At 44.9% G+C, this 60,948-nt stretch overlaps 1 protein-coding gene across 1 annotated transcript; it reads left to right on the top strand.

Moving 5' to 3' along the window:
* The first annotated feature begins 264 nt into the window (after positions 1 to 264).
* Positions 265 to 56,376, top strand: LOC137379998 (CKLF-like MARVEL transmembrane domain-containing protein 8). Its single transcript, XM_068051465.1, has 4 exons — positions 265 to 414; positions 44,393 to 44,566; positions 47,873 to 47,992; positions 54,262 to 56,376. The coding sequence occupies exons 1-4, from the start codon at positions 286 to 288 to the stop codon at positions 54,346 to 54,348; spliced, it is 510 nt and encodes a 169-aa protein (XP_067907566.1). The 5' UTR covers positions 265 to 285; the 3' UTR covers positions 54,349 to 56,376.
* Positions 56,377 to 60,948: the final 4,572 nt, after the last annotated feature.

Genomic DNA, 60,948 nt, shown 5'->3' with positions numbered 1-60,948 from the left:
TTAAGACCTAATGAGCGATGTTTCCATTCTGTAGCTTTAAAGGGATGTGTGCTGACATTTATTGGGCAGAGAGGGAGCTTTGCTAAAGGTTACCTGTCTTAGTCATAGCCACCTGAGGGAGTGCAGCCTGCTGGCTTTCAGCTCTACTGCATTGTCCCCAGCACTCAGCCTTTCCAGCTCTTCAATACTATGGACATATCGGAGCTCTGACTTCAACGCCCGGGATCCTACTCCTTCCCAGACACGCACGAGTGAAGTTTCCAAAAGTTAACGTTCAGATCAAAGATGGAAGATCGTCCTCGGACCATCAGCACAACGAGCAGCACTTACACCGTTTCGTTAGGCTCGACGGTGAGGGGCTACGACAGGGCTTTCCTCAAGACCCTCCCGGGACTCCTTATGATCGCGGAGATTGTAAGTGATTGTGAGAGGACTGGTTTGAAAAGAGTTTACTTTGTAAGAAATTACTTCGGAACGAGGTGGTGGACAAAAATTAAAAAGGACTAAATCCTCTGATTCCCTTATAAGTGTTGGGGCTAATCTTAAATCAAAGCTTTATTTTGTCCAGATAAGTTTATTAATGGCCATCGATGTCCCATAGCTTTGCATATGGTAAATGGAGACCGAATGTTATCCTGAGTTGGGGATCATTGGACCAGAGCCCCACAGACATAAACAAGCCCCCATTTTAAAGTTAGACCTGTCCTTGTTTTTATTTATTATAAATTCCCGTGTCTACATTTATAATGGAGATTGGTGATGTAGACTTGTTGCTGTAGCTACAGCCTCCTGACAGTGGTGGCACATCACGCACACATAGAAATTGGTGTTATAGCACAAAAACATGCTATTCGGCCCAACCAGTCCTTCATCTGAGTGAGCACATAGTCCGAATTACATTGACTTGCCCTGTTTTCATGTCCCTTTATCCTTTTTCCTCTATTCACCTATCCAATCTAGTCTTGAACATTCAGATGGTTTCTGCCCCAACCAAACTGGTAGGAGGGGGTAATTACAATGTGACAAGTTTGCGTAGCCAGTTTGCACTTTAAATGTGGAATTTCACAGGATTTTCAAATGGAAAAAGTTGCCAGGGACAGTTCAAACAGATGTAAGATTTTAAATTTATTACCAGTTGACCATCCATTGTGTTGCATACAGGTGGGAGAATAAGAACACCCTTTTAGCTGCCTAATTAATGCCTTTGTGTTGCTTTTTCTCTCCGTCCCCAGATTTATATTTCAGCCTCTCTTTCTCTCTCCTTCTCTTCCCTTAACTCTTTATGCCTTCTCTCAGTGTCTTTTTCTTCTTTCCTCTGGTGCTAGGTGAGGGTTGGTCTGACATGGTGTAATGGGGTAAGGAGCCACCAACAGCTACAAGCTATATCTAGGATGGGGGTTGCAGGAAGATTGTGGCCCTCAGCGGGCCCCTTTCCATCCCCTTCCTCATTCACTCATGCTTCCTTCCCAATACGTGCTTCCTCCTACGCTCCTCTCTGGCCCACTACTACACTGATCTCTTTCCCTTTAAACTATTCATTCACATGGTGCATCTCTATCCCTACCTTGCTCACCTGTCCCTTACCTCGCCTTTAACCCTCTATCCATTTCCACTTGCATTCCCCCATCTAACTCCACCTAGGGAAGGTAGGGAGAGGCCAGAGGCCCTCCAACCCTCAACCGGTATCCTTTGTTCCTCCATTCCTATCCGTTTCTCTCAGAGGTTTTGTTTCATAATTCAACATTTTTAAAAAAGAAATCAAATTAGATTACGATATGAAACTGACTGCCTTTCATTCTCTTTGTGGCTGTGCATGTGTCTTTCTTGCTTTCCCTCTGTCTCATAAATGTTAGAAATTAGAATTTCTATTCCACACTGTCAATGCTAATGATTTACTTTTTCTGTCATCAAAATACAGCTAGGTAATTAGCTGGCTTTAATATTCAACTTTTTGTGGAAAAGTTTAGGAATATTCCCTGAAGAAACTCTGTCTAAAGGTTATAGAACATCAAACAAAAGCTACAATAAGTGTGTAATCCGAATATGTTTTCTCTCTCACAAACACAGCTTTTCTAAAAGTGCACACTCGCTATGAATTTTACTTTGGTAAAGCTTGGGAAATTTCCCCCCTAAATTTTTTCAAATAATTTTGAAAAGCTTTTGTGCAAAAACTGCTGGAAGCTAAAGAAAAAAAGTCCTCATCACAGCTGGCTGAATAATATGGATGTATCCAGGAAATTTGGTTACACTGTGCAAACCAAATTCAGCTCATGGCACAGCACCTCAGCTGTGGGCAAAAATATTAACTAAGATCAGGCCTTTGGGCGAGGTGTTTAAGATGAGGTGGGTTCTTGATAACTCTTTTGAAGGGAATAGAGACAATGCCAGAGGATGGTAATGGTCGATTAATATTGCCAAACAAGGACCTGAAGAGAGTAATTTGACAGACACTTAAATGGGAGCGGATTAAATGAGCAGTTGGTGAGTTTCATGGAAAAGATAGTTTTGTGAAGGCATGGAGAGATAGAGAAGAAGAACAATGTATAAGGGAGGGTAGCAGGTCTTGTATTTCTGTCATAATCATAGGGGGCTATTTTAAACATGAGCAGCTCTTGCGCTGATGCTTCAGTCATCATAATCTTGCATGGGAGTAATGACTGTGCATATCTCTCTATGATGTTGGGCATTAGCAGTTAGTTTTGCTGTAAGGTCAAATTTATTGCAAGATAGCAGGTTGAGGTGATTGAGATATTGCAATATTTTCTTCCTTCACTCTACTGTCCAAGAGCCTTGGGGTTACTTTGCAACAATTATCGGGCTCTGATTTTGATCCTCCATTGAAACGTGCATAAATGTTGTTAGGTTGTAATTTCAGCCGTTTTTGCTGTTGAATCAGAAGAAACTTGCACTGTGGCATTAAATGAAGGGAAAATAACGTTGAAACTAGATCCTTTGTTAAAAAAATAAGGTTTTTAATTTGCATCCAGGCCTGTTAAATTATTATGCAGTTTGGAAATCCCAAACTGGTTGCGGTCTTCACAAATTAATGGCCTTTGATAGTTGGAAAGATGTGAGTGGCTTACACTGGATTCATTCATTACATTTGTTTGGCCAGTAAGTTTCCATAAGCTTGAAGCACCATGAACAACACTGCAAAAGAAACTCCCCAGTCATTCAGTGTTTTTTTTTTATTCATGCAAAGGATGTGGGTGTTGCTGGTAAGGCCAGCATTTATTGCCCAACCCTATACAACTGAGTGGCTTGCTAGGCCATTTCAAAGGGCAGTCAAGAGTCATCTACATTGCTGTGTGTCTGGAGTCACATATAGGCTAGACAGGCAGATTTCCTTCCCTAAAGGACATTAGTGAACCAGATGGTTTTTTATGGCAGTCCAGTACTTTCCTGGTCACCATTACTGATGCTAGCTTTTTAGTCCAGATTTATTTAATTAACTGAATTTAAGTTCTCCAGCTACCATGGTGGGATTTGAACTCGTGTCTCCAGATCATTAGTCTAGGTCTCTGGATTACTATTCAGTAACATAAACATTATGCTATTGTACCCACAGCTCAATGCGTGAATCCACTCTATGGTGTGAGACTGAGCCATGCAGACCCAGCTGTCTGGTTTCACCCCTATAATGTTAGCTGATTGGAGTTCGGATAGCATTAGATCATTAATATTGGCCTTGGCCAATATTGGAAAAAACCTTAAACAAGGTTCCTGCTCATGATCAATATCTGTCGTCTTCTTCTCTTCTTCCATAAGAGATGCATTGGAGGGTTGCTGATATCAGTGTAGCAGAATCTGTTGAGTTACTGGTTTCAGATGAAGAGGAATAAAGAAAAAATGTAGAGGAGAGATTATCAGCCGTGATGTTGAAATGCCAACCATAATTTGATATATTAGAGCACACTGTCACGGCACGACCGCTCAAGACAAAGCCCCCAATCAAAATATATGATTCTGATTGCGGTGGGAGCAACTCACTGTCCATTCAGTCCCTTCACTCCACAGATCGCATAACATATCACTTTAAACTTTCCATATTAAAGAAAGCCACAGTCGAATTGAACAATCTATTAATCCCCCGAATGAGGCAAACCAAACCAGGTATCTTTAGATTAGCAAATTAACTGTTTATTAGAAAAACTAAATTCTTCAACACTATTAAGACAAAAACAACATTTAAAAATAGGAAAATATAGAGCCCTTGCAGATTTACACTTCCCGATGATCAGTCCTCTGATTCAAAGTCCACTCGCAATCTTCCAGGGTCCGATGAGGAAAGGTAAACAGTTCTAGTCTACTCGTAATCTTCCAGGGTCTAAAGTGGAAAGGAAAACAGTCCAACATCCGAAGCCTCAAACTCCTCTTTCTTCCAGCGATGACCACAGCATTTCAATAACTCACAAATGTTTTCAAAACAATCAATCTGGCTTTAGAATTTTGAGGGATAAACAATAGTCACAGTTTAAATTCTTCCTTCAGTTTAAATTAAGAGATCTCTGTTCAGTTCATGCTGGTCCAGCTATCTCTCTGTGAGAACAGTCCGTCTCAATAAAAAGCCAGTTTAAAAGTCAATCGCAACATTGTATATCGATCCTCTGTCTCTGAATGGATGTATCCAAGACAACCAAGATGCACCTTCTGCAGCTGGCTGGTCCTCCCTCTCTGTATGGTTATATCCAGGGCAACCAAGATGCACCTTTATTTGGTAACTCCTGAGGCTTGCTTGTTTTTAAAGCAGTACTGATTCTTTGCTGTCTTAAAGACGCACTGCATATTTCTCCCCAAAAAAACAGCAACATGACAACACGATACTAGTTTCTAACTTTAACAGCAAAGCAGTTATATTTCGCTTGGAGTTCTGAGAATCATGGTTTGTTTCTCTGTTGACTTTTATGGTTTTTCTTTTCCTTTCCAACTGATTGAGGCATATGCAAAGAAATGCAAAAACATTTTACACGGTTGATGGAACAATCCCAAAACAGAGTCAAGGTGCTCGGTTCCAGTTCTACCAGAAGCACTCGACTCCAGCCCTTACCATAGTCTTGATCCAGGAATGGATATGAGCTGAACACCAGAGGGGAATTGGAGTAACTGCTCTTGAAATCAAGGCAGCATTTGACCAGGTAGGACACAAAGCAGCCCTAGCAAAACTGAGGTTAATGGGGGTTAAAAGGAAACCCTTCAAGTAGCTGGAATCACACTTGACACAAAAGAAGATGTATGTGGTTGTTGGAGGCCAATTATCACAGTCCCAGGATATTATTGCGGGAGATCCTCAGGGAAAGTGTCCTTGGCTCAACATCAGTGGTGGTTGCTGAACATTTTGATAGGTGAGGAACGTGCTATATATGCTTAACCAAGCCAGCTTGTTACTATGGCGCTGGGCCCCTCATGCATGCACAATGCATTTTATTTTCTTGCTAATAGTGATTATTTTTTCATTATAAGAAGAATGCAAGCTCAAGAAAAAAGAAAGTGGAAAAGCCACAGAAGGTGGGAAGAAAAAAAAGCCAATATTCATTCTTTGGCAACGGCAGTTTCTTTCTGTTGAAGTCACTCCAACCAATCTCTCAGACCAGACCTCTCGTTTTTTCCCATCTCACCAGCTCTGACTCAAGGCCAGCCCACCACTCACCTGATTAGATCTCCTTGCAATGGAATTCCACCACCGTGCTGTGGAGCACAGCCCCACCGCACCTCTCCAAAGGGGTTGTGGGTGGGTGGGGTCACCATTGATCAGGAGCTTAACTGGACCAATCATATAAACAGCATGGCTACAAGAGCAGGACAGAGGAAAGGTATTCTACAACGAGCTGCTCATCTCCTAAACTCTCATAGCCTCTCCACAATCTACAGATTTAAGTCAACAGTGTGATAGGATGTTCACTACTCTGAATGGATGCAGCTACATCAACACAAGGAGCTTGATAACCATTCAAGATGGAGCTGTCTATTTGATCAGTGTGAATCAGCGAGACCAGCGGAGCTATAAACAGTGTGAATCAGCTTAACCAGCGGGGCTCGATGTCGCCTGACACCAGTCTGAGCCCTCATTCAAAAAGAGAGAGAAAAAAGAGGTGTGACATCACAGGGAAGCAGGTAGGTGATTGGCTGGTGAGTATTGTAGCTTGGGGACTGCGTCTCAACAACTGGCAGACTAAAAACGAGAAAGAAAATTAAGTATTATTAATAAGGAATAAGTGAGTAGCTGGTGAGTATCTTTTTTTGAGTAAGGTTTATTTTAACTAGTGAACTACATTGATTAGTAGTAGGGTTTATCAGTTACTAGTCAGATTTTATTAATAGTTCTAAGGTGTTTTAGTATTGGTAACAATTTTTTTTAGCGGAAGCAAAGGGTCAACTAATAAATAAAGGTATGGCAAGGTTGCTTCAACCTTGAGAGTGCACCTCTTGTGCTAAGTGGGAGCTCCAGGATGCTTTCTGTATCATGGATAACCATTTGTGCAGGAAGTGTCGTCAATTGAAACAGCTTGAGCTCTGGGTTGTGCAACTTGAGCAGCAGCTGGTGACACCCAGTGCATTCATGAGGATGAGAGTTACGTGGATAGCATGTTTATAGATGTGGTCACCGCACAGCTTCGGATTTTGCAGGGAGAGAGGGAATGGATGACCGCCAGGCAGTCAAAAAGAAACATGCAGGTAGTGCAGGAGACCCCTGATTGCATCTCACTCTCCAACAGGTATTCAATTCTGAATGCTGATGAGAGTGATGGTTTACCTGGGGAGTGGAGCCAGAGCCAAGTCCATGGCACCACAGGTAGCTCAGCTGCACAGGGGTTACAGGGAAGACTGGAAGAGCCATAGTGGTTGATGATTCAATAGTCAGGGGAACAAACAGGCATTTCTGTGGCCACAGATGTGAAATCAGGATGGTGTGTTGCCTTCCTGCTGCCAGGGACAAGGATGTCACTGAGCAGCTGCACAGCATCCTGAAGGGGGAGGGTGAACAGCCAGCAGTTGTGGTCCACATTGGAACCAATGACATAGGTAGAAAGAGGGATATGGTCCTGCAGTCAGAATTTAGGGAGCTAGGTAAGAAATTAGCAAGCAGGACCTCAAAAGTAATCTCCGGATTACTCCCAGTGCCACCGCATGTGAGAACAGGAATAGAAAGATAAGACAGATGAATGTGTGGCTGGAAAGTTGGTGCAGGTGGGAGGGCTTTAGATTCTTTGGACATTGGGACCGGCACTGGGGGAGATGGGTCCTGTACAGGCTGGATGGGTTGCACCAGAACAGAGCAGGACTGAGTTCCTTGCGGGTCACTTTGCTAGTGCTGTTGGGGAGGGTTTAAATTAGTTTGGCAGGGGGATGGGGTAGACTCAGTTTGGACAAAATCAGAAATGAAAATGGAAGGCAGAAAATTAATGGACGAGTCTGGAAGACAGAGAAAACAAAGGTTAGAAAATTTTAAAAAAAAAGAGTTTGGCAGTGCTCCAGGGCATCTATTTCAATGCAAGGAGTATAGCAAATAAAGCAGATGAGCTGAGGGCACAGATAGACACATTGCAATATGATACCTTAGCAGCAGTCCAACAATCTGTCCTCCTCCAACCTATTAATATGAATGCAGAGGCGCTGCCCCAGGGAAGTGGTAGTGGCTTCATGGAGCATGAACTTGTTATCCTCTCTCAGGATGACAGAATCTGTGCTCCAACCATTGCCACTCCGCCAGTGCCTTCGTTGTTGCCTGTCAGCCAGTCAGCATAGACTGCTGACGCCCATGCCGAAGTAGTGCAGTCTGAAATCAGGCCTTATAGGCTCTGTGCTCAAGATCATCCTTCAAGGCCATCTGCAGTCTCCTCCACTGGAAGTCAGTAGCCTTCCACCAGCCATGCTGCACCAACTGGGGTAGCACTACCTAGGAGTACTAAACCAGGTAAAGGACAAGCACTAAGGGAATACACAAGGATGATTTGTTGACTTCTTGATGTGGTTTTTATTTTTGCATTGTGGCCAAGAGGACACTGTGATGGTCAATGACAGAGGGAAAACAAAGTGTGGGACTGTTGGTGAATGGGAAATTGGGTTATCGTTACTGATAATGCACTCAGAGGAGTTATTCAAGGACAGCCTGAGTATAAAGGGCCTGTCTAAATCACCTCCTTCCTTCTTCCACTTCCTCTGCTCCTTCACCTCCTGCTCATGCTCCTCAGCTACTCGCCGTATAGTTGATGGGAAGGGCTGTCCCCTCATGAGGTGAGGCTGCACAGCAAACAGCAGACTGCACAAATCTTGATACCTGCTCTGCTGAGTACTGCAGGGCTCCTCCAGCTCAGGACTCCCCTGGCCTGCTCTATCACATTTTGTGTGGCAGCATGACGTTCACTGTGTGCACGCTGCGCATCGTGTGCATAGGTTGCACCTTAGAGTCATCAGCCGTCATCAGCAAATAGCCCTTGTCACCCAGTAACCACCCTTTGGTTTGCTATGGTGGTTGAAATGCAGCTGACACACCACACTGCTGAGAATGAAGGAATCATGACTGTTGCCTGGATACTGGACATTGATCTGCATGATTCCCTGTCTGTCACATACCAGCTGGTCACTAAGGGACTAGAATAGCTTTTGATTCTGGTACATGGCAGAGTTGCCATGTCGTGCCTGCAAAGTGACGTGCGTGCATTCAATTACACCCTGTACCATGGGGAAGCCTGCAATTATAACAAAGTCTCGTGCTTGCTCTGCCTACTTATCTGAATAAATTTAGTTGCCGTTTTTTTGAATAGTGAGCCTTAGTTTCCTTCATTACTGTGGATGGCAATCTGTGGGATATCTCCAGCTCCAACCTGGAAGGAGCCAAATGTATAGAAATTTATCTGTATGGTCATCTTTATAGCTATTTTCAATATGGTCCTTACCCTGCTTTGAGGTTGCACCTGTGACTGCAGCAGGCAGTAGATTTCAGTGAGGATATCTTTACTGAAGCACAGATGTCTGTATGGTGGGGGGCAGAGGGGTTGTGGGGATGTGGATCCATTCCTGCTACTGAATTGTTCCTCACTGAGGTTTGGGTAGGAGAATTGCTCCTTGAACACCCTGGGTGGATATGGCCTCCTGCTGAGAGCCCTTCTCCACATCGGCCCTGCTCTGAGTGGTCTCTGATGGTTCTCCAAGTCATGCTGTATGCCATATCTGGGAGCAGCTGGTTTGTGCAGAAGCCTTGAAGTCAGCAAAAATTCCTTTTGCAACTTAAAACAACCCTAGAAAGCACTAGATACTTGTAGAATTGTATTAACAGCCAAAAGAAATCAACCAGCAACTATCCAAGAATAAAAGCAAAATACTGCAGATGCTGGAAATCTGAAATAAAAGCAAGAAATGCTGGAACCGCTCAGCAGGTCTGGCAGCATCTGTGGAAAGAGAAGCAGAGTTAACGTTTCGGGTCAGTGACCCTTCTTCAGAACTGACAAATATTAGAAATGTCAAAGGTTATAAGCAATTGAGGCGGGGGTGGGGCAAGAGATAACAAAGGAGAAGGTGCAGATTGGACAAGGCCACATAGCTGACCAAAAGGTCATGGAGCAAAGGCAAACAATATGTTAATGGTGTGTTGAAAGACAAAGCATTAGTCCAGAATACGTGTTAACGGACTGAATATTGAACAGCAGCAAGTGCAAACATTGAAAAAAACAGTGGGTGAGCAAACTGAACAAACTAAGATGAAATGAAATAAATGCAAAAAAAGGTTGTAAAAAATGTAAAAAAGAAAAAACAACTAAAAATGAAAGTAAAATGGGGGGCTGTCATGCTCTGAAATTATTGAACTCAATGTTCAGTCCAGCAGGCTGTAGTGTGCCTAATCGGTAGATGAGATGCTGTTCCTCAAGCTTGCGTTGATGTTCACTGGAACACTGCAGCAATCCCAGGTCAGAGATGTGAGCATGAGAGCAGGGGGGAGTGTTGAAATGGCAAGCAACCGGAAGCTCAGGGTCCTGCTTGCGGACTGAGCGGAGATGTTCCACAAAGCGGTCACCCAGTCTGCGCTTGGTCTCCCCAATGTAGAGGAGACCACATTGTGAGCAGCGAATACAGTATACTACATTGAAAGAAGTACAAGTAAATTGCTGCTTCACCTGAAAGGAGTGTTTGGGGCCTGGGATAGTGAGGAGACAGGAGGTAAATGGGCAGGTATTACACCTCCTGCGATTGCAGGGGAAGGTGCCATGGGATGGGGACGAGGTGGTGGGGGTAATGGAGGAGTGGACCAGGGTGTCGTGGAGGGAACAATCCCTTCGGAATGCTGACAGGGGAAGGGAGGGGAAGATACAACTGGTAGTGGCATCACGCTGGAGGTGGCGGAAATGGCGGACGATGATCCTTTGGATATGGAGGCTGATGGGGTGGAAAGTGAGGACAAGGGGAACCCTGTCACGGTTCTGGGAGGGAGGGGAAGGGTTGGGGGCAGAGGTATGGGAAATGGGCCGGACACAGTTGAGGGGCCTGTCAACAACAGTAGGGGGGAATCCTCGGTTGTAACCTATAAGTAGTTGATGATCTCTTTAAATTGGGGTGGGGGGCTGGAGTTGGGGGTGGGTGGTGGGGTTGTGGGGGGCTATGCTGATAAGATTAGATGAAGGTGAGTGAGATGAGGTGAGTGAGATGAGGCTCGTGTGGAGTGTAAACACCAGCATGGACCATTTGGGTCAAATGGCCTATTTCTCTGCTGTGCATTCAGTGCAGGACATCACAGTCAAAAGTGACATCCATTCTTCCACTTTCCAGCCTGAGACACCGAATAACAATAGGGAATAAGAACCTTGGTTGTGCTTTTAAAAATCTTTCCCTCCCACCTCCCAATGCAGTGACCCTGCTGCTAGTTATTGCCGTTCAGCTGTGGCTCTGCTGTGTGTCCATAGTGTTTCTAATCCACAGTATGTGGGTAATGTGGAGAGCAGTGAGACAGACACTGTGGTATGCAACATGTTTATCTCTGCTTAACCTCTGGTTAACGAATAATAAACACAGCTTATGTTCTGCTGCATTTAGCCTCCAGTGTCTCCAAACTCACTCTCTAGCACAAAATCTTGTTCGGGTAATTTTCATCTCAGTTGGGCTTGAACTGTGAGTTTAGCAGGATTTACCTGTGATGTTTCTCTGGATTTTTTTATCCACTACAAACGTGGCAGTATAGGATGGAGCAAAGCATAACTTTTGTAATTAATCTCCGACTGAATATGTAGGTGTATTCCAGTCAGGCAGCATCCTCCAGTATTCATCCAACAGCAAGGGAAAAAAATGTGTAAATTTGATGCATTTTCTGTTTGAATGTCTCCTTGTCCATTTTGCTGTAAGTGGTAGTTGTGAGGATTTGTTTTCGTATTTTCCTCCCTTCTCTTATTTGGTGACTTAAGTCTCCATTTAGACTTTCTGTGGAGTCTGTTGATTTGGAGCTGAGGGTAGTATTCTAGGCTAGGGACATCTTTATTGTGCTTTTTTGTTCCAGGAGTGCTGTGAGCAATGATTGTGAAGGAGTGGGGAGGGGGAGATAATTAATCCTTTCCTTTCTGTACAGTGTTCAAAATCTGTTGTTTTAACTCGATTGAACAGATGGGTGAGGTAGTCAGCTCACACATTTTGAATATTTTGAATTAGGCTGTGACTAAAGGTTTTATCAAGGATGCAAGTCTCAATCTGTTTAAGTTTCAGAATTTTAGAAACCAAGTTACTTCTCCCTTTTTAAAAAAAATCTGCTCTTCACACCCCTCAGTTCCTGACCTCCGATGTGCTGATTGGGAGTTCAGGTGCTGCCTTGCAGGGAGGGTGGAAAATTTAGAGGGGAGAGTCAATTCTTGAACAGTACCTGATGTTCCTTTTCTGCTGGCAACAAAGTTGATTAGTGACATTCTGGGAGTATAGCAAGGAATAACTCCATATAGACTGAACAGTTATGGGTGGGGATACTTACTAGCAAAAATTAACATTTTACTCAAAAGGTTGCTCTGTTGGCATTACTTCCAAGATCATGGCCTGATCTGTGCTGGTCAGTTAATTTCTTTTTCCAGATAACATCTCTGCTTCCATAGATCTTATTTGATTGTACTTGACCTGATGTCAAAACACTGACATTGCTATTAAATCAGACCTTCATGGTTATACTTTAATTTCTACTGTTGAGTTACTGGAATAGACTCATTTCAAATGCAGGTGCACTGTTCAAAGGACTCTTTAACCTGTTGGAACACTGACTCTTGTGCTGTTTAGCCGTAGTAAATAATGACCCAGCATTTGCAGGAGCAGGACATCTCACAGTGTGCCTGTTGGTTAGACCTGTTCCTACACCCTTCCCCTCACAGCAACTTTGTGGGCAAAATTTTTTTTAAGTGTAAACTGATAACGATGTGTCGAGAGCAAGAGAACATCTGGGATAGTGTATCTCCCTCACCAATGAGGTTAAAGGAATGAGAAATAAACTTGAAGGACTGAGAAGGAGGGTGAATTAGAGTGGTTGAATTCTGTGACAAATCAGATACAGAAAGAGAAATAAAGAGAGGGAAAGAAAGACTAGATTAAGAGAGAAAAAGAGGCAGAAAGGAAAAGTAAAATTTTATAATTTGACATTTTAAAAATATAGAATTACATAGAATTTTGCAATACAGAACAGGCCATTAGGCCCAACTGGTCTATACCAGTGTTCATGCTCCACATTCTTCCTCCCCACCCCATCCTACATCACCTAACCCTATCAGCATTTCCTTCTATACCATTCTCCGTCATGTACTTCTCTATCTTTCCTTTAAATGTATCTATGCTGTTCACCTCAGTGACTTCTTGTGGTAGCAAGTGCCACATTCTAACCACTCTCTGGATAAAGATGTTTCTCCTGAATTCCCTATTGCATTTATTAGTGACTATCTTATATTTATGGTCCATAGTTTTGGTTTATAATCCCTCAGTTTGGAATCTCTTCTAATTTTGCTTGAAGATCCCTAGTTTTGCTACGGTCCATGGTTAACAAAGAACAAAGATAATTACAGCACAGGAACAGGCCCTTCGGCCCTCCAAGCCTGCGCCGATCCAGATCCTCTCTCTAAACATGTCGCCTATTTTCTAAGGTTCTGTATCTCTTTTCTTCCTGCCCATTCATGTATCTGTCTAGATACATCTTAAAAGAATCCATCGTGCCCGCATCTACCACCTCCGCTGGCAATGCGTTCCAGGTGCCCACCACCCTCTGCGTAAAGAACTTTCCACGCATATCCCCCCTAAACTTTTCCCCTTTCACTTTGAACTCGTGTCCTCTAGTAATTGAAACCCCCACTCTGGGGAAAAAGCCTCTTGCTATCCACCCTGTCTATACCTCTCATGATTTTGTACACTTTTTGAGTCCATTAGAAATCTGGTTTTTGGGAATGTCTGATTACTATATTTAGAAAGTTCCAGGTTCTCAGTCTGCACAAGTACCAATGTGTCAAGACTCTCATACTAGTATTGGAAATGAGAGGAATCTTCCACTGACAGCTCAGATGGTGCAGGCCATGGGTACTGAGCTGTTCAGACCAGTTTCAGACTCTGCTCAGGACACTTCATGAATTGGGCTGAATAAGAGTTAGGAGTCTGAGGTTCAACTTGTCCAACCAAGTAGCAATCAACAAAGCCAATATGATGTTGAACTCCACCACCAAGACAGTGGAATACAAGACATGTCAGTGACCACACTGGACTTTATCTAGTTATACTGTAGCTTGATCACTGCATCGCTTCTGGTGGCTGAGGTACAATGGGGCATTCAACTGCTGGAGGCAGTATAGAGAAGTGCTAGGAGGCTGATCCTTGGTGTGTAAACCTCAGTTTTAAGATTTCCATGGCCTTGCCTTTCCCTATCTCCGTAATCTCCTCCAGCCTTACAGCCCTCCAAGATCTCAATGTTCCTTCAATTCTGCCATCTTGTCCAGTGTCAAATTTGATAGCATTTTAATATTTCTACTACAGTGCTAACTTAATGCATATAGCTCTAGAAATCAAACCTGTTTATCCTGTGATCTTTTAGTACTGGGAATTGGAACACCATGCCATGTTATGACCTCCCTGTTGGCAATATTTAAATTGGAGAAAGCTGTTGGCCATTGCACAACTTGATATTGGGCAAGGAGTCAGTCTGGGCATGGTTGTTGCAGAATCAAGAGTTATGGTTGGGAAGCAGACCCCTCACCTATGGATTATGCTCTGGAATAGACAGTAGCCAAGGATGGAACCTTAAGGTACAGCTGAGATGGCCATAGAAGGAAGGAGAAGGCAGCGCAGGAGATGTTAGTTGCATTGGGAAAAGCAGCATCCAGACCCAAACAAGGTGCATGGAGGTGGACCATGGACCATTGACCATGTGAGAAGATTGAGGAGGGCACGGAGTAATGGGTATACACTCTGAAACTAAATTGAAAACTGTATGGAATGAAATACAGATTTATTCATGAAGAGCCTGCTCAGGGTGAATGCAAATATGTGGGTCTGAGCTGATATTGGTACATTACCAACAATGAACCCTGTACTTTTTTTTTATATTCCCTTCTCTCTCCATCCCTTCCCGTACTCTGTCTTGTGTGATTTTGTAAATTGCAGATTACTTTGTTTCTTCTTTCCATTGTTTCTGCAGGTTGAATAAACCATATAAATAAGGAGGTTTTAGGTATTGAAGATTATCACTATAACTAGTAGTAAACATAAAATTAATACACGTGTAGGTTCTGATGTAACAGTATGCAGATGAGAAACATAAAGGTTGTAACTTCAGAGGATGATCCACAGAAATCCTGGAGAAATAGGATAAACATGGTTTACGCCATTTCTCTAGGGTTTCCAAGGATCATCTACAAAACCTAGGCAGATGATTGGGAGAACCCCTGTGGAAATTCACCCCATTAATTTTCAGGAAATACAGTGGGTGAAGTACTTTGTACTTAATGTAGTGCAATCGAAAACAACTTACATTTATATATCTTTGAAATTGCAAACTAGTCATGTTGATTTCCTCATCTGATGGTGCTAACTGATGCCAGGGTACATTTTTCAAATACTGGCATCCCTTTAGTAACTCAGCCAGTCACATATAAGTCTAGACAGTGACTGTCAATAGGTAATTTGGCTGTGCAAGGCGTCACACCTGAACCTGATCCTGCCCTCACTTGATGCCTGCATTTTTCTGTTACTCAGGGGAATTACATTTCCAGTTTAATAAAAGTTGTTTTGAATTTTTGTCACCCCTTTACAGATATGAAGTACCTGGATGAGCACTTGGCACATCATAATATTCAAGGCTATGGGCCAAGTGCTGGCAAATGGGATTAGGTAGACAGGTCAGGTGTTTTACTGCATCGGTGTGGACTCGATGGGCCGAAGGGCCTCTTCTGCACTGTATTATTCTGTGATTCTGTGATAACAGTTCTACAGTTGATATCTGCTGTTACTTTTTACTGTCCACTTCTCTTTTCTCTTCTGAAGGCATAGAATCCTTACTGGGGTAAATTGCACTGTCACCACTATCTCACCAAGTAGCCATGGTTCACATGTTGCTATTCACAGAAGTGTGGGCAGGCTATTCTGACTGTGTGTATCAGATACCCACTTTCCAGCACAAGTCAATCTCCTGGATAGAAATTAGCAGTGGAAATTCTAGCCAATATTCCCACCTCTTCCCCCAGGGCTGCTGAGGCCAATTGGAACATCCCTTGCCATCACCCTGGCTGAGCCCAACTAACTTAAACTGGGACCTTCCTGATTTTGTGTGGTCCTGTTACTCACTGGACAAAGCAGCTGAGCCATCAGGAAAGTGATGTAACCTTGGTTGAGGCATTTGTAATTTATTGTATTCATAAAATAGCAGTTTTTATAGAATCATAGAGGCGTACAGCATAGAAACAGGCCCTTCGGCCCATCACGGCCATGCCGAACAGAATGCCTATCTATACTAATCCCATCTCCTGCATTAATTCCATATCCCTCTATGCCTTACTCATTCAAGTACCTGTCCAGATGCCTCTTAAATGTTGCTACTGTTCCTGCCTCCATCACCTCCTCTGGCAGCTCATTCCAGATACCCACTATTCTTTGTGTGAAAAATTTACCCCTTTGATCCCCTTTAAACCTCCTCCCTCTCACCTTAAATCTATGCCCTCTAGTTTTAGTCACCCCTACCATGGGAAACAGACTCTCGCTATCTACCCTATCTATGCCTCTCATAATTTTATATACCTCTATCATGTCCCCTCTCAGCCTCCTTTGCTCCAGGGAAAACAGACCCAGCCTATCCAATCTCTCTTTCTAGCTCAAGCCCTCCAAACCAGGCAACATCCTTGTGAATCTTTTCTGCACCCTCTCTAGCTTAATCACATCTTTCTTGTAGTACGGTGACCAGAACTGCACACAGTACTCCAAATGTTATGGTATGTACAACTGTAACATGATCTCCCAACTCTTGTACTCAATGCCTCAGCCGATGAAGGCAAGCTAGCCATACACCTTCTTCACCATCCTGTCTACCTGTGTTGCCACTTTCAGGGAACTATGTACTTGCACCCCAAGGTCTCTCTGCTCAACAACACTTCCCAGGTCCCTGCCATTCACAGTGGCGCAGTGGTTAGCACTGCAGCCTCACAGCTCCAGTGACCCGGGTTCAGTTCTGGGTACTGCCTGTGCGGAGTTTTCAAGTTCTCCCTGTGACTGCGTGGGTTTCCTCCTACAGCCAAAGACTTGCAGGTTGATACTTAAATTGTCCATTGTAAATTGCCCCTAGTGTAGGTAGGTGGTAGGAGAATTGAGGGAAGGTGGGGATGTAAGGGAATATGGGATTAATGTAGGATTAGTATAAATGGGTGGCTGTTGGTCGGCACAGACTCAGTGGGCCAAAGGGCCTGTTTCAGTGCTGTATCTCTCTATGACTCTATATGTCCTGCCCTGGCTTAACTTCCCAAAATGCATCACTTCGCACTTGTCTGCATTAAATTCCATTTGCCAATCCCTTGCCCACTTTCCCAGTTGATCTATATCCTGTTGTAACCTTTCTTCACTGTCCTCTATACCACCAATTTTGGTGTCATCTACAAACTTACTAATCATGCCCCCTACATTCTCATCCAAGTCATTAATATATACGACAAACAACAGAGGGCCCAGCACTGATCCTTGCGGCACACCACTGGTCACCAGCCTCCAATCTGAAAAACAACCCTCCACCACCACCCTCTGCCTCCTATCACCAAGCCAATTTTGTATCCAATTTGCTAGCTCACCTTGGATCCCATGTGTTTGAACTTTCCGGACCGACCTACCACGCGGGACCATGTTAAAGGCCTTGCTAAAGTCCATGTAGACAACGTCCACCGCCCTGCCCTCGTCAATCCTCTTGGTCATCTTCTCAAAAAAACTCAATCAAATTCGTGAGACATGATTTCCCACGCACAAAGCCATACTGACCATCTGTAATCAGACCTTGCCTTTCCAAATGCATATAAATCCTGTCTCTCAGAATTCCTTCCAATAACTTTCCCACCACTGATGCAAGGCTCACCGGCCTGTAGTTCCCTGGCTTATTCCTGCTGCCCTTCTTTAATAAAGGCACAACATTTGCTATCCTCCAGTCTTCCCTTACCTCACCCGTGGCTAACGATGATACAGAAATCTCTGACAGGGCCCCAGCAATCTCCTCCCTTGCTTCCCATAGCATCCTAGGATACACCTGGTCAGGCCCTGGGGATTTATCCACCTCGATGTGCTTGAAAACCTCCAACACCTCCTCCTTTGTAATGTTGATATGCTCCCGGATATCGCTGTTCCCTCCCTTGAACTCACTAGCATCCATGACCTTCTCCATGGTAAATACAGACGAGAAGTATTCATTTAAGACCTCGCCCATTTCCCGTGGCTCCACACCTAGATTACCACACTGATTCTTAAGGTGACCTACTCTCTCCCTAGCTACCCTTTTACTCTTAATATACTTACAGAATCTTTTAGGATTCTCCTTTATCATCTGCCAGGGAAATCTCATAGCCCCTTTTCGCCCTCCTAATTTCCTTCTTAAGTGTTCTCCTACATCCTTTATACCCCTTGAGGGACTCGCTTGATCCCAGCTGCCTATACCTGACATATGCCTCCTTCTTTGTCCTGACCAGACCCTCAATATCCCTCGTCAACGAAGGTTCCCTAAACATGCCAGCCTTGCCCTTCAATCTAACAGGAACATGCCGGCCCTGAACTCTTCCCATCTCACTTTTAAAAGCCTCCCACTTGCCAGATGTCCCTTTACTTGTAAACAGCCTCTCCCAATCAACTTTTGAGAGTTCCTGTCTGTTGCCATCAAAATTAGCCTTCCCCCAATTTAGGATTTCAACCTGAGGACCAGTCCTATCCCTTTCCATAACTATCTTGAAGCTAATAGAATTCTGGTCACTGATCCCAAATTGCTCCCCCACTGACACATCAACCACCTGCCCATCCTCATTTCCTAAGAGGAGGTCGAGTGTAGCCCCTTCTCTAGTAGGGCCATCCACATACTGCTTCAGAAAACTATCCTGGACACACTTAACAAATTCTTCCCCATCTGATCCCTTAGCACTAAGGCAGTAAGTTAAAATCACCTACTATTACAACCCTATAATTCCTACATGTATCTGTGATTTCCCTACATATATGCTCCTCCAATTCCCTCTGACTATTGGGGGCCCTATGGTATAATCCCATCAAAGTGATCAACCCTTTCTTATGTCTAAGTTTTACCCATATGGCCTCGCTGGACGTTTCCCCCCGGATATCCTCTCTAAGTACTGCCATGATGTCTTCCCTAATCAATAGTGCAACTCCCCCTTCTCTCTTACCTGCACCTCTGTCATGCTGGAAGCATCGGTACCCCGGAACATTGAACTGCCAGTCCTGCCCATCCCTCAACCACGTTTCCATAACAGCTATAATATCACAATCCCATGTGCCGATCCATGCTCTTGAGTTCATCTGCCTTACCTGCAAGGCTTCTTGCATTAAAATAAATGCAGTTTCGCCTACCAGACCGTCCACGCTCCCTGTCCTGCCCCTGCCCGTCCTGCCTACTGGACTTGCTTGCTTTAACCTCATCATTTGCCTCAACTATCTTATCGGAGAGACTACTACTTTGGGTCCCACCCCCCTGCCAGACTAGTTTAAACCCTCCCGAATAGTACTCGCAAACCTCCCTGCAAGGATATTGGTCCCCTTCCAGTTCAGATGCAACCCGTCCCTCTTGTACAGGTCACCTCTGCACCAGAAGAGATCCCAATGGTCCAAATAGCTGAAGCTCTCCCGCCTACACCAGCTCTTCAGCCACGCATTCATTTTCCTTATCCTCCTATTCCTACCCTCACTAGCACGTGGTACAGGGAGTAATCCTGAGATTACAATCCTAGAGGTCCTGCTTTTTAACCTTCTGCCTAACTCCCTATATTCACTTTGCAGGACCTCATCTCTCTTCCTGCGTATGTTGTTAGTATCAATATGGATCACGACCTCTGGCTGCTCACCCTCCCCTTTCAGAATGCCCTGTGCCCGCTCAGAGACATCCTTAACCCTGGCAGCAGGGAGACAATACACCATCCTGGATTCTCGCTCGCTGCCACAGAAACGCCTATCTGTGCCCCTGACTATAGAGTGCCCTATCACTACCGCGCGCCTACACTTTGACCTTCCCTGCTGTACAACAGAGCCAGTCGTGGTGCCATTGACCTGGCTGCTGCAGCTGCTTTCCCCTGAGAGGCCATCCCTCCCAACAGTATCCAAAACAGCATACTTGTTATTGAGGGGAATAGCCACAGGGCAGTCCTGCACTACCTGCCTGCCCCTCCTGGTGGTCACCCATCTATCTGGCTGAACCTGCAGTGTGACCACCTCCCTGAAACTCCTATCTATGATACTTTCTGACTCCTGTATGCTCCTCAGTGAGTCCAACTGCCGCTCCAACCGATCCATGCGATCTGAAAGGAGCTGCAGCTGGACACATTTCCTGCAAACGTAGTCGTCAGGGACATTTGATTTCTCCCTGATCTCCCACATTTCACAGGAGGAGCACACTACCCAACTGACTGCCATTTCAACCCCTTGTGCTACTTTTGGCAACCCTCCTGTGACATCACACTTCGCTTTTTGCTGGTGAAGCAGGTCCACAGAACAGAACAAAGCACTCACACCGCCGCCTCCGCTGCTTCTGGTGTCGGGCCTCGCTCTCCGCTGCTTCTGGTGTCGGGCCTCGCTCTCCGCTGCTTTTATACCCTGGCTCCTCACACCGCCGCCGCTGCTTCTGGTGTCGGGCCTCGCTCTCCGCTGCTTCTGGTGTCGGGCCTCGCTCTCCGCTTCTTTTATACCCCGGCTCCTCACACCGCCGCCGCTGCTTCTGGTGGGCACATTTTTGGAACAACAGGGCTTAAGGCTAAACTTTCTTCTCCTGCCATTGCAATATTGAGAAGGTGATTGGGTTTGCGGAGCTCCTGCAGACCAGGGAATGATGCTTCAGTTTTCTCCCTCTGCCCCAGTTGTTTATTCATTAAAATACCAAATGTGAGAACTCAATGTGAATGAAGTCCTCACTCAGGTTACTGACTGATCAAAGATTGGCACAGCTAAGGATCATCTCCGAGTCTGCTAAGGGAGGTTGCATGGTGATCAATAGCATGCAATGAGGAAAGAAAGAGAAGTCAATAAAATCAATAAGATTCAAACACGAAGTATGATGTGCCAACAGGAGAGGTTCTTCTCTCTTTGAGTAGCTTTTTTTATTCATCGATGTAGTTTTTATTAGTGTTTCTTGCCAATTGTCTCCCTGCTTCTGTCCTGAAATTGTTAACTCCATGCTGGGATACAGCTCCATGGTTTCACTCTGGTACCTCACTCAGCTATCTATTATTCATATGTGAGCCCCGACACTGAGTGTGACGGGGTGCTTGACTACCTTGCACATTTCAGTTCAGCCTTATCCGTTTCTCCACTCCCTAACCCAGGGGAGGTGGGGCAAATTGTGGAGCCCTTACTCAGATCAGTTAGCTCAACATATACTGGGAATCAGACACTGGGCCTGGGTGGTTGGTATGAGTTAGTATGAGCTATGCAGTGATAAATTCACTGAGCTATCTGATGAGTGCTATAGTGTCTCCATCCAGTTGCAAAAGTCATATTGTGTAAATGTTCATTGTCAGCACTGACTAATGTGCAAATCATGGAGACAATATAAACAGTTGCCAGCAAATGTCATGTGGATCTAATAATGGAGAGTGATTGAGAGCACTGGAGAGCACAATGAGCTACAATTCCTGCTCTTTAGTAATCTTAACAGTTGGTTTGACCTGAAACCAGTACTGAACTGGACTATAATGCTCAAGCAGGCTCATTAATGTCCAGTTGCTAAGCAATATTTTTCCATCACAGTTGTGTACCTTTTGCTGAATATGTAATCATTAATCCAAATTAATAGGGAAGAGGAGCAGGATTTCAATCTAATAGTTATTGTTAAGAAGCCAAAACCTGGCCATTTAGCTAGCTGCTCTGCCACTTGTACCTGGCAGAAGTTTAAATTAAAGAAATATGAACTTAGGGCTTGGATTAGTACCTGGGAGTATGATGTTATTGCTATTACTGAGACTTGGTTGAGGGAAGGGCATGATTGGCAACTAAATATCCCACGATACCGATGCTTCAGGCGGGATAGAGAGGGAGGTAAAAGGGGTGGAGGAGTTGCATTACTGGTCAAAGAGGATATCACAGCTGTGCTGAAGGAAGGCACTATGGAGGACTCGAGCTGTGAGGCAATATGGGCAGAACTCAGAAATAGGAAGGGTGCGGTAACAATGTTGGGGCTGTACTACAGGCCTCCCAACAGCAAGCGTGAGATAGAGGTACAAATATGTAAACAGATTATGGAAAGATGTAGGAGCAACAGGGTGGTGGTGATAGGAGATTTTAATTTTCCCAACATTGACTGGGATTCACTTAGTGTTAGAGGTCTAGATGGAGCAGAATTTGTAAGAAGCATCCAGGAGGGTTTTCTAGAGCAGTATGTAAATAGTCCAACTCAGGAAGGGGCCATACTGGACCTGGTGTTGGGGAATGAGCCCGGCCAGGTGGTTGAAGTTTCAGTAGGGGACTACTTTGGGAATAGTGATCACAATTCCGTAAGTTTTAGAATACTCATGGACAAAGACGAGAGTGGTCCTAAAGGAAGAGTGCTAAATTGGGGGAAGGCCAACTATACCAAAATTCGGCAGGAGCTGGGGAATGTAGATTGGGAGCAGCTGTTTGAAGGTAAATTCACATGTGATATGTGGGAGGCTTTTAAAGAGAGGTTGATTAGCGTGCAGGAGAGACATGTTCCTGTGAAAATGAAGGATAGAAATGGCAAGATTAGGGAACCATGGATGACAGGTGAAATTGTGAGACTAGCTAAGAGGAAAAAGGAAGCATACATAATGTCTAGGCGGCTGAAGAAAGACGAAGCTTTGAAAGAATATCGGGATTGTAGGCGCAATCTGAAACGAGGAATTAAAAGCGCTAAAAGGGTCATGAAATATCTTTAGCAAACAGGGTTAAGGAAAATCCCAAAGCCTTTTATTCATATATAAGGAGCAAGAGGGTAACTAGAGAAAGGATTGGCCCACTCAAGGGCAAAGGAGGAAAGTTATGCGTGGAGTCAGAGAAAATGGGTGAGATTCTAAACGAGTACTTTGCATCGGTATTCACCGAGGAGAGGGACATGACGGATGTTGAGGTTAGGGACAGATGTTTGATTACTCTCGGTCAAGTCGGCATAAGGAAGGAGGAAGTGTTGGGTATTCTAAAAGGCATTAAGGTGGACAAGTCCCCAGGTCCGGATGGGATCTATCCCAGGTTACTGAGGGAAGCAAGAGAGGAAATAGCTGGGGCCTTAACAGATATCTTTGCAACATCCTTAAACACGGGTAAGGTCCCGGAGGACTGGAGAATTGCTAATGTTGTCCCCTTGTTTAAGAAGGGTAGCAGGGATAATCCAGGTAATTATAGACCGGTGAGCCTGACGTCAGTGGTAGGGAAGCTGCTGGAGAAGATACTGAGGGATAGAATCTATTCCCATTTGGAAGAAAATGGGCTTATCAGTGATAGGCAACATGGTTTTGTGCAGGGAAGGTCATGTCTTACCAACTTAATAGAATTCTTTGAGGAAGTGACAAAGTTGATTGATGAGGGAAGGGCTGTAGATGTCGTATACATGGACTTCAGTAAGGCGTTTGATAAGGTTCCCCATGGCAGGCTGATGGAGAAAGTGAAGGCGCACGGGGTCCAAGGTGTACTAGCTAGATGGATAAAGAACTGGCTGGGCAACAGGAGACAGAGAGTAGCAGTGGAATGGAGTTTCTCAAAACGGAGACGTGTGACCAGTGGTGTTCCACAGGGATCCGTGCTGGGACCACTGTTGTTTGTGATATACATAAATGATTTGGAGGAAAGTATAGGTGGTCTGATTAGCAAGTTTGCAGACGACACTAAGATTGATGGAGTAGCAGATAGTGAAGGGGACTGTCAGAGAATATAGCAGAATATAGATAGATTGGAGAGTTGGGCAGAGAAATGGCAGATGGAGTTCAATCAGGGCAAATGCGAGGTGATGCATTTTGGAAGATCCAATTCAAGAGTGAACTATACAGTAAATGGAAAAGTCCTGGGGAAAATTGATGTACAGAGAGAATTGGGTGTTCAGGTCCATTGTTCCCTGAAGGTGGCAACGCAGGTCAATAGAGTGGTCAAGAAGGCATACGGCATGCTTTCCTTCATCGGACGGGGTATTGAGTACAAGAGTTGGCCGGTCATGTTACAGTTGTATAGGACTTTGGTTCGGCCACATTTGGAATACTGCGTGCAGTTCTGGTCGTCACATTACCAAAAGGATGTGGATGCTTTAGAGAGGGTGCAGAGGAGGTTCACCAGGATGTTGCCTGGTATGGAGGGCGCTAGCTATGAAGAGAGGTTGAGTAGATTAGGATTATTTTCATTAGAAAGACGGAGGTTGAGGGGGAACCTGATTGAGGTGTACAAAATCATGAGAGGTATAGACAGGTTGGATAGCAAGAAGCTTTTTCCCAGAGTGGGGGATTCAATTACTAGAGGACACGAGTTCAAAGTGAAAGGGGAAAAGTTTAGGGGGGATATGCGTGGAAAGTTCTTTACGCAGAGGGTGGTGGGTGCCTGGAACGCGTTGCCAGCGGAGGTGGTAGACGCGGGCACGGTAGCGTCTTTTAAGATGTATCTAGACAGATACATGAATGGGCAGGAAGTAAAGAGATACAGACCCTTAGAAAATAGGCGACATGTTTAGATAGAGGATCTGGATCGGCGTAGGCTTGGAGGGCCGAAGGGCCTGTTCCTGTGCTGTAATTTTCTTTGTTCTTTGTTCTCTTTGTTCTTTGTATCATTAATTGTCCCATTCCGGACTGATTGGAAGTGCCTTTTACATATTGCAAGAGAACAATGCAACATGTTACATATCAAAAAAAATCTCACAAACAACTGATTATAATTCCCAACGCCTTCCATAAATATGGAAGAGATCTGTGAGGGTCAGGGGGCGGGGGGTGGGGGTAATGTGAAATAATCGTTTACATTTTGGTTTAACACTTGAATGAACATTCAAATAGTTGCAAGATTGTTTGAAGGATTATGCCTCCATTTTGGAGAGTGATGATTGGTGATGCCTCCATTCACATTTAGAAAGTATATACTTTCCAAACAGAAGGAGCAAGTATCAATGAACAGAAGATTGTTCATGCAGAACCATGACAAATCTCTGTCATTGCATTGTGGCGTTTACGAAATGAAGCAAAAGTTTTATAAAACTAAAAACCTACAGAGAAGTTGGTAGCATTATGCTGTTGATCCATTGGATAAATACTGAGATGTTATGCTTTCCATCAACCTTATATTGCATGTGTAAAAGAGGTCAAGCTGAGTTGATACTATGGGCTGAATTTTGTCAGCCTCGAACAAGTCCCGCCGCTGGGGCTGAAAGCGGGAGCCGATCCTGCTCCAGTGGGAGGCGGTACCCTCGGCGGCAATTTGCCAGCGGCGGCCAATTAACAGGCTGCTACCAGGGCTGCCATCTAATTGAGGACGGTGTCCTGCCTCCCAGTGCTTGCGCCTCGGTCAGAGGGCCAGTATCTCAGCAGTGCCATCACTAGCAGTGGCCACTGCTGAGGTGCAGCACCAAGGAGAGAGTGCCTCCATGCTCAGGCCACCTTGAAAACAGGTAAGTTCACCTGTGGAAGCCTGGGCCAGGCCTCGGCAATCGCGGTTTGAGGTTATTGTAGAGGCAGCAAGTTCAATGTAGAGGCAGCCATTATCGGTGGGGGCCCCCTCCATGAGACATGAAACCCCATCAAGGAGGGCTGCCCACAACCCCCCCACCCCCACGAACCTGCTGGGAGGCCACCAATATTTACCTAGCAGGCTCCCCATGCAGCAGCAGGCCTTCCTGACCTGGGTAAGATGCCCGCAGAGACGGGATATGGCCCTTAATTGGGCCCTTAAGCGGCTTAGTTGTCCGACCAGTAGTTCGCACTGCTGGCAATATGCCACAGCAGCGGGAAGACATCGGGCCTCCCTTCCAAAGCCTTCCCCTGCCATATTGGTGGCCCTCTCACCTCCCAAGGACTGGGAAAATTTTGTCCAATATTCCAATTCTATTGTCACTGGATACTGATGATTCTGGTTCTCATTATTAATCTCTAGATTATAGGTTCAAGTCACTGGAGTGGAGATGAGAGTCCTACCCCTGAGACAGAGCTGACGTCTTGTGTACTGACATGCACTTGCAGGCCACTGATTTCGAATTGCTACTACTATAAGCAATTTCCTCTCTTTAACCTTGGAAAATGGAAATGCTTCCAGCTTCTGGTGTGATGATGTTTGATTTGGGCTTGAACCCACAACCTGCCAACTTATGTGAGAGTTCCTATCAACTGAGCCAAGCTGACATGTTAATATTAATAAAATGTCCTCAATATGCATTAGTGCTGATAATAACAGTTCTTGCTACCAGTTTGCAGAGGCACTACACTCCACTGGTGCAATAGACATCTGCATAATGCACCTATGATTTATATACTGATCTTTACAAGGAATTTACTGGTTGCTGCTGGGATCAGCTCCTCCACACGAAGCTCAAACCAGTAGAAGAAAGCTCAATTTGATTAAATAGGCAGTAATTTTCACTGACTTCAGTGTCCTTGGAAAATCTACAAATTGGGAAATCAAGGCCCACAAAGGAGCTCTATTATCTGTAGGTGTCACATTACTTCTGAATTGGCCAATTTATTTAAAAAGAGGTAAATTTGTAGAGAAACTTTGATTGATTACCCAAGACTTAAAGTGGCAACAGACCAAAGTGTTCTTGCGGTCAGTCACACTGTTGACCATTGTTAAGGCTTTGAGTTCGTAAACATCACTTTTGAACACAATGTCCAATAGGCCTGTGTGTTATTGTAAAATTGATTCTTCAGGGTTAGTGATCTGCAAAATGTATTTCAATAACTTTGTTAGTCCAGAGTATGTTTCCAGAGCTTTTTCAAGTCCTGTCAATTTTACAATATTTGGACATTTAAATAATTTAGAAACAGTGAAAATGACTACAATGTTGAATAGAGAAATTGTTCCTGCAGGTACTTCCCGAATTCATGTGTTTCCGTAAATAAAAAAAAATTTAATGCCTCTCACCATGGCAACCTTTATTTAGTTAACTGTTGCTCCTGCCCTTTTGTTTGCTGCTGAATCTCTGTTCACCTTTCATATCCTTTTTATGTAGATGCTGTCCTTTGTAAATCAGAATGCTTCCAGCTTCTGGTGCGATCACATTTAAGGTTGTGGAGTTCCTTCATACTGGATTCTCCCAGAACTGTGATCATTGCAGAATGGGGTTGGCAAATCTCGAATGAAACTGGAATTGTCCCAGATCCATTCACATGAACATTAGGCAACAACAGTGACCAGATTTTGCTGGAGTGGGGCATTTCTTGGTGTGCCTCATCAGTTAGGCTTGTTTACTCACATTAGGTTTTTAACATTTTTTGCACACAAAGTTGCTGCACGTGCGAGCTGATAATGCCAACAGGGCATCGGGGACGTTGATGAACAATGAGACAACGTATCTCCTTAACCAATGAGACTTAAGGATTGAAAAATAGAGGAGGGAGTAAGAAGGAGGATAAACTGGAGGGGGTGAATTAAATGTCAAATCAAGTACAAAAAGAGAAATAGAGAGAGGGAAAGAAAGATTGTATGAAGAGAGCGAAAAAGAGACAGAAAGGAAAAAGTAAAAAATGGACATTTAAAATATTAAAACAATTCACAACCTGATGGAATGAGACACTTATAATTGTTTACTTAAACAACAACAACTTATATTTACATGGCACCTTTAATGTAATAAAACATTCCAAGGTGCTTCACGACAGCATTACAAAACAATGTATGACACCGAACCACAAAAAGAGGTATTGGGTCAGATGACCAAAAGCTTGGTCAAAGAGGTAGGTTTTAAGGAGTGCCTTAAAGTAGGAAAGCAAGGTGGTGAGCCAGAGAGTTTATGGAGGGAATTCCAGAGCTTGGGGCCTAGGCAACTGAAGGTGCGGCCACCAATGGTGGAGCAATTAAAATTGGGTATGCACAAGAGGCCAGAATTAGAGGAGTGCAGATATCTCGGAGGATTGGAGGAGATTACAGAGATAGTGAGGGGCGAGGCCATGGAGGGATTTGAAAACAAGGATGAGAATTTTAAAATCAAGTCGTTGCGTGACCAGGATCCAATAGAGGTCGGCAAGCATAGGGGTGACAGGGGTAGAAAACACAGGCAGGAACGTTTTGGACGACCTCAAGTCCTGGGAGACCGGCCAGGAGTACAGTGGAATAGTCAAATCTAGAGGTAGCAAAGGCATGAATGAGGGTTTCAACAGCAGATGAGCTGAGACAGGGGCAAAGTTGGGTGAAGTTGCATTGGTGGAAATAAGCAGTCTTAGTGATCCCACTATCAGGCAAACCCCCCACCTGCCAAGACTGAGGCATACATTATTTTGCCACATGAACATTAAAACTTAAAATTGCAAGCCCCTGACTAGAAAGACATTTACATAGTAACAGATAGTGTTGGAACAATGGGGACCCAGTTGTTGCTTCCGCAATACACAGAAGAAGTGGTCAGACCAGTTTTAGTCACATGGCTGCTGCAGAGGTTTGAACTGAGAGAGTTTTAAATTGGAGAAAACAGTGTTTGTAAGGAACTAGATAATGAAGTCCGTGTGACTAAGGGGAAGAGCAGGCAGGGAGCAGATGATGAATGTAAAGGGACTGGTGGTCTGAGGTGCCTTTGTTTTAATGCAAGAAGTGTAGTAGGTAAGGCAGATGAACTTAGGGCTTGGATTAGTACCTGGGAGTATGATGTTATTGCTATTACTGAGACTTGGTTGAGGGAAGGGCATGATTGGCAACTAAATATCCCAGGATATCGATGCTTCAGGCGGGATAGAGAGGGAGGTAAAAGGGGTGGAGGAGTTGCATTACTGGTCAAAGAGGATATCACCGCTGTGCTGAAGGAGGGCACTATGGAGGACTCGAGCAGTGAGGCAATATGGACAGAACTCAGAAATAGGAAGGGTGCGGTAACAATGTTGGGGCTGTACTACAGGCCTCCCAACAGCGAGCGTGAGATAGAGGTACAAATATGTAAACAGATTATGGAAAGATGTAGGAGCAACAGGGTGGTGATAGGAGATTTTAATTTTCCCAACATTGACTGGGATTCACTTAGTGTTAGAGGTCTAGATGGAGCAGAATTTGTAAGGAGCATCCAGGAGGGTTTTCTAGAGCAGTATGTAAATAGTCCAACTCGGGAAGGGGCCATACTGGACCTGGTGTTGGGGAATGAGCCCGGCCAGGTGGTTGAAGTTTCAGTAGGGGACTACTTTGGGAATAGTGATCACAATTCCGTAAGCTTTAAAATACTCATGGACAAAGACGAGAGTGGTCCTAAAGGAAGAGTGCTAAATTGGGGGAAGGCCAACTATACCAAAATTCGGCAGGAGCTGGGGAATGTAGATTGGGAGCAGCTGTTTGAAGGTAAATCCACATGTGATATGTGGGAGGCTTTTAAAGAGAGGTTGATTAGCGTGCAGGAGAGACATGTTCCTGTGAAAATGAAGGATAGAAATGGCAAGATTAGGGAACCATGGATGACAGGTGAAATTGTGAGACTAGCTAAGAGGAAAAAGGAAGCATACATAATGTCTAGGCGGCTGATGAAAGACGAAGCTTTGAAAGAATATCGGGAATGTAGGACCAATCTGAAATGAGGAATTAAGAGAGCTAAAAGGGGTCATGAAATATCTTTAGCAAACAGGGTTAAAGAAAATCCCAAAGCCTTTTATTCATATATAAGGAGAAAGGATTGGCCCACTAAAGGACAAAGGAGGAATGTTATGCTTGGAGTCAGAGAAAATGGGTGAGATTCTAAACGAGTACTTTGCATCGGTATTCACCGAGGAGAGGGACATGACGGATGTTGAGGTTAGGAACAGATGTTTGATTACTCTAGGTCTAGTCGGCATAAGGAGGGAGGAAGTGTTGGGTATTCTAAAGGGCATTAAGGTGGACAAGTCCCCAGGTCCGGATGGGATCTATCCCAGGTTACTGAGGGAAGCGAGAGAGGAAATAGCTGGGGCCTTAACAGATATCTTTGCAGCATCCTTAAACACGGGTGAGGTCCCGGAGGACTGGAGAATTGCTAATGTTGTCCCCTTGTTTAAGAAGGGTAGCAGGGATAATCCAGGTAATTATAGACCGGTGAGCCTGACGTCAGTGGTAGGGAAGCTGCTGGAGAAGATACTGAGGGATAGGATCTATTCCCATTTGGAAGAAAATGGGCTTATCAGTGATAGGCAACATGGTTTTGTGCAGGGAAGGTCATGTCTTACCAACTTAATAGAATTCTTTGAGGAAGTGACAAAGTTGATTGATGAGGGAAGGGCTGTCGATGTCATATACATGGACTTCAGTAAGGCGTTTGATAAGGTTCCCCATGGCAGGCTGATGGAGAAAGTGAAGGCGCACGGGGTCCAAGGTGTACTAGCTAGATGGATAAAGAACTGGCTGGGCAACAGGAGACAGAGAGTAGCAGTAGAAGGGAGTTTCTCAAAATGGAGACGTGTGACCAGTGGTGTTCCACAGGGATCCGTGCTGGGACCACTGTTTGTGATCTACATTAATGATTTGGAGGAAAGTATAGGTGGACTGATTAGCAAGTTTGCAGACAACACTAAGATTGGTGGAGTAGCAGATAGTGAAGGGGACTGTCAGAGAATACAGCAGAATATAGATAGATTGGAGAGTTGGGCAGAGAAATGGCAGATGGAGTTCAATCAGGGCAAATGCGAGGTGATGCATTTTGGAAGATCCAATTCAAGAGTGAACTATACAGTAAATGGAAAAGTCCTGGAGAAAATTGATGTCCAGAGAGATTTGGGTGTTCAGGTCCACTGTTCCCTGAAGGTGGCAACGCAGGTAAATAGAGTGGTCAAGAAGGCATACGGCATGCTTTCCTTCATCGGACGGGGTATTGAGTACAAGAGTTGGCAGGTCATGTTACAGTTGTATAGGACTTTGGTTCGGCCACATTTGGAATACTGTGTGCAGTTCTGGTCGCCACATTACCAAAAGGATGTGGATGCTTTGGAGAGGGTGCAGAGGAGGTTCACCAGGATGTTGCCTGGTATGGAGGGCGCTTGCTATGAAGAGAGGTTGAGTAGATTAGGATTATTTTCATTAGAAAGACGGAGGTTGAGGGGGGACCTGATTGAGGTGTACAAAATGATGAGAGGTATAGACAGGTTGGATAGCAAGAGGCTTTTTCCCAGAGTGGGGGATTCAATTACTAGGGGTCACGAGTTCAAAGTGAGAGGGGAAAAGTTTAGGGGGGATATGCGTGGAAAGTTCTTTACGCAGAGGGTGGTGGGTGCCTGGAACGCGTTGCCAGCGGAGGTGGTAGACGCGGGCACAATCGCGTCTTTTAAGATGTATCTAGACAGATACATGAATGGGCAGGAAGAAAAGAGATACAGACCCTTAGAAAATAGGCGACATGTTTAGATAGAGGATCTGGATCGGCGCAGGCTTGGAGGGCCGAAGGGCCTGTTCCTGTGCTGTAATTTTCTTTGTTCTTTGTTCTTTGAAATCAGAAAGCCATGTGCTCCTGGTTGGAACAGAACCTCCTCTCCAGTCCTACCTGCCTCCATCTCTTTTCCACGGAACTGAATCTTGTGAAAACACGTGAACCTCAAAGAGAGACAAGTCTCTGAAGTGAACAAGGTTTAAGAAGAACACTGGGCTCCAACGAACAGCAAGACTACCTACAATCAAGTGAGCACGAAGCACAGTAAATAAGAAACTCTTCTGATATTGCCTCAAAAACCTCTCTACCATATTTTCCTCTCCTCTTTTCTGTCCCTATTTGCATGGTGTATCACATGTGCATGCTAGCGTGGGCGCATCATATACCTATAGGCATTAACTGTATTGGAGTTTGTTTTAATAAAATTTCATCTTTCTTCTTTAAACCTCAGAAAACCTGTGTGAATTGGTTTCTTTGTCTTATAATTGGAAAGCTATGAACAAGGATTCACAAAGGGGGAGCTCAAAACACAGTGTGTTTAAAATTAAACTCTGTTACAATAAGACCAGCTGAAGATAGTAACAGACCCCGAGACACCTTTCTCACCTGGTCATAACAGAAATTTGGGTGCTAGCATCTGGAATTTTACCCACAAACAAACAAATGAAATTGGAAGTGGGAAGCCAAATTGTTCCCAATAAAAAAGTGCAAAATTGCTTGTGGTTGTGTGTGATTGAATACTAACATGTCTGCAACTGAAGCTAGCAGGTCTCCAAGTCAGGGTGAAGTAACTTGGGATAAGTTAAAAGCACTATCTAAGGAGGAGTTGAGAAAAATGGCTGAGCAGTGTGGGATCACTGTACGTGGCAAGGCTAGGAAGTCTGAACTCCTAAGGCTAGTGGCCAACCATTTTTCCCTAGAATCTGAAGAAGCAGAAGCAGACCCAGACAGGGTACTGCTAGCAAAGATACAATTGGAACAAAAGAAATTTGAATTAGAAGACAGAGAAAGAGAAATGGAGGGACAGGAAAAAGACAGAGAGGCAGGAGAGGGAGAAAGAGAGAGCCTTCCAAAAGGAACATGAAGAGAATGAAAGGCAGGAGAAAGAGAGAGAATATTCTGGAAAGAATCCGAAAAGAGAGCTGAAGCAGCTTGAGATAATTAGGGGGCAACAGACTAACCCTAGTGAAAGCATAGCCAATATAGAGGAGCATAATTCGGGGCTGGATACAAGATTGCTAAAACTTGCTCAATTAATTCCAAAATTCAATGAGGAATATGTGGAAGAATTTTTCATGTCTTTTGAAAAACTGGCAAGGCAACTAAAATGGCCTGCTGAAACCTGGTCTCTTATTGCAACGCAAACTAACTGGAAAAGCCCATGAGGTTTATTCCTTGTTGCCAGATGAGAGTTCATCCAATTATGGGCGGCACAGTGGCGCAGTGGTTAGCACCGCAGCCTCACAGCTCCAGTGACCCAGGTTCAATTCTGGGTACTGCCTGTGTGGAGTTTGCAAGTTCTCCCTGTGTCTGCGTGGGTTTCCTCCGGGTGCTCCGGTTTCCTCCCACATGCCAAAGACTTGCAGGTTGATAGGTTAATTGCCCATTATAAATTGCCCCTAGTATAGGTAGGTGGTAGGGAAATATAGGGACAGGTGGGGGATGTGGTAGGAATATGGGATTAGTGTAGGATTAACATAAATGGGTGGTTGATGGTCAGCACAGACTCGGTGGGCCGAAGGGCCTGTTTCAGTGCTGTATCTCTAAACTAAACTAAAACTAAACATGAACTGACCAAAAATGCTATCCTTGGGGCATATGAATTAGTATCTGAAGCCTATCGCCAAAAGTGTAGAACCATCAAAAAGCAAGCCAATCAAACTTATCTGGAGTTTGAAAGAAGCAAGCAGCTTGCTTTTGACCAGTGGCTGAGGGCTTTAAAAATACAGCTCAGTTATCAGACTCTCAGAGAAGTAATCCTGTTCGAGGAATTTAGAAACTCCCTCCCATTCTCAATAAAAACCCATGTAGAGGAGCAGTGGGTTCAGTGAGCCCGGCAAGCAGCCATTCTGGCCAGTGAGTTTGCTTTAATTTTTAAGTCAGTTTCCCAGGGGAGAACCTTTCCTAATCACCCCCACAAATCCGAAAAGGACAAAGGGTGGAAAGCTGATATCCGCCCAAGCAGTCGTGGAAGAGAAAGGAAAGCAGAAAGCACAGGGGACCCTCCTCTTGGCAAAAAGGAAGGTTATGTGAGCAAGAGTGAGACCCAGAGACCTGCGTACTTCTATTGTAATAAGGCAGGGCAGTTAAAAGCTGACTGCTGGAAACTAAAGGGGAAGATGACTGGTAGGGTTAATCAGGGCACATCTTCTCAGTGAAGATGAGGGCCTAATGCAAAACACAGAACAAGCTGTGGCTTTAACTGCAGTAAGAGTACAACCCAGGAAGCTTACTACGGCCAGTGTGGGAAAAGTTAATTGCATTCCTGAAGGTTATCAGAGCTTTATATTTGAAGGGAAAGTAATCCCATATCCCTCGAGTGGGGCAAGCAAGCCCATAGTAATTCTCAGGGACACAGGGACGACTAGATCCCTATTGCTGGGAAAAGGCCCCCAGAGAGTGCAGTGAACACCAAAATGGTGGTGAATGGTACTGGAGGGCAGTGTATGCCTGTACCTGTACACTGGGTGCACCTGGAGTATGACCTAGTTTTGGGACTGTGACCATCGCGATTGTCCCTAGTTTGCCTGTGGATGGGGTTGACTTGCTCCTAGATAATGATCTGGTGGGGGTGAAGGTGGTAGCCCCCCCAGTAGTGAAAGAAAGACCGCAGGAGGTCAGAGAGAGAGGGCAGTGGCAGGAGACGGTCCCCTGCAGAGTCCCTGAATGTGTAGTGGATCAGGCCATGATCAAACCAGCTCATCCAGAGGAGATTGCATTGGCACTGCAGGCAAATGACCATGAGGTCTGCCTGTCCGAGACTTTCTTTGGAAAGTTAGGAGATCCAGGGAATGAATTAAATGGATTTTCCTTAGCTGAGGCTCAGCGAGCTGACCCAGTATTGTGAGAGTTAGCACAGGCTGCCCAGTCTGAAATTGACGCAGAAGGAGTCCCTGATTACTACTATTTAAAGAATGAGGTACTGATGAGGAAATGGAGTCCTCCTCACAGACATGAGGGCAAGGAGTGGACAGTAGTTCACCAGTTAGTGGTGCCACAGAGGTACCGGGAAAAATATTAAGAAGGGCCTACGAGACTACAGTGGCTGTACATGCCGGTATACGAAAGACCAAAGCCCGCATAAGACAACAGTTTGACTGGCCAAAACTCCACAAAGATGTGGTGGAGTACTGCAGGAGTTGCCACATGTGCCAGGTTGATAAGAAACCCCAGTCTACAGTGAAACCTGCACCCCTAAGTCCTCTACCGGTGTTAGGAGGACCCTCCACCAAAGGGCTGGTGAACTGTAAGGGATCCCCGCCGAGAACAAAAGGAGACAGGCAGGCACATGGCTGGCAAAAGTTTAGACAAAGTGGAAAAATGTGACCAAGAGGGCAGGTTAAAGGAAGTCTGGGAAGAATCCCGGATGAAAACCCCTACTGTCTGGTCAACCAGCCCTGGAAAGTGTGAAAAGTTAGACCTCACATCCTCCTATGTCATTGCAGACTCTAGAAGCACCCCGTCAGAGTTGCTATCAGCATTTACAGGAACCTGCAGAGACAAAGAGAGACCTCTAGGGGGCACAGAAACCGTTTGGGCGATGCCTCACCTAGTTGAAGTGCCACAGGAGACTTGCAACCAGGTCTGCACAAATACCTACAGGTAGGAGTGTCCCAGAGAACAAAGGGAAGAGTAACAAAGACTCCTCCCTCACAGTCAGAGGAAAAGGGAACCACCCATCCCCTGAAGTCAAAAGTCTTTGCATGACTCAGGGAGTTCAGGATAGACCTGCCCACTACTACTCTCCTGAGAAAAAAAAGGGGGAAAATTAAAACAGCCCTGGCAACCTGAACAGACCATTTTTAATAAGCTTTAAGATTGGTGAATGAAGGAAAATGAATCAGAGAAATGCGTGGTTTTTCTTTCTGTAGCTTATATTTCTCTGAAACTCTGTAATGAAATGCACCATTTTTCGTCAAATTGCATTTCATTCCCCTGGGTGTGGAGGTCTCCTTCGTGAACAAGGTTTAAGATGAACACTGGGCCCCGAAGAACAACAAGACTACCTACAATCAAGTGAGCTCGAAGCTCAAAGTAAACAAGAAACTTTTCTGATATTGCCTCAAACACCTCTCTATACATTTTCCTCTCCTCCTTTCTGTCCCTATTTGCATGTGTGTATCACATGTGCATGCTAGCGTGGGCACATTGTATATCCATAGGCATTAACCCTATTAGAGTTTAAGTTTTAATAAATTTCATCTTCTTTAAACCGCAGAAAACCTGTGTGAACTGGTTTCTTTGTCTTATTATTGGAACGCTGTGAACAAGGATTCACAAAGGGGGAGCTCAAAACACAGTATGTTTAAAATTAAACCCTGTTAGAATAAGATCAGGTGAAGATAGTAACAGACCCTAGACACCTTTCTCACCAGGTCGTAACAACACGAATATGTGATTGGAAGCTCATCTCAGGGTCAAATATAACACCAAGGTTGCAAACAGACTGGCTTTTTTTTCAAATTCATTCATGGGATGTGGGTGTCACTGGCTATGCCAGCATTTATTGCCCATCCCTAATTGCCTTTGAGAAGGTGGTGGTGAGCTGCTTTCTTGAACCGCTGCAGTCCATGTGAGGTAGGTACACCCACAGTGCTGTTAGGAAAGAAGTTCCAGGATTTTGACCCAGCGACAGTGAAGGAACGGTGATCTACTTCCAAGTCAGGATGGTGTGTGACGTGGACAGGAACTTGAAGGTGGTGATGTTCCCATGCATCTGCTGCACTTGTCCTTCGAGGTGGTAGAGGTCGTGGGTTTGGAAGGTGCTGTCTAAGGAGCCTTGGTGCGGTGCTGCAGTGCATCTTGTAGATGGTACGCACTGCTGCCACTGTGCGTCGGTGGTGGAGGGAGTGAATGTTTGTGGATGGTGTGCCAATCAAGCGGGCTGCTTTGTTCTGGATGGTGTCGACCTTCTTGAGTGTTGTTGGAGCTGCACCCATCCAGGCAAGTGGAGAGTATTCCATCACACTCCTGACTGGTGCTCTGTAGATGGTGGACAGGCTTTGGGGATTCAGGAGGTGAGTTAGTCACTGCAGGATTCCTAGCCTCTGACCTGCTCTTGTAGCCACAGTATTTATATGGCTACTCCAGTTCAGTTTCTGGTCAATGGTAGCCCCTAGGATGTTGATAGTGGGGGATTCAGCAAGGGTAATGCCATTGAATGTCAAGGGGAGATGGTTAGATTCTCTCTTGTTGGAGATGGTCATTACCTGGCACTTGTGTGGTGTGAATGTTACTTGCCACTTATCAGCCCAAGCCTGGATATTGTCCAGGTCTTGCTGCATTTCTACAGGGACTGCTTCAGTATCTGAGGAGTCGCGAATGGTGCTGAACATTGTGCAATCATCAGCCAGCATCTCCACTTCTGACCTTATGATTGAAGGAAGGTCATTGATGAAGCCGCTGAAGATGGTTGGGCCTAGGACACTACTCTGAGGAACTCCTGCAGTGATGTCCTGGAGCTCAGATGATTAACCTCCAACAACTACAACCATCTTCCTTTGCGCGAGGTATGACTCCAGCCAGCGGAGTGTTTTCCCCCTGATTCCCATTGACTTCAGTTTTGCTAGGGCACCTTGATGCCATAATTGGTCAAATGCTGCCTTGATGTCAAGGGCAGTCACTCTCACCTCACCTCTTGAGTTCAGCTCTTTTGTCCATGTTTGAACCAAGGCTGTAATGAGGTCAGGAGCTGAGTGGCCCTGGCGGAACCCAAACTGAGCATCACTGAGCAGGTTGTTGCTAAGCAAGTGCTGCTTGATGGCACTGTTGATGACACCTTCCATCACTTTACTGATGATTGAGAGTAGACTGATGGGGTGGTAATTGGCCAGGCTGAACTTATCCTGCTTTTTGTGTACAGGACATGCCTGGGCAATTTTCCACATTGTCGGGTAGATGCCAGTGTTGTAGCTATACTGGAACAGCTTGGCTAGGGGTGCAGCAAGTTCTGGAGCACAAGTCTTCAGTACTATTGTTGGAATATTGTCAGGGCCCATAGCTTTTGCGGTATCCAGTGCCTTCAGTCGTTTCTTGATATCACGGGGCGTGAACCAAATTGGCTGAAGTCTGGCATCTGTGATGCTGGGGACTTCAGGAGGAGGCCGAGATGGATCATCAACTCGGCACTTCTGGCTGAAGATTGTTGCAAATGCTTCAGCCTTATCATTCGCACTGATGTGCTGGGCTCCCCCATCATTGAGGATGGGGATATTTGTGGAGCCACCTCCTCCATTTAGTTGTTTAATTGTCCACCACCATTCACGGCTGGATGTGGCAGGACTGCAGAGCTTAGATCTGATCCGTTGGTTATGGGATTGCTTAGCTCTGTCTATTGCATGCTGGTATGCTAGTAGTCCTGGATTGTAGCTTCACCAGGTTGACACCTCATTTTGAGGTATGCCTGGTGCTGCTCCTGGCATGCCCTCCTGCACTCTTCATTGAACCAGGGTTGGTTTCCTGGCTTGATGGTAATGGTAGAGTGGGGGATATGCTGGGCCATGAGGTTACAGATTGTGGTTGAGTACAATTCTGCTGCTGCTGATGGCCCACAGTGCCTCATGGATGCCCAGTTTTGCATTGCTAGATCTGTTCGAAATCTATCCCATTTAGCACGGTGATAGTGCCACACAACACGATGGACGGTATCCTCAATGTGAAGGCGGGACATTGTCTCCACAAGGATGGTGCGTTGGTCACTCCTACCAATACAGTCATGGACAGAAGCATCTGCGGCAGGCAGATTGGTGAGGATGAGGTCAAGTATGTTTTTCCCTCGTGTTGGTTCCCCCACCACCTGCCGCAGACCCAGTCTAGCAGCTATGTCCTTTTGGACTCGACCAGCTCAGTCAGTAGTGGTGCTACCGAGCCACTCTTGGTGATGGACATTGAAGTCCCCCACCTAGAGTACATTTTGTGCCTTTGCCACCCTCAGTGCTTCCTCCAAGTGCTGTTCAACATGGAGGAGTACTGACTCATCAGCTGAGGGAGGGCGGTAGGTGGTAATCAGTAGGAGGTTTCCTTGCCCATGTTTGACCTGATGCCATGAGACTTCATGGGGTCCCGAGTCGATGTTGAGGACTCCCAGGGCAACTGCCTCCCTACTGTAGACCACTGTCCCGCCACCTCCGCTGGGTCTGTCCTGCCGGTGGGACAGGACATACCCAGGGATAATGATTGCAGTGTCTGGGACATTGTCTGTAAGGTATGATTCCATGAGTATGACTATGTCAGGCTGTTGCTTGACTAGTCTATGGGACAGATCTCCCAACTTTGGCACAAGCTCCCAGATGTTAGTAAGGAGGACTTTGCAGGGTCGACAGGGCTGGGTTTGCCGTTGTCGTTTCCGGTGCCGAGATCGATGCCGGGTGGTCCATCCGGTTTCATTCCTTAATCTCAAACTGTTGCCAGGGAAAGGAATGGAGTTGGTAGTTGGGGAACAGAGTTTGGAGCAAGGACCGTAAACAATGGCTTCAGACTTCTCAATATTTAATCGGAGGAAATTTCTGCTCATCCAGTACTGGATGTTGGATAAGCAGTCTGATAATTTAGCAACAGTGGAGGAGTCGAGAGAAGTGATGGTGAGGTAGAGTTGTGCAAGACATGTTCTAGGCAGGAGAGGTTGAATGGCAGTCATTAAACAGTTATCATGTTGTTAAAAGGGTACTTACCTAGACAAGTCGTGGGAGTCAGTTGCCAGCATTCGCCAGAGCTGGCGGGCAGCCATAAAGACAGGGCTAAATTGTGGCGAGTCGAAGAGACTTAGTAGTTGGCAGGAAAAAAGACAGAGGCGCAAGGGGAGAGCCAACTGTCCAACAGCCCCAACAAACAAATTTCTCTGCAGCACCTGTGGAAGAGCCTGTTACTCCAGAATTGGCCTTTATAGCCACTCCAGGCGCTGCTTCACAAACCACTGACCACCTCCAGGCGCGTATCCATTGTCTCTCGAGATAAGGAGGCCCAAAAGAACCTAGACCTAACATTCTGTAGCAAGTTTAATGGACAATTAATGTACAAAAGCAACATTTTCATGAAAATCACAGGGAGGTTATTCGCTTGATGCCATTTTTGTGAAGCTAATGGAGCAACACAAAGTGTCCAGCAACTTGTGGTGACTCACAATTCACACAGTATTTCATCCTTGCTGCAAGTTCCTGGCTGATCTGTGCATTAATAACAGTGTGCATCATACTCCATTATTTTGTCAGCAAAATCTGGCCCACTGTCTAAGTCTACATAGGACAATGGCATAAAAGGCACTATATAGATGCAAGTGCTTTCTTTTCCTTCTGTTTCTTTTCTTTCTCCTTTCTATCTTGTTTGTTCGAAAGTGCTTCAGGGATAGGCCTCAGGAACGCTAGCGCCGAACCAGGAAATGTTCGAAGGAGTGACGGAAGCCTTGGTCAAATAGATGAGTTTTGAGAAGGGTTTTTAAAGAAGAAGAAAGAGGTGCAGAGGCTTAGTAAGAAAATTTATGGAAATCAGATTCAGGCAGCTGCAGACACTGCTGCCAATGATGAGACAAAGGGAAGGGGGCTGTACAAAAGGCCAGAGTCAGAGAAATGGAGTATTTGGAGGGAGAAGATAAAGATCTAGAGCAGATTCCAAGATATGGTGGGGACAAGGTGATGGAATTAAAGATGAAGATGAGGATTTTAAATTTTATGCATTCCAGGTCATAACTATCCACAATTGGGTCACTCAGCAGCAATGCCTGAGATTAGGAAGGCTGAACCTGCCTTCATGTTGGGGATGTGACATGCTCATAGATTCTCAAAAAGTAGTTCAGAGTCAGCAGACGTGGGGGTGCACCTTTACTTTTGTTGCCCCCAAAGTTGAAATGGGCAGGTTCTTCCATCTGTCCATCTCAGCGACTATGCCAACTAGGGTAATTTGGGAATTACTGTAACCCATGGGGTATGTGAAGCCAGATTCTGATCACACAAAAGAGGGTGTGGGGATGCCCTGGGTGCTGGACACGCCCTCTGCTATGCAATAGTATCCTGAGAGCCAGACAAATTCCTTAATTCTTTTTGGAAGATTCTAGAGAGTAAAGTGGAGGGATTAATTACGTAAAGCAGGATCTCATCAGCATACAGTGACATCTTGTGTTGGCTTCTGTAGCCTCTACTCCACAAGTGTCCAGGTTTGTCCTGATGTTTGCTACTGGGCGGGGATGATATTTATGGATAAGAAGCAGAGCAGAAGGGGTTAAAGAGCATCCTTTGGTCCTGGTTTGAAGGGGAAAGCAGACGAGTTGAGACAATTGCAGCACACACTGGGTGCAAATTTGGAGTGTAAGAGAATCTGTGGGCAGGTGAGCAAGGTGGGAGATGTGCCCAATGTGGTGCCAGTGACCACTAACCCCATGAAAATCAGGTGCCCTCTCAAACTTCCATGGGGTCACATCCTGAGGAATTTTAAAGCTAATGTGGAGCCCTCATGGACACTGGGCCAGGCAGCTGGGAGCAAGCAAGGAAGGAGAGCAGAATATTTTGGGACAGAACTTGGGAGGTTATTTCCAACCATTTTTATTTGTGTCCTGCCAATATTACTGTTATGAGAAATTTTTTTGTATTAAAACTTAGGATTCTATGTTTTTAAAAACTGGAAAGGATTTCAATGGACATTGAGACATCTGCAAATAGCTGAGCTTTATGGATGTTTTGAAAGGAAGTTCAAGAAAAGCTCAACTGGTAAACAAAGACTGGAATGCAGGTAATTTCAAGGAAACTAGCAGGGAGTTGACATGAGAACTACCCTTTGAGTGACAAGATAGAATTTATGACTGGGCATGTGACTTGTTTATGGAAGGTTTTGGTTTCAGTTTTGAACTTTAAAAATCCAGTGAGTTTGGCCAAAAAACAGGCAATTTTGAAATTTGATTTTGACCTGCCTGGAATTCAGAAGAAAACCCAGAAAAAGTATTACCTTTCTGTAAAGGATCCCTGCATCAAGTGTAGTTCCTGTAGCTTCCGGGATTTAAAAAATACTTAATATTGGAAGAAACCTTTTACTGCTATAATGCTGCTGTAAGACCTAAGAAGATCATTGTTGCTGCACATCTGATGGAAGACCTTATGTGAAGCCTACTACCGTTGAAGTTCTTTGAACACCTACCCATCACAGACTCACCTGGAAAGACTTTGAGTGGCATCCATCTATTCGACTTTTGGACACCTCACAAAACTGAAGAACTTACTTCCAGATCATGACAGTCTAAGTGTTTTTATTCCTTTTATTCCTATGAAACAGCTGTAAACAAAAATCCTTTTTTTCCCCCCGTTAACCAGTTTTTGGATGTATGTATGTGTGCATGAGGGCTAGGGAAAAGAAGGAGCTTTAATATCTCAATTCATATATGGATTTACTTTGTTATTGGTTAAGACTTGGTTTTATAATCAGTTAATTTTTGTTGTTGATTAAAGAAACCTGTGTGCTTTATTCTGAGGACAAATAGCATATCTAATTGGCTGTTTCGGTAAGTGGGAAAATTTATTGATATGCTGTGACCTGTGGAGAAGTGGGACTGAACTAACAGTGCACTCCTCCCGCCTTGGTCATAACAATATGGCAAGAGAAATTTGCGCCTTTTTTTCTAGCTTGCAGGATCTTGCAGGGTAGTTTCACCCTAGTCCAGAGGCCACACTACAGGCAGTTTACTGGCCCATGACATCATCAGAAGTTCACTGTCTGGTCACAAAATGGAAAATGTCAGTGGGTCAAACTGTTCTATTTGGTGCCATAATCACAGTTATTTAAAACCTGCTGTGTCAGTTGTAACAGCAGAATATAAATCTTGTTTTATTGTGTTTCTCTCCAGGAGACCTTATCATCAAAGGAAAGTGTTCAGTAATTTGGCAGAAGGGACTGTGTGGAAATAAACATTGGAAGAGACAGGGCAATATCCATCCGTATTACTGTAAGGCCCTGGGCTTTAATGTTTCTCTTTTATCCATTAAATTAACCCAGAAATACAGGACTGATTTAACCAATGTTAATCTTGAAAGGAGGCCTAACTATCTAAACCCACATTCATCTCAGCTGCTGGTCACCTTCTCTTCGTGACATCTGTACTAAAGTTCTCCTTCACAATATTAAACATGTGCTCTCTTCTCCCGTTTCCTTGGTATGTCCCATTAGGCATCTTGCATGCCTCTGTAATGCTCACTCTCCTTGGAGACTGAAGGACCTCTGCTTATCCAATGGTTTGTCATAGCTCATCCATCTAACACTGGCGGTCTGCTTTATTGGAGATGCCAAGAGGGAAGAGGAGAAAAGTTGGTGCACAGAATTGGCGAGAAATATTTTGAATTAAAACAGGATGGTTGATTTCATGATACTGTTGTAGTGCTAGATTATGTCCACTGGGTGAGGCTATTGAGCTCTTATATTGTAATGTGGAGTTGCAGCCACAGGGTGCTGCTGTTCTGAATATAGGTGGAATATCCTATCTGGTAGTGAGGGGAATTGTTTCACTTCAAGGTAATGGACAGCGATGCATAGTAAAAATAAGGTACTACAGCAAATAGAGAAATGCATCAAATTTGAAGGTTTGTCAATTTATCTTAAAACATTTTCTGCTTGTGAAATTCTGCAGAAGAAGTATTTTTTAAAAAAAGAAGAATGAAAATATTAAAATCACAAAATAGGTAAAGGTGAAAGAAGATAAAAGTCAAACGTTCAGGTAGCAGTACAAACATTAATATTTGGCTCACTGCAATCTGACCCAGTGACGCTGAAGTCAGTACCAGTAGCTGTACTTATTACTCCTGTATACACAGTTTGTGTGACCTCCTAACTATTCAAACATCTCAGTTATACTTTCCTCCAAAGATTTCTGTGCTCTTTTAGATCTGTTCCACCTGCAGAACAGTTAACTGATTGTCTCCAATAGGAATGCTGTCATGCTTGAACAGCCTCCTTGCATTCGCTGCCTACTTGCCACATGAAGAATAGCCACTTGGGAGATCCCAGAGGTTATCCAGAGAACTAAGCCCAGCAGGAATGAATGTTTTCAAAAGAACAGTCTAGGGGAAAAGAGCACCAAGTGCTTTCGCTTCTTACCAAACTGCTTATACATGACCTATTGGTGTGGATAAGATCCTATATTGTTCTTCATCCATTGACTTCCATAATGGAGATCATTCACAGGTGGCCACATCATTCTACCAGATTTTCTATAGACCAGGACAGGGCAAGGAAGAGCAAATTTTCACTGGGCCTTGCCAGGAAACAATCTGCTGCGATGGTAGTGATATATTTCAGAAGTGATGTAGTGATGTTACCAGTACAACCATAATGGAACAGACTGTTGAGCCTCTACAATGCAATTGGTTCACAAGAAGACCAGCTGCAATTTACAAATGGGGAAGAATGGCTCTCAGTTCTCTTGCTCCCCTGAGACCCAGACTGCAATGTAAGTGCAACTTTAGTCATCAGTATCAATAATATTTTGCATGCACACATTTACATAGGGGACTGCTTTAACTGGTGGCAATGTGTCATCCACTCATAACAATTTCAAGATATCTGTTGCAATACTTAATGTTAAGTACAAGCTCATTTCCTTTTTAATAAAAAAGAAACAAACTCCAAATGCCAGAAGTCTAAAATAAATGCAAAGTACTGGAATACGTGTTGTCTTTCTTAGTGGTAGTACTTTATGCAGCAGTGAGGCTCAGCTCACACTGAAAGGGAACTATTTTCATAAGAAAGGTGTCCAAAGGAGTTTTTATTTGGGAAGGAAAAGGAACTAAGGCCTGTGCATCATTTTCATTTCGTAACAAGCGATATGACAATATATTTCAATGTGATTTGTGTGACTGCTGTGTGCTTGTAAACAAATGCAAACATTTTTGTGTAGATATGTTCTTTTAAAGCAGTCTGAATGCACTGAGTTGAGCCCAGCTCATTTCCCATTCAAATCCAGACAGGGGCAAGATAGAGAGTGAGCCAAGGGTCTAGAAACTTGTGAAACTCTTTCACTGAAAACTATTCTTTTTTTTTCAGGTACTTGGGCTGTTGGTGTGGATATTAATAGCAAGTACAGAGTATTTCTCTGTCTCTGCCTTTGGTTGGGTGATGTTTGTGGCAGTCTTTTACTGGGTGCTCACAGTCTTCTTTTTAATCTTCTACATCACTATGGCTTATACTAAGATTCCTCAGGTACCATGGACCACAGTGGTGAGTGGCCTGTTGGCTTGCTATTTGCTTGTTCTAATTTCTTCAAAATGTTTCCCTTGATTTTTCCCACCTGCTGTCCTGAAGGTACTGACACATGGTGGGGTAATGGTTCCATGGACACTGGGTGCCCTCCTGTACCTCATCCTTGCGGTATGAGCTTAGAAGCTGACCATTAGGAGGCTATTATGTTGGAGCATGAGAGCTGAACCTGCTTTCACTTGACATGCAATTGTGCATCTGTCATCAGCAGGATCCTGGGTTGAATTTTCCTTTTCCTAGCTCAGGAGCTCCAGTCAGTTTCTGAATCCTAATTTCTTCTTTGGCTGAGATCAGTTAAGAACAGAATGGGAATGAAACTGTAGCTGATGATAAGCTAACAGGGGGAAGTAGCAGGGAAAAGCAAGAGCAGCTGAATTAGCAGATGGTGTGTAAATGCTAAAGTTCTGAGATAACGATTGTCCACTAATCTCAATTCAGCTCTTTCAAACTCAAGATCAGTAACAATAACTTGATGCGTAACCATATCAGTCTTGAGCTGAGGGAGGCCAATAGAGAGTGACGTGCAGAGAATGTGGTGTTTAGCCTCATTGAAACTTTAACCTTAGAGAGACTTCAGTATGGACGTGCAGTTGGACAGGAGTTTTTTCTTCTCTAATTAATACTTGTGTGAAGTGAGTAAGCTGAGTTTGATTCTTTGCAAGATCGGTGCTACTGGGAATTTAGGCTAACACCATCTAATATCCTTAAGTCAGACACCGAGAATGGGAATGCAGGGAACCCTTGTAACGTGTGTGAAATGCAAAACATGGGCCATCACGGATCTTCAGTGTATCCAGAGGTGGCTCATTTGCACTAAGTATTGGAAAATAGAGTCATAAGAATATAAGAATAGGAGTAGGCCATTCAGCCCCTCAACCCTGTTCCACATTCTATTAGATCATGGCTAATCTGTAACTTAGCTCCATTTACTTGCTTTGATCCATACTTGCCTAACAAAATCTGTCAACCTCAGTCTTGAAAATTTCAGCTGACCGAGACTCAACAGCTTTTTGTGGGTGGGAATCCCATTACTCTTTGTTGAAAAGTTGCTTCCTGATTTCACTTCTGAATGACTTAGCTGTAATTTTAAAATTATTCCCCTGTTAGAGGAAATAGTTTCTCTGAATCGAACCACTGAATCCTTTTGCTATTTTAAATACCTTGGTGAGATCACCCCTCAGGTTTCTTTGGAGCAGAGAACACTTGTCTCACTCTGCAGCATCAAAGAGGATAGTGGTGGGGCAGAAGGGAATCTGGATTGCAGTCTTTGGAAAGTGGTCCCTTAAAACAGTGTTAGACAGTTCAGGACACACGAATAGTGTAGCAAGAGAGAGTGGGTGACCATCTGCAGTGGAAGGCAGAATTCGCAGGTGCATGGATCCCCTCTGTTGTTGAAATTGTTATATACATATAGTGCTTAAAGTATGAGGTGGACAGTGACAGTGACTTAAAGAACAGTAGTCTTGAGTAGCATTGTGGGATCGTAGAGCAATAGAAGGTTTGAAGGACAAGTAAATTACAAGAATGACAGGCTGTTAAAGGGCAATTCTATTTTTGGTTGTAGGGGGATAAATTCATTTGCATAATATGCAGATTTTACCTCAATTCTCTGGGGACAGGCAGCACTGCGTGCTGATACTTGCACAATGTTCTTCAATGATAGCCTATTCAAAGTAAGAAGAAGGCTTATATCGCAAAATGAGGCACAGTCTGGCACCTGCACCACATGCATGTGCTCACTCAAAATTTTCAGGATCACAAAATCGATGCAATTTGTCCCATCTACTGATAAAGGTAGAGTATCTCATTGTAATGCAATAAATCTTACTTCCCCTTTATGTTCTCCATCTGTGATTGTCTTTCTCACTCAATCAGTAACATATCATTACAACATGATCTTGTAGATGAATTTCATTGGATTGAATGATCCCATCAGGAGCTATGGGAATACTAACCTGTGGAATAACAAAAGATTTTTGTACTAGAAATTTCTGGTTACATTATTTTCTCAAAGCTGCCCTGAATTTACATGGCAGTTACATTGGTATTGCACCTGCCAATTCTCTCAGGTGCTGACCCCACCAAAGTATCTGGGGTCACAGAGAGGGCACCTTGTTTGCAGGGGGTGGTTGGGCACTTGCACCAGGCTACTGGAAGTTCCATGCCTGCTGCCACCTGGAATGGGAAGGGGTGGTTACCAAGTCTCCCCCTGTCTGAAGAAAGAATTTATTTGTCCTTCAGTCTTCTTCATAAAAGGGTCTATACTAATTTTTGTTTTGGAGGTCAAGAGAATGTTTCCTTAGTCTGGACTCTCTGTCTTTCTGGAGGCCGAGTGTGCCACATCTCACTGGGCATGTTCACCTCCAACCTTGCACCAGGTTCCCACTGAGATAAGAGAATAAGAACTGTCAAAGTAGTGAGCCCCCACCCCTTTTGCATCATGGTCTTGGAAGGGGAAGGCAGAGGCTCCTCTCTTTATAAGGCCAAGAGGGCTGGGCTGGGCATAGGCTAGGACCTGATGCAGCCAGCTCCGGGCTATTTCCAGGTCCTTCGGTCACACTTCCACTGGAATTGTGGCAGCACTGCATCAGAGGGCTGAGAAAATTCGCCATCGTTGTTTTCCTTTGCAGTGATGCTGTAGAACAGAAGTAGTAGTACAGCAATAAATAAAACATTTCTTTTGTATCACATCTAATTTTTGAAGCAATGTCATAGATTAACCTGTTGTTGGTTTTCTCTTATATGACTTCCGGTGAGGTAAAAGAGCTCTCCAGTCTCCAAGTTTGCCTCCATTGGTCACTGCAAGTGTGATTTAGAAGGTTGTGGGTTCAGTCCTCCTGCAGATCTTGAGCACATTAACTAGCCTGATACTTCAGTGCAGTATTGAGGTGCTGTCTGCCTGTTCAGGTGGACATAAACGATCCCATGTACTGCTTGAAGAACAGCAGAGAGTTCTAGTGTTGGGGCCAACATTCCCTCCTCAACCAGCAGCACCAAAAACAGATTAACTGATCATTCCTATCAGTTGTTGTTTGTGGAACCTTGTGGAAGGTCGCTGCTGCATTTGCCTACATAAGTAACAGCACTTCAATAGTAATTCTTTTGGCTGTGAGTGTTTTAAGTTATCCTGAATATGTGAAAGATGCCATATTAATACAAAATTCTTTCTTCTCCCAGTTCTACAGGAGAAGTATGTCTAGAGGATGTATATATTAGTGCTAATCTAGTATTTAAGTGGGGTAATAATGTTGTGTGTTTTAACTGCAGGGTTTGAGTTTTAATGCCAGCGCTGCTTTGTTGTACCTCTTAGCCTCAATTGTGGATGCGATTTCAATTAAACAAGCTGGAGAAGGTACACACAACTACAACTGCTGGGTAGCTTCCACAGTAAGTGAATCCTGGATTTATCACATACTTTCTTCCTCTCGAACTTATATCCTGCTTTAGGGGCAAACAAGAGCCAAGCAGGTTAAAAATCTGAGTCCTATTTACCAGACTCGCTACTGACAGTAATGCCCATCTGAAGAGTTATTTTTGACCCCAGGCTTGTTTGTGGCTACGTGGAGTCGAGTCATGTGAACGAGCAGTCAAATTTCCCATCCAAATTCCCAATAGAAGGATAGCCCGTTCTCCAATCACTCCCTTCCTCTTACCAACAGCTCTTTTTTCTGCAGAGTATTACGACCAGGTGAGAAGGGGTCGAGGGAGTTCCCTCTCATCCTTTGCCTGGTTTAACCGTAACAGGGTTTAATTCGAAAACGCTGTGTTTTTAGCTCCCCATTAGTGAATCCTTGTTCACTGCTCCAATTGTAAGGCAAAGAAATCAAACAGGTTTCCTTAGATTTAAAACAAGAAAGATAGAAGTTTATTAATCTTAAACTCTAATCCAGCTAACGACTACGAATATGCGACGCGACCACGCTAGCATGCATACGCGATAAACACACATGCAGATAGAGACAGAAAAAGTAGAAGGAATAAAGGGGAAAAGATTGAGGCAATATCTGGTAGTTACAGTCCTTTAAGTTCAATGTGGAGTTTTTGGTTGCCGGTAAGTCTTGCAATTCATTGGGACCCAGTCCATGCTTCAACTTGTTCCGATGTAGGAGCCTTTTCTCTCTTGAGGTTTACATGTCTTCCGTGGGTCCGGTGGCTTGGGAGAAAGCGAGAGAGAGAGAGAGGCTTCCTTGTTCTAGCCTCAGTTGCATACTGCCTTCAGAATTCAAATTATCCTGTGGCTAGTTCAAAAAACCTGGGCCAGCAGGTTAGTCATGTGACCAGCTGGTTTAACCAGTCCTGGCTCTGTGCATTGCATCATCTTAGCAGGGCCTGGAATGCACATCCTTAGACCTTCAACGTCTGGTGAACAAAATCCATTTGGGTTAATTGGAGTAGGGAATAGCCTTTTGTCTCCACAAGCAGTGTCTCGCAGTATGCAAATGTCCTTCCAGCCCAGTGTCTGGTGATCTTCAAACAAGTCATTTCTTCTCTCCAGCAACAGTTTAAAATCAATGTTCATATGACAAAATTAATATGCCTCGTTCTTGGCAGGTGGGGGTCTGCATGACAAGAGCGGTTCTGCTCCCCCAACTTAACTTATACACATTGCTGCAACTGTAACTGTCTGAGCAATTTGACACTAAAAGGAAGGGAAATTTAAAACAATTACACATCTACAGATAGTTATCATTCACGCTCTTCATTTCTGTTTTTAAGATCCCACACCAGAAGGGAATTAAGTCTGTGCTACCAGAGCTTAAAGAGTTATGAGTACAGATTGCATGAAGGTGGCTCATAGTCCCTTGAGATTAGAAGGTTGAGAGGTGATCTGGATTCGAAAGAATAGATACTAAAAAGCAATTTCCTTAGTGGGGGAATTTTAAAATTAGAACTAGGCCATTTAGGAGTGAACTCAGGAAGCTGTTTTTCACTCGAAGGATAGTAGAAATCTGAAATGCTCGCCAAAACCTGTGGCTGCTGAGACAATTGGAAATTTTCAAGACTGAGATTGATAAATTTTTGTTAGGTAAAGGTATCAAGGGATATGGAGAAAAAGGTGGGTAAATGGGGTTGAGGTATGAATCAAACATGATTTAATTGAATGCTGCATTTGCTGACAATGCAACCACTAGGTGGCGCAGTGCTTGCAAATGCAGGCTCTTCAACTGGAACGTCCGTGTCTGCGACGTTCAGGCAGTTGCCAGGATTAAAGATGGCACAGCTCAGTTTATCATAGGAAATGCTCATGGCTAGATCGTTCTTGCAAATTAACCTTATATTAAGTTGAGTGGAAGTCCAATAATATGCTACCAAGTAGTTATAGGATACTAACTGTAATCCTCAGATTCATTTAATATTCCCGTAATCCTATTAAAAACAAAAGGAATTTTATGATTGAATTTCCATTGGAAGATAGTAAATTGGCACCCCGATCAATGGAAAAGAAAATTGGACAGAGTATAAAATGTGCTGCCAATTCATTATTGTGATTGGTTTATATGACTGACCAGGACTGATTTCACACGAACGCAGCTACTAGCTTCCTCCCCACTGGCCGCTCTCCCCCCTCAGCAACTTGCTTTCTCCCCCTTCTCCCCACCGGCTGCTTCCCTCCACCTCCAATACCACCACCCCCCCCCCCCACAACTCTGGCCAGCCATTAGCTCCAGACCTCGCTGCTCCCCCCCCCCCCCACTTCCCTGGCAGACTGTTCCCTGCTCACGCCACCCCATTCTCAGGCTGCTCGCACACCCGCCCCCCAGCCACAAGCTGTGGGCCACGCTGCTTCCCTCCTCTCACCCACTTGCCCCCACATTTCATCAGCCTCCAAGCATCGCCCGAAGAAGCAAGGGGTGACGGGTCGATGTAGGAGCGAGTGGCCGAGAGGAGGGAAGCAGCACGGCCTAGAGGTAGCGGCTGGAGGAGGAGGCGGGGCGCAAGTGGCCAGAGTTGCGCGAAGCGAGGAACAATTGGTCAGGGGAGTGGAGGGGAACAGCGAGGTCTGGAGCAAGCGGCTGAGGGGAGGAAGCCCGAGGCCAGGAGCGAGGGGGGAAATCTCCAGCCTCAAAGTCTCCCATTCAGCCGCTTCCTCCAGCCGAGTGAGGGGCTGGATACCCGATGATGCTTTATCGTGCATGCACGAAGATGGACCTGGCACGGATATGCGATGACGTTAAGTGCTGCATGATATTGTCATCCCGCGCATGCACCACTAAGTCCTGGCAAGATGTAGCTGCGCATGTGTGCAGCTTGGCGCACTCTGATGACATCAGCAGGCAGCTGCGTTGTCAGGAACCACATTGTTAATTGAATGGCGGAACAGGCTCAAGAGACTGAATGGCTTACTCTTGTTTCTATACGCTGAGTTAACTGTTCTCAGCTGAATCAGCATTTGGGATGCTACAATTGACCTTACTGACTCTTAAAGTTCTTATCACAACCAGGAATGAGCAATAAATACTGCCAAAACATCTCAAAAAATAAATTTGAAAATCTGATGCTGAATTACGGAGGAAATATCAGCAGGATTTCTGCTATTGCTAGTTAGCCAGTGAGTCCAGCTGAAAGTTGCAGATAAAGAACAAAGAACAGTACAGCACAGGAACAGGCCATTCGGCCCTCCAAGCCTGCGCCGATCTTGATGCCTGTCTAAACTAAAACCTCTGCACTTCTGGGGACCGTATCCCTCTATTCCCATCCTATTCATGTATTTGTCAAGATGCCTCTTAAACGTCGCTATCGTACCTGCTTCCACCACCTCCCCCGGCAGCAAGTTCCAGGCACTCACCACCCTCTGTGTAAAGAACTTGCCTCGCACATCCCCTCTAAACTTTGCCCCTCGCACCTTAAACCTATGTCCCCTAGTAACTGACTCTTCCACCCTGGGAAAAAGCTTCTGACTATCCACTCTGTCCATGCCACTCATAACTTTGTAAACCTCTATCATGTCGCCCCTCCACCTCCGTCGTTCCAGTGAAAACAATCCGAGTTTATCCAGCCTCTCCTCATAGCTAATGCCCTCCAGACCAGGCAACATCCTGGTAAACCTCTTCTGTACCCTCTCCAAAGCCTCCATGTCCTTCTGGTAGTGTGGCGACCAGAATTGCATGCAATATTCCAAGTGTGGCCTAACTAAGGTTCTGTACAGCTGCAGCATGACTTGCCAATTTTTATACTCTATGCACCGACCGATGAAGGCAAGCATGCCGTCTGCCTTCTTGACTACCTTATACACATGTGTTGCCAATTTCAGTGACCTGTGGACCTGTACGCCCAGATCTCTCTGCCTGTCAATACTCCGAAGGGTTCTACCATTTACTGTATACTTCCCACCTGCATTAGATCTTCCAAAATGCATTACCTCACATTTGTCTGGATTAAACTCCATCTGCCATTTCTCCGCCCAAGTCACCAACCGATCTATATCCTGCTGTATCCTCTGACAATTCTCATCACTATCCGCAACTCCACCAACCTTTGTGTCGTCCGCAAACTTACTAATCAGACCAGCTACATTTTCCTCCAAATCATTTATATATACTGCAAAGAGCAAAGGTCCCAGCACTGATCCCTGTGGAACACCACTAGTCACAGCCCTCCATTCAGAAAAGATATCAGATAAAGAGAGATTCTGGTTGGGCTGTGATGTCTCCCATGATCGAATAGTCTGTTCCCATTCATAATCTAAATTCTAGATTAATTGGTGAGGAATGGCCACCTCTACAATGTGCTACAGCACTGAGAAACTGTAAAGAGGGGTGTTGGCACTCAAGGAGCAATACCCCAGTGTGAGTCAGTGCCTTCAAAAGAGGAGGGAAGAAAATTTAGTACAGAAAAGAACAAAAATTAGAAACATTCAGTGGATGGGTTCACCTACTCACCCACCCCATCTCTGTGCTCACACATTCAAATTCATGGAGCTGCCCTTCAGTGTAAGTGGGCTGGTTCAATGAAACAAAGACCAGGAATTAGAATGTTGGACTTGGCATGCCATGAGATAAAGGAATAGAGTTACAGAGCCATAATCAGAGTCATTATGGTGCAAAAGGAGGCCATTCAGCTTATCGAGTCCTTGCCAGCTCTCTGTAGAGCAATTCAACCAGTCACGTTCTATCCCCATAGACCAGCAAGTTTATTTCCCTCAAGTGCCCATTCAACTTCCTTTTGAAATCATTTTTCGTCTCCGCTTCCACCACCCTCATGGGCAGCGAGTGTCAGGTCATTATCACTCGCTGTGTAAAAATGTTCTTCCTCACATTCCCCCTGCATTTCTTGCCCAAAACCTACAGTCTGTATCATCTAGTCCTTATACCATCAGCTAATGGGAACAGCTTTTCTTTGTTTACCTTATCGAAACCTGTCATAATCTCAATCTCCTTTGCTCCAAGGAGAACAACCCAGCTTCTCCAACCTAACCCCGTAGCTAAGATCCCTCATCCTTGGAACCATTCTGGTAAATCTCCTCTGCACCCTCTCAAAGACCCTTACATTCTTCCTAAAGTGGGGTGACCAGAACTGGACGCAATGCACTAGTTGGGGCCAGAGCTTTCTAAAGGTTCAGCATAGCTTCCTTGCTTCTGTATTCAATACCTCCATTTATGAAGCCCAAGATCCCATACGCTTTGCTAACTACACTTTCAATACGTCCTACCACCTGCAAAGATCTAGGCTGGAATTTTACGTCGGGGCTGAGTCCCCGCCCACAGACTTAAAAGTCAGGGGCGAGCCCACCTCCATCAGCCCTGGGAGCCACGCAGAGATTTTACATAGCCCTGGCCCTTAATTGGTCTCAGGCGGGACTTCTGCCTCTCTGAGGCAGGAGGTCCTGCCTCCAGGAGCTGCCAACCAATCAGCGAACCAGCAGCTCCTCAGTCCCTGCAACGCCACCAGGAGCGGTGGTCACTGCTGGGACGGCATCCAGCTTCAGAAGGCTCATGGATGACGGCACCGAAAATGGTAAGTGGGGCTTTGGGCCTCACTGGGGACAATCGGTGGGGATCGATCAGGAGGATGGGGTATGGTGCACCAGTGGGAGCGGCAGGAGCTGCTGGGAGGGCCTCTGTGTGGCACAGCCTGCCCGGTAAGGAGGCTGCCATGTGTTACTGGGCTGACGAAGTGCCTGTCCGCTGCTGGTAATATACCCGTGGCAGCAGGAAGAGGCTCTTAAGTGGCAATTAATTGGTCACTTAAAGCTCTCAATTGGCCTGGGGCAGGTGGGCCATTTGTCACCTCCCTTGCCGCTCATAAAATTGCAGCCTGGGCAGGAAGGTGATGGAAACAGCACCCCTGCCTCCCACACAATTTTACACTCCCTTCCCCCTCACCTCCAGCATGCTCCCCCGGGACGTGGGGTAAAATTCTGGCCCTAATTCTGAACCTCCAAGTTCTTCTGTCCCTGTAAACGCTTTAAAACTGTTCTTCAACACAAATTCAACACTTGCCTTTCCAAATTTAGGGTGGGCTGTGTGCTGGGAGCATGCATATAAAAATCGGCACTATTGAGTCAGACTAGCCACGTTTTAGCATTTCAGGTCATTTTTTGTGGTGCTTTATATCCCTTATTTATTGTGCTTTAAAAATAAACCAAGATGTATGCCAAAATCAATGTATTTTAGTAGGTTGAAGTGAATTAAGATGTGTATTTTTTTCTTTAACAGATTTTCGCTTTTATGGCCACCCTCTGTTACTCTGGCAATGCATATTTTAGCTTTCAGACTTGGAGATCAAGGGATCAAGGACCTTAATGGGCTAGTATTCCAAAGGCACCTGTTGTAACTAGAGAAAACACAGTGTGAACAAGGAAATGTGAATAGCCCCTATAATTAATATATATACTGTATTAATGTGACTGCTAACTTGGCTCAGTGTTCATCATAACTATGTCTATAAAATACGAATATACGAATTAGGAGTAGGAGTAGGCTACTCGGCCCTTCGAGCCTGCTCCGCCATTCAATAAATTCATGGCTGAACTGATTACTCCACATTTCCACCTACCCCTGATAACCTTCCACCACCTTGCTTATCAAGAATCTATCAGCCTCTGCCTTAAAAATATTCAAAGACTCTGCTTCCATTGTCTTTTGAGGAAGAGAATTCCAGAGACTCTCAACCCTCTGAGAGAAAAAATTTCTCCTCATCTCTGTCTTAAATGGTCGGCCCCTTATTTTTAAACAGTGACCCTTAGTTCTAGATTCTCCCACAAGGGGAAACATCCTTTCCACATCCACCCTGTCAAGACCCCTCAGGATCTTATATGTTTCCTCTTACTCTTCTAAATTCCAGTGGATACAAGCCCAGCCTGTCCAATCTTTCCTGGTAAGACAGCCCGCCCATTCCAGGTATTAGTCTAGTAAACCTTCTCTGTACGGCCTCCAACGCATTTACATCCTTCCTTAAATAAGGAGACCAATACTGTACACAGTACTCCAGATGTGGTCTCACCAATGCCCTGTATAGCTGAGGTGTAACCTCCCTACTTTTGTATTCAATTCCCCTTGTGATAAACAATAACATTTTATTAGCTTTCCTAATTATGTGCTGTACCTGCATACTAACCTTTTGCGATTCATGCAGTAGGACGTCCAGATCCCTCTGCATCTCAGAGCTCTGCAATCTCTCACCATTTAGATAATATGCATCTTTTTTATTCTTCCTGCCAAAGTGGATTTTGCCTTTTCCTAACCAAGGGGTGCTGTGGCCGATTGTAGTGTCCCTCTACTGCGGTACCAGCGAGATCAGCCAGCTCAGCATAGACTGGGGATCAAAGACGCTGAATTTACCACTGGGCTTGGGGATTGTTTGTGTCTTTTTAAAAGTTATAAACCATAAAGATTTCACTTTATGAATTTTACCATTTCATTAAAATTAGAATTGATTGTCTTGTTCTAATGTGCTGCTAAATTAATGACTGGGAAGTTTTATCATGTACCATTGCCTTGCATTTGGCCTCACTTTAGAAACATAAGCTTATTTTTACTGTGCTTTAGCAAAATGATCTTAAAGATTTCCATCTGCACAAGGTATAAATTAAAATTGTCACAAATGACATCCACAAAACATACTCTCTCCCACACACCCCAATTTTCTCCCATCCTCTACTGAAGGTACGAACCATACTGTTACAGTTCCATGAGTACCAGCTGTCATCGTGTACCTCGTCCATTCTTCATGTGAACTTAAACAGTGAGTGTTGGCAGGTAATGTAATCATGGAATAGAAAACAGCCAAGACATATCATGTCCTTACTCAATGGTGATTTTTCAGCAAACAGCACAAGAGTCAGGATTAGACCTGGGACCTCCTGGTCTTTGTGACACAGTTTGCATTTACATACTGAGCTAATGAGACAGGCCAATAGTAACATCGGTACCACTGCCCTATCTGGAATCAGCTAATTTAGCAGAGACTGAGCATTGAATTTGTGTACATCCTGATCAACTGTCGAGTGTCTTTACCAATTAAGGCAACAATGAACACAGTTGTTTAGCAGAAAAATAATGCTGTTCATGTTTTTTGTAAGCTGCAGTAATATTAATCTGATGTGTAATATTGAAATCACTGTTAATAATGAAGCAGTAATTGGCAGCCATCTTTTAATTAAGTAGTTATTCAAATGATTTTCAATAAACATGTACAGAATTATTAATTGATAAGATGCATAAGGTGCCTATCTTTACACATATAGCAACCAGAGAAATATTTTCCCAATTTCTTTAATGATCAGAAATTTCACTCTGAATATTCTCCAGATCTTGACAATAAATGTCACATTGTGCATTGATGTTTACATTAATCTGGAATACTGCAAGTTTAGAAAACAGGAAGTTGGTCCTTCCAACCTTTTTAAATTAATTGCCAATGTTATACTGTTGCTATGTTTACTGTACAGTATGTCCTGTTTTCCCGTGTGGAGATTAAACAAATATTTTCAATTTATGTGTTTCAATATTTAATATAATCAAGAAGCTGGTGTAGTTCATGCACAAACCATCTAAAAATCATTTCTATCCAAAATAAATGTGCTTTCCTCAAATTACTCTATGATTAAATGCTGTAGACTGAAAAGTTGTACATTTAATGCCAAGTAGTTGAAGCTTTAAACAGGCTTTAGCAACAAGCTCTTCCAGAAATTGAGAGTGTCTTAAAACTCTTTTATATTGTAATGAGGTTTCTATTAAGAATAATTGCAATATGTTAATCTGAGAGCTGCTGTCCTTATTGAATGTAGCCCAGGGACGTGGTGATTTTTTTCTGCATCTATATAATGAGTTTTTGTCATACCTTCTGATAGTTTATTCTTCAAGTGAAGATTAGTGTTTTGTTTAAAGTTCATCATGGCTTATGACTATTGTGTGAAGATTTTTTGTCAGTTCCTGATCAGAGCTTGCTCCCTACCCCCTCTTATTATTTTGGTAGTTTGTTCATAACTGCATCATCCAACTATTTTCAGTAACTGACCCGAAACGTTAACTCTGCTTCTCTTTCCACAGATGCTGCCAGACCTGCTGAGTGGTTCCAGCATTTCTTGTTTTTATTAGTAACTTAAAGGGGCCGATTTGTGCGGGGACTTTCCGGTTACTGCACGGCCCCACTGCTTCAAGGGAACATTGCTCTGGCTGGCTCTGAGTTTTACGGCTGTATTTTACCGGACCCGTGGTGGTAGGATTGAAGGCCGGTAAAATGGTGTGGGGCTGTGGCGGGATGACTCCAAAACATCGTCCCGCTGCCAACTACACTTCCAAGATGCTGCTCTGAAATGGATCGGTGTCAGATGGATTGGCGGCGGGCAGTAACTAAGGCTGTTAAACAGCCAATTGTCAGGGAGTTTCCAACTGTTTTACGATTTTTGTGAAGGGCCCATGAGATTCACAGAGGCTCAGTGTCAGCCGAGATCTCTGTGACAGGTGAGTGTGGAGGGAAGTGGCAGGCATTGAAGCTGTGTGCAGAGACAGGCAGACTTTAGTGAAGCAGCTGGACACACTGGGGCTGAAGTGAAATGCTGTTAATGGAAGGGTGTCACCCAAATCCAGTGCAGCGATGGACGCAGGACAAGGTTCTTGACAGGCTCATCGCACTGGAGGCTTCATTTGCTAATGGGGTCTCTGCATTTAGAGTTTGGATCCGACTGTGAGGAGAGTGATGTTGATGCAACCACATGGAGTGCCTGTGCAATGGCCAAGGGAGCTCCAGCGGATTGAGGAAGTGATTGGAAGTGGACGAGGAGGACACATGGGGGACAGAGGGCAGCCTCATGGTCGCAGAAGGTGCTACCCAGCTCAAAGGGTATTCCGTCAGAGGCTCAGCTTCATGAAGAGGTCTGAGCACCATTGTTTATGACCACCAGCAAGAGCCCTGCATCGCCTCTTCTGGGGAAGGCCTGCCAGATCAAGTGCCAATTATGCGGTTGGCCTTCCCCGGGATCAAGGACCCAACAACGGAAGTCTCGCCTGCTGAGAACTGCCGGCCAATCAGAGGCTGGCTGCTCAGCTGAACAGCTGCTGCCAGTGCTCGACTCACCTGATGCCCTTGATCCAGGCCCCAGGTTAGTCAGGGTGGGAGTGGGGGGTGCCGGGTCTCTTGATCAGGCACTGTGCCTTTGAACGAGGGACCCCCCCCCCGCCCCACCATCTCAACCCCTGGAGCCGGATGGCAACCCTGCACGTTTTCTTGCCGTGCTCCTCATATGGCAACAGGCCCACTGACTACTGGGCTAATTTTGGCAGCAGCGGCATGAGGCCCTTAATTGGACATTAATTGAACACTGGCAGTGGGGCAGGAAGGCCGTCCACAGGCCATCCTACACCGGACTTAATTTGGGTGGAGGTGGGAAGGTGGCAGGGTCCCTTCCACCACCAACACACCCCACTACGTGCTCTCCTTGCCTCCAAACCGACATGGGGGAGAGCATAAAATTCATCCCTTGTCTCTCTCCAGGCAGCTGGTGGCGGAGGGGTACACTATGTTGGAGCAGGAGTCCATGCCAATGGGAAGTGGTGGACACTCAATGCCTGTAGCATTAAAGGTGATATCAACACTCAACTTTTTCACCTGTGGTTCGTTCCAGCGATCATCTGGAGATCTATGTGACATCTCTCAGTGAGCGGCCCATCGCTGGATAAAGAAGGTGATGGATGCCATGTATCATCGGGCTGGCCAATATATCACATTCACAGCCCAAAGGCCAGTCAAGCCAAGAGGGCAGTTGGCTTCAGGGCCATGGCTGGATTTCCCCAGATGCAGGGTGGGGTCATTGACTATACTCATGTGGCCATCAAGGCACTCTCAGATCGATGATGAAAATTCTGATGAAAGGTCCCAGACCTGAAACATTAACTCTGTTTCCCTCTCCATAGATGCTGTCTGATCTGCTGAGTATTTCCAGCATGTTCTATTTTTACTTTTGTCAACACAGATGCTCACCTTTACACACCATAAATATATTTGATTCACATCCGGTCAGGACCAACTGGTGCCGAGATAAACACATGAGACGTTATACATTGTATCACAAGACCTTTAATTCACAAAACACATTAAAAGCTGCTGAATTGAACAAATAATTATCACCCAGCGAAACTCCAAGTGCCAGTCCATGCATTTACGTGATCGCTTGTGGTTTCTTCTATCTGGTGCTTCCCCCTACTCCTAGAGTTGATGTGGAGGCAGCCTGCTGCCTTTCTTGTTCCGGTGTATTAGATGGCCATGGCTTGCGTCCTCTGGGTGCCTGAGCCCTACTGGTGCCCGGCACATTCACAGTCACATGTACCTGTGCAGGGTCTGCCCAGCATGCAGCGTTGGTGTCACCGTCAAAGGGAACGTAGATCTGCCTTCAGCTATCAAGGTGCCTTGAGAAGAGCCCCCATTGCCTTCAGCCTGCCCCTCCTCTTCCCTTTCAGGCTCCACGTGCACTCCCATGGTTGCCAGCAGTGTGTCACCTCCTGGCAACAAAGAGATGTGTGGCAGGCCCATCACACCCACCATCGCTCCACACATCTCATGCATGAGGCCATGCTATGGAGGTCTGTGCACACCCCCTGCACTGACCCAGTGCTATGCTTTATGTGTCTTTCAATGAGGGTCACCATTGTCTCAATGGAAGATGCCATGCCTTCACATGCCAGAAATATGGAGCCACTCATTGTAGGCTTGGGCTGTTCCATCGTTTGCACATGGGACTGCACTGCCTCTGGAAACCTTGACAGATGATTACATATTTGATGCTGCTACTGAAGCATCTGCTGCTTTGCTGAACACCTGAGGCTCGTCATCTGCATGGAGCTGAGCATTGCTGGGTCGCTCCTAACTCCTCCGAGGGGAAGTGACCATCGCTGTCACTGCCTCCATTACCTCCTCCTGCACATCTGTGCAGTGCTCACCAGATTGCGTCACCCGCTCTAATTGCGTGCCACTGCCCATTGATGTGAGTGTAACAGCACAGATGGAGTGTGTGCTGGAATGAAGTGACATTATGTCCTGAGTTGATGGTGGATTCCCTGAGGTGTCTAGTGGACCAGGAGCCTTGTCTCTGCCTCATCCGCTGCTGTTCCTGCTGGAGAGACATGATTTAAGTGAAAACAGTTGCTCCTTCAAACAATCCCTGGTGCTACCTCTTGATTAGGAGCTCCCAGTGGCTTTAAAGGTCCACACAGGCGCCACAACTCACATAGACGAAGGAATGTTGGATGCAATCATCGCTTTGCTCACTCTCCATTGTTTCCACACCTGCCTCGCCCTCAGCGACAGGCTGCTCTGCTGTGACCCATCCAACCTCCATGGCTAACTCCTCCATTGGCATCACCACAACAATGAAAGGCACTCTACCTTCAGTGCATTGATGCTGCCTGGTATTGTGAGCACACTTCTCCTGCAAGCACAGGTATATGTGGTGTCACTCCTGTCTCATGGCCCATTTGTGCTGCTCACTCTGAGTCACTGTAAATGTGCAGCACTGCAGTGGTGGAATGGGATTGCATCATTATGGGGAGGCAGTGGCTAGTGGTATTGTCACTGGACTAGTAATCCAGAGCCCAGGATAATGCCCTGGGGATATGAGTTTGAATCCCATCACAGCAGATGGTAAAATTTGAATCAATTAATAAATCTGGAATTAAAAAGCTGGTCTAATGATGACCATGAAACCATTGTCGATTGTTGTAAAAGCCCATCTGGTTCACTATTGTCCCTTTAGGGAAGGAAATCTGCTGTTCTTAGCTGGTCTGATCTACATGTGACTCCAGACCCACAGCAATGTGATTGACTCTTAAAATGCCCTCTGAAATGGCCATTTCAGCCATTCAGACATCTCAACACAGAATTCACCTATCAAGAACCATGAGGCTCGG

The sequence above is a fragment of the Heterodontus francisci genome, chromosome 2 (genome assembly GCF_036365525.1).
Source record: "Heterodontus francisci isolate sHetFra1 chromosome 2, sHetFra1.hap1, whole genome shotgun sequence".
NCBI lineage: Eukaryota > Metazoa > Chordata > Chondrichthyes > Heterodontiformes > Heterodontidae > Heterodontus > Heterodontus francisci.
This window is presented reverse-complemented; position numbering and strand designations above follow the sequence as displayed.

Coding starts and splice junctions, on each gene's coding strand:
- LOC137379998 (XM_068051465.1), top strand. CDS start 286: ATGGAAGATCGTCCTCGGACCATCAGCACAACGAGCAGCACTTACACC. Junction 415..44,392: donor TCCTTATGATCGCGGAGATT/GTAAGTGATTGT, acceptor TTTTTTTTTCAG/GTACTTGGGCTGTTGGTGTG. Junction 47,993..54,261: donor ACTGCTGGGTAGCTTCCACA/GTAAGTGAATCC, acceptor TTTCTTTAACAG/ATTTTCGCTTTTATGGCCAC.